Source organism: Rutidosis leptorrhynchoides, chromosome 10, assembly GCF_046630445.1.
Source record: "Rutidosis leptorrhynchoides isolate AG116_Rl617_1_P2 chromosome 10, CSIRO_AGI_Rlap_v1, whole genome shotgun sequence".
In the NCBI taxonomy this organism is placed as follows: Eukaryota; Viridiplantae; Streptophyta; class Magnoliopsida; order Asterales; family Asteraceae; genus Rutidosis; species Rutidosis leptorrhynchoides.
Genome location: NC_092342.1, coordinates 323,643,780 through 323,715,868, shown reverse-complemented (window position 1 = coordinate 323,715,868; position 72,089 = coordinate 323,643,780). Strand labels below are relative to the sequence as shown.

Below are 72,089 nucleotides of genomic sequence, written 5' to 3'. Positions count from 1 at the left end.
CAAGAAAGGCACGAAATTCCTCTTCGCTCATATTCAAGGTGTGTCGAGTAGTCGGTGCCATTTCCTTCAAAATAGTCAAATGAAACGAGTTAATCATATAGAATATCAAGTGTAGTCAATAGTATTTCGTAGCGTAATATGAACTTATTTATAAAATCTCTTTCTTCATATTAGCGTTTTATACTCTTTAATTCGGGTAGTACCTACCCGTTAAGTTCATACTTAGTAGCTAACATACCATTTCAACTACTACAATTCTATATGAAAAACTAATCACAAAAAAATAAATATCATATTCAAACCTTTATACAATAACTTGCAAACTTACAATACCACTTTTTTTTACATATAGCATGAAATATAGCACATAAAACTTTGATACAAAGTAGTTACGAAGATAATTCTAGTTAATAAATAAGGCGTTCAGCAAAGGCAATAAAGACACGTAATTCATACGTCCAGAAACAAGTCATGCATTCTGGTTTTACTAATACCACTTCTCATCCTTGGTTTTGTGGAACATAACCGTTGTGACCGATAGTAAGACAATGTGTTGTAACGTCGTCAAAAGGATGAAGGTTACGTAATGACCAACAGTCTCGTAATAACCTAAAACCCTCATTTCTTACCCCAATTACCGACTCCGTCACTTGTGGGAACGTTTTGTTTAATAGTTGTAGCCTGATGTTCTTGTTCTCACTTTGGTGAGAAGCGAACATTACTAACCCGTAAGCATAACATGCTTCTTTATGTTGCATGTTAGCTGCTTTTTCTAAATCACGAAGTCCTATATTCGGATATATTGAGTCAAAATAATTTCTTAACCCGTTGCGTAAAATAGCATTTGGGTTCCCCGTAATATATGCGTCAAAGTAAACACATCGTAACTTATGGATTTCCCAATGTGATATCCCCCATCTTTCAAACGAAAGCCTTTTATAAACCAAGGCATTCTTGGAACGTTCTTCGAATGTCTTACAAACTGATCTCGCCTTAAATAGTTGTGCCGAGGAATTCTGACCGACTCTAGACAAGATTTCATCAATCATGTCTCCGGGTAGGTCTCTTAAAATATTGGGTTGTCTATCCATTTTGTGTTTTTATACTGTAAAATAGACAAGAGTTAGATTCATAAAAAAAATACTTATTAATACAAGCAATTTTTACATATATCATAAAGCATAAGCACACTATATTACATATATTACACCACACGAATACAACTATCTTATTCCGACTCGCTCGTTTCTTCTTCTTCGGTTTTGGTTCGTTTTGCCAAGTTTCTAGGGATATATGATGTTCCCCTAATACGAGCCGTCGTTTTCCACATTGGTTTAGAAAAACCTGGTGGTTTAGAGGTTCCCGGGTTATTGTCACAACTTAAGAAATACGGGTGTTGACGATACATATAAAGTTCATCGTGTTTGGAATCAAATTTCTCTATTTTTATGCCCTTTCCCTTATTGTTCTCTTTTGCCTTATTAAATTGTGTTGGGGTAATTTTTATAACATCATCGGAATCCTTGTCGGGATCCGATTCATCGGAGAATTGGTAATCCTCCCAATACTTTGCTTCCTTGGCGGAAACACCATTGACCATAATTAACTTTGGTCGGTTGGTTGAGGATTTTCTTCTACTTAACCGTTTTATTATTTCCCCCACTAGTTCTATTTCTTCTTCCGGTTCCGATTCTTCTTCCGGTTCCTCTTCGGGAACTTGTGAATCAGTCCACGAATCATTCCAATTTATATTTAACTCTTCATTATTATTAGGTGAGTCAGTGGGACTTGTTCTAGAGGTAGACATCTATCACATAATATCAAACACGTTAAGAGATTAATATATCACATAATATTCACATGTTAAAAATATATAGTTTCCAACAAAAAAGTTAAGCAATCATTTTTAAAGAAAACACGGTCGAAGTCCAGACTCACTAATGCATCCTAACAAACTTGATAAGACACACTAATGCAAATTTTCTGGTTCTCTAAGACCAACACTCGGATACCAACTGAAATGTCCCGTTCTTATTGACTAAAAACGTTCCATATTATTTTATTTCGTTGCGAGGTTTTTGTAGTGACCCGAACTTTTCCATGTTTATATATATTAATTGAGATTGATATTTACATGATTAAATGTTTCCAACATGTTAAGCAATCAAACTTGTTAAGACTTGATTAATTGAAATAGGTTTCATATAGACAATTGACCACCCAAGTTGACCGGTGATTCACGAACGTTAAAACTTGTAAAAACTATATGATGACATATATATGGTTATATATATAGTTAACATGATATTATGATATGTAAACATATCATTAAGTATATTAACAATGAACTACATATGTAAAAACAAGACTACTAACTTAATGATTTTGAAACGAGACATATATGTAACGATTATCGTTGTAACGACATTTAATGTATATATATCATATTAAGAGATATTCGTACATCATAATATCATGATAATATAATAATTTAAAATCTTTTTTGATATTATAAACATTGGGTTAACAACATTTAACAAGATCGTTAACCTAAAGGTTTCAAAACAACATTTACATGTAACGACTAACGATGACTTAACGACTCAGTTAAAATGTATATACATGTAGTGTTTTAATATGTATTCATACACTTTTGAAAGACTTCAAGACACTTATCAAAATACTTCTACTTAACAAAAATGCTTACAATTACATCCTCGTTCAGTTTCATCAACAATTCTACTCGTATGCACCCGTATTCGTACTCGTACAATACACAGCTTTTAGATGTATGTACTATTGGTATATACACTCCAATGATCAGCTCTTAGCAGCCCATGTGAGTCACCTAACACATGTGGGAACCATCATTTGGCAACTAGCATGAAATATCTCATAAAATTACAAAAATATGAGTAATCATTCATGACTTATTTACATGAAAACAAAATTACATATCCTTTATATCTAATCCATACACCAACGACCAAAAACACCTACAAACACTTTAATTCTTCAATTTTCTTCATCTAATTGATCTCTCTCAAGTTCTATCTTCAAGTTCTAAGTGTTCTTCATAAATTCCAAAAGTTCTAGTTTCATAAAATCAAGAATACTTTCAAGATTGCTAGCTCACTTCCAATCTTGTAAGGTGATCATCCAACCTCAAGAAATCTTTGTTTCTTACAGTAGGTTATCATTCTAATACAAGGTAATAATCATATTCAAACTTTGGTTCAATTTCTATAACTATAACAATCTTATTTCAAGTGATGATCTTACTTGAACTTGTTTTCGTGTCATGATTTTGCTTCAAGAACTTTGAGCCATCCAAGGATCCATTGAAGCTAGATCCATTTTTCTCTTTTCCAGTAGGTTCATCCAAGGAACTTAAGGTAGTAATGATGTTCAGAACATCATTCGATTCATACATATAAAGCTATCTTATTCGAAGGTTTAAACTTGTAATCACTAGAACATAGTTTAGTTAATTCTAAACTTGTTCGCAAACAAAAGTTAATCCTTCTAACTTGACTTTTAAAATCAACTAAACACATGTTCTATATCTATATGATATGCTAACTTAATGATTTAAAACCTGGAAACACGAAAAACACCGTAAAACTGGATTTACGCCGTCGTAGTAACACCGCGGGCTGTTTTGGGTTAGTTAATTAAAAACTATGATAAACTTTGATTTAAAAGTTGTTATTATGAGAAAATGATTTTTATTATGAACATGAAACTATATCCAAAAATTATGGTTAAACTCAAAGTGGAAGTATGTTTTCTAAAATGGTCATCTAGACGTCGTTCTTTCGACTGAAATGACTACCTTTACAAAAACGACTTGTAACTTATTTTTCCGACTATAAACCTATACTTTTTCTGTTTAGATTCATAAAATAGAGTTCAGTATGAAACCATAGCAATTTGATTCACTCAAAACGGATTTAAAATGAAGAAGTTATGGGTAAAACAAGATTGGATAATTTTTCTCATTTTAGCTACGTGAAAATTGGTAACAAATCTATTCCAACCATAACTTAATCAACTTGTATTGTATATTATGTAATCTTGAGATACCATAGACACGTATACAATGTTTCGACCTATCATGTCGACACATCTATATATATTTCGGAACAACCATAGACACTCTATATGTGAATGTTGGAGTTAGCTATACAGGGTTGAGGTTGATTCCAAAATATATATAGTTTAAGTTGTGATCAATACTGAGATACGTATACACTGGGTCGTGGATTGATTCAAGATAATATTTATCGATTTATTTCTGTACATCTAACTGTGGATAACTAGTTGTAGGTTACTAACGAGGACAGCTGACTTAATAAACTTAAAACATCAAAATATATTAAAAGTATTGTAAATATATTTTGAACATACTTTGATATATATGTATATATTGGTATAGGTTCGTGAATCAACCAGTGGCCAAGTCTTACTTCCCGAAGAAGTAAAAATCTGTGAAAGTGAGTTATAGTCCCACTTTTAAAATCTAATATTTTTGGGATGAGAATACATGCAGGTTTTTTAAATGATTTACAAAATAGACACAAGTACGTGAAACTACATTCTATGGTTGAATTATCGAAATCGAATATGCCCTTTTTTATTAAGTCTGGTAATCTAAGAATTAGGGAACAGACACCCTAATTGACGCGAATCCTAAAGATAGATCTATCGGGCCCAACAAGCCCCATCCAAAGTACCGGATGCTTTAGTACTTCGAAATTTATATCATATCCGAAGGGTGTCCCGGAATGATGGGGATATTCTTATATATGCATTTTGTTAATGTCGGTTACCAGGTGTTCACCATATGAATGATTTTTATCTCTATGTATGGGATGTGTATTGAAATATGAAATCTTGTGGTCTATTATTATGATTTGATATATATAGCTTAAACCTATAACTCACCAACATTTTTGTTGACGTTTTAAGCATGTTTATTCTCAGGTGATTATTAAGAGCTTCCGCTGTCGCATACTTAAATAAGGACGAGATTTGGAGTCCATGCTTGTATGATATTATGTAAAAACTGCATTCAAGAAACTTATTTTGTTGTAACATATTTGTATTGTAAACCATTATGTAATGGTCGTGTGTAAACAGGATATTTTAGATTATCATTATTTGATAATCTACGTAAAGCTTTTTAAACCTTTATTGATGAAATAAAGGTTATGGTTTGTTTTAAAATGAATGCGGTCTTTGAAAAACGTCTCATATAGAGGTCAAAACCTCGCAACGAAATCAATTAATATGGAACGTTTTTAATCAATAAGAACGGGACATTTCAGTTGGTATCCGAGCGTTGGTCTTAGAGAACCAGAATTTTGCATTAGTGTGTCTTATCGAGTTTGTTAGGATGCATTAGTGAGTCTGGACTTCGACCGTGTTTAGTTGAAAAATGATTGCTTAACAAATTTTGTTGGAAACTATATATTTTTAACATGTGAATATTATGTGATATATTAATCTCTTAACGCGTTTGATATTATGTGATAGATGTCTACCTCTAGAACAAGTCCCATTGACTCACCTAATAATAATGAAGAGTCAAATGTAAATTGGAATGATTCGTGGACTGATTCACAAGTTCCCGAAGAGGAACCGGAAGAAGAGTCGGAACCGGAAGAAGAATCGGAACCGGATGAAGAAATAGAACCGGTGGGGGAAATAATAAAACGGTTAAGTAAAAGAAAATCCTCAACCAACCGACCAAGGTTAATTATGGTCAATGGTGTTTCCGCCAAGGAAGCAAAATATTGGGAGGATTACCAATTCTCCGATGAATCGGATTCCGACGAGAATTCCGATGATGTTATAGAAATTACCCCAACTGAATTTAAAAAGGCAAAAGAAAATAATAAGGGAAAGGGCATAAAAATAGAGAAATCTAATTCCAACCCCGATGAACTTTATATGTATCGTCAACCCCCGAAGTCCTTAAGTTGTAACAATGACCCGGGAACCTCTAAACCACCAGGTTTTTCTAAACCAATGTGGAAAATTACGGCTCGTATTAGGGGAACATCATATATCCCTAGAAACCTGGCAAAACGAACCAAAACCGAAGAAGAAGAAACGAGCGAGTCGGAATAAGATAATTGTATTCGTGTGGTGTAATATATGTAATATAGTGTGCTTATGCTTTATGATATATGTAAAAATTGCTTGTATTAATAAGTATTTTTTTATGAATCTAACTCTTGTCTATTTTACAGTATAAAAACATAAAATGGATAGACAATCCAATATTTTAAGAGACCTACCCGGAGACATGATTGATGAAATCTTGTCTAGAGTCGGTCAGAATTCCTCGGCACAACTATTTAAGGCGAGATCAGTTTGTAAGACATTCGAAGAACGTTCCAAGAATGTCTTGGTTTATAAGAGACTTTCGTTTGAAAGATGGGGAATATCACATTGGGAAACCCATAAGTTACGATGTGTTTACTTTGACACATATATTGCGGGGAACCCAAATGCTATTTTACGCAACGGGTTAAGAAATTATTTTGACTCAATATATCCGAATATTGGACTTCGTGATTTAGAAAAAGCGGCTAACATGCAACATAAAGAAGCATGTTATGCTTACGGATTAGTAATGTTCGCTTCTCACCAAAGTGAGAACAAGAACATCGGGCTATAACTATTAAACAAAACGTTTCCACAAGTGACGGAGTCGGTAATTGGGGTAAGAAATGAGGTTTTTAGATTGTTACGGGACTGTTGGACATTACGTAACCCTCGTCCCTTTGACGACGTTACAACACGCTGTCTTATCAACGGCCATAACGGTTATGTTCCACAAGACCAAGGATGGGAAGTAATCCTAGTAAAACCAGAATGCATGACTTGTTTCTGGACGTATGAATTACGTGTCTTTATTGCCTTTGCTGAACGACTTGTGTACTAGCTAGAATTATCTTCACAACTATCTTGTATCAAAGTTATTGTGTGCTATATTTCATGCTTTATGTAAAATAAGCGGTATTGTAAGTTTGTAAAATATTGTATAAAAGTTTGAACGCGAAATATTATTATAATCAGTTTTTCATATAGAATTGTAGTAGTTGAATTGTATATTAGCTACTAAGTATGAACTTAACGGGTAGGTACTACCCGAATTTAAACTTATAAAACACTAATATGAAGAAAAAGCTTTTGTAAATGAGTTCATATTATGCTACGAAATACTATTAACTACTCTTAATATTCTGTATGATTAACTTGTTCCATTTGACTATTTTGAAGGAAATGGCACCGACTACTCGACACACCGTGAATATGAATGAAGAGGAATTCCGTACTTTTCTAGCTTCAAACATAGCCGCAGTACAGGCTGCGCTACATACCAACAATAACCTTGGATCTAGCAGTACAGGAAATCGTGTAGGATGCACCTACAAAGAATTCACTGCCTGCAAACCTTTGGAATTTGATGGAACCGAAGGACCGATTGGATTGAAACGATGGACCGAGAAGGTCGAATCGGTGTTTGCCATAAGTAAGTGTACTGAAGAGGACAAAGTGAAGTACGCTACGCATACCTTCACAGGTTCTGCGTTAACATGGTGGAATACCTATCTAGAGCAAGTGGGACAAGACGATGCGTACGCACTACCGTGGTCAGCATTCAAGCACTTGATGAACGAGAAGTACCGTCCCAGAACCGAGGTCAATAAGCTCAAGACAGAACTTAGAGGGTTACGAACCCAAGGATTTGATATTACCACGTACGAAAGACGATTCACAGAATTGTGCCTATTGTGTTCGGGAGCATTCGAAGATGAGGAAGAGAAGATCGACGCGTTTGTGAAAGGATTACCGGAAAGAATCCAAGAAGATATAAGTTCACACGAGCCCGCCTCCATACAACAGGCATGTAGAATGGCTCACAAACTAGTGAACCAGATTGAAGAAAGAATTAAAGAACAGACTGCTGAAGAGGCCAATGTGAAGCAAGTCAAAAGAAAGTGGGAGGAAAACGGTGATAAGAATCACCAATACAACAACAACAGCAATTACAACAATAATCGCAACAATTATCCCAACAATCGCAACATCAATCGCAACTACAACAAACGGCCCAACAACAACAACAACAACAACAACAACAACAACAGCAACTACAACAATCATCCCAACAACAATAATAACCGCAACAACAACAACAATCAGAAGCAGCTATGCCAAAGGTGTGAAAAGAATCACTCGGGGTTCTGCACCAAATTTTGCAACAAGTGTAAAAGAAATGGTCATAGCGCGGCGAAGTGTGAGGTCTACGGACCAGGGGTTAATAGAACAAAAGGAACAAATGGTGTCGAAACGAGTAATGGCGGAGCAAGTAGTGTCGGAGCAAGTTATGCCAATGTAGTTTGTTATAAATGTGGAAAACCGGGCCACATTATTAGAAATTGCCCGAACCAGGAGAACACGAATGGACAAGGCCGCGGAAGAATTTTCAATATTAATGCGGCAGAGGCACAAGAAGACCCAGAGCTTGTTACGGGTACGTTTCTTATTGACAATAAATCTGCTTACGTTTTATTTGATTCGGGTGCGGATAGAAGCTATATGAGTAGAGATTTTTGTGCTAAATTAAGTTGTCCATTGACGCCTTTGGATAGTAAATTTTTACTCGAATTAGCAAATGGTAAATTAATTTCAGCAGATAATATATGTCGGAATCGAGAAATTAAACTGGTTAGCGAAACATTTAAGATTGACTTGATACCAGTAGAGTTAGGGAGTTTTGATGTGATAATCGGTATGGACTGGTTGAAAGAAGTGAAAGCAGAGATCGTTTGTTACAAAAATGCAATTCGCATTATACGAGAAAAAGGAAAACCCTTAATGGTGTACGGAGAAAAGGACAACACGAAGCTACATCTTATTAGTAATTTGAAGGCACAAAAACTAATAAGAAAAGGTTGCTATGCTGTTCTAGCACACGTCGAGAAAGTACAAACTGAAGAAAAGAGCATCAATGATGTTCCCGTCGCAAAAGAATTTCCCGATGTATTTCCGAAAGAATTACCGGGACTACCCCCACATCGATCCGTTGAATTTCAAATAGATCTTGTACCAGGAGCTGCACCAATAGCTCGTGCTCCTTACAGACTCGCACCCAGCGAGATGAAAGAACTGCAAAGCCAATTACAAGAACTTTTAGAGCGTGGTTTCATTCGACCAAGCACATCACCGTGGGGAGCTCCTGTTTTGTTTGTCAAGAAGAAAGATGGTACATTCAGGTTGTGTATCGACTACCGAGAGTTGAACAAACTTACCATCAAGAACCGCTACCCACTACCGAGAATCGACGACTTATTTGATCAACTACAAGGCTCGTCTGTTTATTCAAAGATTGACTTACGTTCCGGGTATCATCAAATGCGGGTGAAAGAAGATGATATTCCAAAGACTGCTTTCAGAACACGTTACGGTCATTATGAGTTTATGGTCATGCCATTTGGTTTAACTAATGCACCAGCTGTGTTCATGGACCTTATGAACCGAGTGTGTGGACCATACCTTGACAAGTTTGTCATTGTTTTCATTGATGACATACTTATTTACTCAAAGAATGACCAAGAACACGGTGAACATTTGAGAAAGGTGTTAGAAGTATTGAGGAAGGAAGAATTGTACGCTAAGTTTTCAAAGTGTGCATTTTGGTTGAAAGAAGTTCAATTCCTCGATTACATAGTGAACAAAGAAGGTATTAAGGTGGATCCGGCAAAGATAGAAACTGTTGAAAAGTGGGAAACCCCGAAAACTCCGAAACACATACGCCAGTTTTTAGGACTAGATGGTTACTACAGAAGGCTCATCCAAGACTTTTCCAGAATAGCAAAACCCTTGACTGCATTAACGCATAAAGGGAAGAAATTTGAATGGAATGATGAACAAGAGAAAGCGTTTCAGTTATTGAAGAAAAAGCTAACTACGGCACCTATATTGTCATTGCCTGAAGGGAATGATGATTTTGTAATTTATTGTGACGCATCAAAGCAAGGTCTCGGTTGTGTATTAATGCAACGAACGAAGGTGATTGCTTATGCGTCTAGACAATTGAAGATTCACGAACAAAATTATACGACGCATGATTTGGAATTAGGCGCGGTTGTTTTTGCATTAAAGACTTGGAGGCACTACTTATATGGGGTCAAAAGTATTATATATACCGACCACAAAAGTCTTCAACACATATTTAATCAGAAACAACTGAATATGAGGCAGCGTAGGTGGATTGAATTATTGAATGATTACGACTTTAAGATTCGTTACCACCCGGGGAAGGCAAATGTGGTAGCCGATGCCTTGAGCAGGAAGGACAGAGAACCCATTCGAGTAAAATCTATGAATATAATGATTCATAATAACCTTACTACTCAAATAAAGGAGGCGCAACAAGGAGTTTTAAAAGAGGGAAATTTAAAGGATGAAATACCCAAAGGATCGGAGAAGCATCTTAATATTCGGGAAGACGGAACCCGGTATAGGGCTGAAAGGATTTGGGTACCAAAATTTGGAGATATGAGAGAAATGGGACTTAGAGAAGCTCATAAAACCAGATACTCAATACATCCTGGAACGGGGAAGATGTACAAGGATCTCAAGAAACATTTTTGGTGGCCGGGTATGAAAGCCGATGTTGCTAAATACGTAGGAGAATGTTTGACGTGTTCTAAGGTCAAAGCTGAGCATCAGAAACCATCAGGTCTACTTCAACAACCCGAAATCCCAGAATGGAAATGGGAAAACATTACCATGGATTTCATCACTAAATTGCCAAGGACTGCAAGTGGTTTTGATACTATTTGGGTAATAGTTGATCGTCTCACCAAATCAGCACACTTCCTGCCAATAAGAGAAGATGACAAGATAGAGAAGTTAGCACGACTGTATTTGAAGGAAGTCGTCTCCAGACATGGAATACCAATCTCTATTATCTCTGATAGGGATGGCAGATTTATTTCAAGATTCTGGCAGACATTACAGCAAGCATTAGGAACTCGTCTAGACATGAGTACTGCCTATCATCCACAAACTGATGGGCAGAGCGAAAGGACGATACAAACGCTTGAAGACATGCTACGAGCATGTATTATTGATTTCGGAAACAGTTGGGATCGACATCTACCGTTAGCAGAATTTTCCTACAACAACAGCTACCATTCAAGCATTGAGATGGCGCCGTTTGAAGCACTTTATGGTAGAAAGTGCAGGTCTCCGATTTGTTGGAGTGAAGTGGGGGATAGACAGATTACGGGTCCGGAGATTATACAAGAAACTACCGAGAAGATCATCCAAATTCAACAACGGTTGAAAACCGCCCAAAGTCGACAAAAGAGCTACGCTGACATTAAAAGAAAAGATATAGAATTTGAAATTGGAGAGATGGTCATGCTTAAAGTTGCACCTTGGAAAGGCGTTGTTCGATTTGGTAAACGAGGGAAATTAAATCCAAGGTATATTGGACCATTCAAGATTATTGATCGTGTCGGACCAGTAGCTTACCGACTTGAGTTACCTCAACAACTCGCGGCTGTACATAACACTTTCCACGTCTCGAATTTGAAGAAATGTTTTGCTAAAGAAGATCTCACTATTCCGTTAGATGAAATCCAAATCAACGAAAAACTCCAATTCATCGAAGAACCCGTCGAAATAATGGATCGTGAGGTTAAAAGACTTAAGCAAAACAAGATACCAATTGTTAAGGTTCGATGGAATGCTCGTAGAGGACCCGAGTTCACCTGGGAGCGTGAAGATCGGATGAAGAAGAAATACCCGCATCTATTTCCAGAAGATTCGTCAACACCTTCAACAGCTTAAAATTTCGGGACGAAATTTATTTAACGGGTAGGTACTGTAGTGACCCGAACTTTTCCATGTTTATATATATTAATTTAGATTGATATTTACATGATTAAATGTTTCCAACATGTTAAGCAATCAAACTTGTTAAGACTTGATTAATTGAAATAGGTTTCATATAGACAATTGACCACCCAAGTTGACCGGTGATTCACGAACGTTAAAACTTGTAAAAACTATATGATGACATATATATGGTTATATATATAGTTAACATGATATTATGATATGTAAACATATCATTAAGTATATTAACAATGAACTACATATGTAAAAACAAGACTACTAACTTAATGATTTTGAAACGAGACATATATGTAACGATTATCGTTGTAACGACATTTAATGTATATATATCATATTAAGAGATATTCGTACATCATAATATCATGATAATATAATAATTTAAAATCTCTTTTGATATTATAAACATTGGGTTAACAACATTTAACAAGATCGTTAACCTAAAGGTTTCAAAACAACATTTACATGTAACGACTAACGATGACTTAACGACTCAGTTAAAATGTATATACATGTAGTGTTTTAATATGTATTCATACACTTTTGAAAGACTACAAGACACTTATCAAAATACTTCTACTTAACAAAAATGCTTACAATTACATCCTCGTTCAGTTTCATCAACAATTCTACTCGTATGCACCCGTATTCGTACTCGTACAATACACAGCTTTTAGATGTATGTACTATTGGTATATACACTCCAATGATCAGCTCTTAGCAGCCCATGTGAGTCACCTAATACATGTGGGAACCATCATTTGGCAACTAGCATGAAATATCTCATAAAATTACAAAAATATGAGTAATCATTCATGACTTATTTACATGAAAACAAAATTACATATCCTTTATATCTAATCCATACACCAACGACCAAAAACACCTACAAACACTTTCATTCTTCAATTTTCTTCATCTAATTGATCTCTCTCAAGTTCTATCTTCAAGTTCTAAGTGTTCTTCATAAATTCCAAAAGTTCTAGTTTCATAAAATCAAGAATACTTTCAAGATTGCTAGCTCACTTCCAATCTTGTAAGGTGATCATCCAACCTCAAGAAATCTTTGTTTCTTACAGTAGGTTATCATTCTAATACAAGGTAATAATCATATTCAAACTTTGGTTCAATTTCTATAACTATAACAATCTTATTTCAAGTGATGATCTTACTTGAACTTGTTTTCGTGTCATGATTTTGCTTCAAGAACTTTGAGCCATCCAAGGATCCATTGAAGCTAGATCCATTTTTCACTTTTCCAGTAGGTTCATCCAAGGAACTTAAGGTAGTAATGATGTTCAGAACATCATTCGATTCATACATATAAAGCTATCTTATTCGAAGGTTTAAACTTGTAATCACTAGAACATAGTTTAGTTAATTCTAAACTTGTTCGCAAACAAAAGTTAATCCTTCTAACTTGACTTTTAAAATCAACTAAACACATGTTCTATATCTATATGATATGCTAACTTAATGATTTAAAACCTGGAAACACGAAAAACAAGGTAAAACCGGATTTACGCCGTCGTAGTAACACCGCGGGCTGTTTTGGGTTAGTTAATTAAAAACTATGATAAACTTTGATTTAAAAGTTATTATTCTGAGAAAATGATTTTTATTATGAACATGAAACTATATCCAAAAATTATGGTTAAACTCAAAGTGGAAGTATGTTTTCTAAAATGGTCATCTAGACGTCGTTCTTTCGACTGAAATGACTACCTTTACAAAAACGACTTGTAACTTATTTTTCTGACTATAAACCTATACATTTTCTGTTTAGATTCATAAAATAGAGTTCAATATGAAACCATAGCAATTTGATTCACTCAAAACGGATTTAAAATGAAGAAGTTATGGGTAAAACAAGATTGGATAATTTTTCTCATTTTAGCTACGTGAAAATTGGTAACAAATCTATTCCAACCATAACTTAATCAACTTGTATTGTATATTATGTAATCTTGAGATACCATAGACACGTATACAATGTTTCGACCTATCATGTCGACACATCTATATATATTTCGGAACAACCATAGACACTCTATATGTGAATGTTGGAGTTAGCTATACAGGGTTGAGGTTGATTCCAAAATATATATAGTTTGAATTGTGATCAATACTGAGATACGTATACACTGGGTCGTGGATTGATTCAAGATAATATTTATCGATTTATTTCTGTACATCTAACTGTGGACAACTAGTTGTAGGTTACTAACGAGGACAGCTGACTTAATAAACTTAAAACATCAAAATATATTAAAAGTATTGTAAATATATTTTGAACATACTTTGATATATATGTATATATTGTTATAGGTTCGTGAATCAACCAGTGGCCAAGTATTACTTCCCGACGAAGTAAAAATCTGTGAAAGTGAGTTATAGTCCCACTTTTAAAATCTAATATTTTTGGGATGAGAATACATGCAGGTTTTATAAATGATTTACAAAATAGACACAAGTACGTGAAACTACATTCTATGGTTGAATTATCGAAATCGAATATGCCCTTTTTTATTAAGTCTGGTAATCTAAGAATTAGGAAACAGACACCCTAATTGACGCGAATCCTAAAGATAGATCTATCGGGCCCAACAAGCCCCATCCAAAGTACCGGATGCTTTAGTACTTCGAAATTTATATCATATCCGAAGGGTGTCCCGGAATGATGGGGATATTCTTATATATGCATTTTGTTAATGTCGGTTACCAGGTGTTCACCATATGAATGATTTTTATCTCTATGTATGGGATGTGTATTGAAATATGAAATCTTGTGGTCTATTATTATGATTTGATATATATAGGTTAAACCTATAACTCACCAACATTTTTGTTGACGTTTTAAGCATGTTTATTCTCAGGTGATTATTAAGAGCTTCCGCTGTCGCATACTTAAATAAGGACGAGATTTGGAGTCCATTCTTGTATGATATTATGTAAAAACTGCATTCAAGAAACTTATTTTGTTGTAACATATTTGTATTGTAAACCATTATGTAATGGTCGTGTGTAAACAGAATATTTTAGATTATCATTATTTGATAATCTACGTAAAGCTTTTTAAACTTTTATTGATGAAATAAAGGTTATGGTTTGTTTTAAAATGAATGCAGTCTTTGAAAAACGTCTCATATAGAGGTCAAAACCTCGCAACGAAATCAATTAATATGGAACGTTTTTAATCAATAAGAACGGGACATTTCAGTTTTGACCTCTATATGAGACGTTTTTCAAAGACTGCATTCATTTTAAAACAAACCATAACCTTTATTTCATCAATAAAGGTTTAAAAAGCTTTACGTAGATTATCAAATAATGATAATCTAAAATATCCTGTTTACATACGACCATTACATAATGGTTTACAATACAAATATGTTACAACGAAAAAAGTTTCTTGAATGCAGTTTTTACACAATATCATACAAGCATGGACTACAAATCTCGTCCTTATTTAAGTATGCGACAGCGGAAGCTCTTAATAATCACCTGAGAATAAACATGCTTAAAACGTCAACAAAAATGTTGGTGAGTTATAGGTTTAACCTATATATTATCAAATCATAATAATAGACCACAAGATTTCATATTTCAATATACATCCCATACATAGAGATAAAATTCATTCATATGGTGAACACCTGGTAACCGACATTAACAAGATGCATATATAAGAATATCCCCATCATTCCGGGACACCCTTCGGATATGATATAAATTTCGAAGTACTAAAGCATCCGGTACTTTGGATAGGGCTTGTTGGGCCCGATAGATCTATCTTTAGGATTCGCGTCAATTTGGAGATCGGTTTCCAAATTCTTAGATTACCAGACTAATAAAAAGGGGCATATTCGATTTCGATAATTCAACCATAGAATGTAGTTTCACGTACTTGTGTCTATTTTGTAAATCATTTATAAAACCTGCATGTATTCTCATCCCAAAAATATTAGATTTTAAAAGTGGGACTATAACTCACTTTCACAGATTTTTACTTCGTCGGGAAGTAAGACTTGGCCACTGGTCGATTCACGAACCTATAACAAATATGTACATATATATCAAAGTATATTCAAAATATATTTACAACACTTTTAATACATTTTGATGTTTTAAGTTTATTAAGTCAGCTGTCCCCGTTAGTAACCTACAACTAGTTGTCCAACGTTAGATGTACAGAAAAAAATTGATATATATTATCTTGATTCAATCCACGACCCAGTTTATACACGTCTCAGGCTAGATCACAACTCAAAGTATATGTATTTTTGGAATCAACCTCAACTCTGTATAGCTAACTCCCACATTACTGCATATAGAGTGTCTATGGTTGTTCCAAATAATATATATCTATGATATGTCAAAACATTTGCATACATGTCTATGGTATCCCAAGATTACATAATATATTAGAATACATGTATAATACAATATAAGTTAGCTAGGATATGATTAATATAGATTTATTACCAATTTTCACGTTGCTACAACAAGAAAAATTATCCAATCTTGTTTTACCCATAACTTCTTCATTTTAAATCCGTTTTGAGTGAATCAAATTGCTATGGTTTCATATTGAACTCTATTTTATGAATATAAACATAAGAAGTATAGGTTTATAGTCGGAAATATAAGTTACAAGTCATTTTTATAAAGGTAGTCATTTCAGTCGAAAGAACGACGTCTAGATGACCATTTTAGAAAACATACTTCCACTTTGAGTTTAACCATGATTTTTGGATATAGTTTCATGTTCATAAGAAAAATTATTTTCCGAGAAGAACAACTTTTAAATCAAAGTTTATCATAGTTTTTAATTAACTAACCCAAAACAGCCCGCGGTGTTACTACGACGGCGTATGTCCGGTTTTACAGTGTTCTTCGTGTTTCCAGGTTTTAAATCATTAAGTTAGTATATCATATAGATATAGAACATGTGTTTAGTTGATTTTAAAAGTCAAGTTAGAAGGATTAACTTTTGTTTGCGAACAAGTTTAGAATTAACTAAACTATGTTCTAGTGATTACAAGTTTAAACCTTTGAATAAGATAGCTTTATATGTATGAATCGAATGATGTTATGAACATCATTACTACCTCAAATTTTCTGGATAAAGCTACTGGAAATGGGAAAAATGGATCTAGCTTCAAAGGATCCTTGGATGGCTTGAAAGTTCTTGAAGCAGAATCATGACACGAAAAACAAGTTCAAGTAAGATTTTCACTCGAAATAAGATTGTTATAGTTATAGAAATTGAATCAAAGTTTGAATATGAGTATTACCTTGTATTAGAAAAATATCTTACTGTAAATAAGAAAGATTTCTTGAGGTTAGATGATCACTCTACAAGATTGGAAGTAAGCTAGCAAACTTGAAAGTATTGTTGATTTTATGAAACTAGAACTTGTAGAATTTATGAAGAACACTTAGAACTTGAAGATAGAACTTGAGAGAGATTAATTAGATGAATAAAATTGAAGAATGAAAGTGTTTGTAGGTGTTTTTGGTTGTTGGTATATGGATTAGATATAAAGGATGTGTAATTTTGTTTACATGTAAATAAGTCATGAATGATTACTCATATTTTTGTAATTTTATGAGATATTTCATGCTAGTTGCCAAATGATGGTTCCCACATGTGTTAGGTAACTCACATGGGATGCTAATAGCTGATCATTGGAGTGTATATACCAATAGTACATACATCTAAAATCTGTGTATTGTACGAGTACGAATACGAGTGCATACGAGTAGAATTGTTGATGAAATTGAACGAGGATGTAATTGTAAGCATTTTTGTTAAGTAGAAGTATTTTGATAAGTGTCTTAAAGTCTTTCAAAAGTGTATGAATACATATTAAAACACTACATGTATATACATTTTAACTGAGTCGTTAAGTCATCGTTAGTCGTTACATGTAAGTGTTGTTTTGAAACCTTTAGGTTAATGATCTTGTTAAATGTTGTTAACCCATTGTTTATTAAATCAAATGAGATGTTAAATTATTACATTATCATGATATCATGATGTATTAATATATCTTAATATGATATATATACATTAAATGTCGTTACAACGATAATCGTTACATATATGTCTCGTTTCAAAATCATTAAGTTAGTAGTCTTGTTTTTACATATGTAGTTCATTGTTAATATACTTAATGATATGTTTACTTATCATAATATCATGTTAACTATATATATATCTATATATATGTCATCATATAATTTTTACAAGTTTTAACGTTCGTGAATCGCCTGTCAACTTGGGTGGTCAATTGTCTATATGAAACCTATTTCAATTAATCAAGTCTTAACAAGTTTGATTGCTTAACATGTTGGAAACATTTAATCATGTAAATATCAATTTCATTTAATATATAAAAATATGGAAAAGTTCGGGTCACTACAGATCGGGCCCGCCAAATACCGACAGATGATGGCCGCCCGTGGAGAGCCACCCGTGCAGCCACCCCCAGCCGATCTAGACGACCCATCATCTGCCAATTCTTCATCCGATGACTCATCCTTTGACGACTCTAGTGACGAGGATTCAGATGAGGACCCTGATGATTCACCTGTACAGCCACCCTCCACCCGGCCGAAGAAGCGGTACCGTTTCGATGGTACCGTCATTCCAGGGATTAATGGAGGTCGACCATTCGTTGACGCTCATGGTCGGCATCGTAAGGTTACCGCCCAAAAGCGGCTTGTGCCGTACCCTGCTGATCCTTTTGTGCGTAAGCCTTACCGATTTGCAGCCTCTACTTCTGGAGCAGGACCGTCTGCACCACCGGCACCACCTGCCCCACCATCTCCCTCTGTCGAGGAATTGACGAGGGAAGTGGAGATCCTCCGTGCTCGGGTAGCTGAGCTCGAGGACCAGATGTCCCACGTAATGGACATCCTACACCCGCCATCACCATAGGACATTGTAGTAGATTTCATTATGTAATCTCATTTGTAGTTTTATGTTTCATTTATGTATTGTACGAACCTATACGGATGTATGCAACTTATTATTAATGAATGGAACCTTGTGTTGTTTAATTTTTGAACAGTGTTCTATTTACGTTACTGTATGATGATTCTGTCGTATTTGTACCTAGATGCGTTACTTAATAAACATGTGATGTGTTGATTCCATGTTAGATACCATGTACTGTATTATTATTTATTGAATACTGGATTTTGACTTGAGTCAAAATTTTTGTTTAGAACACCAATGGCCAACGGACGATCAACACCCACCGCAGCCCAAATCGAGGAGATGATCAATGAACGAGTCACTGCAGCTTTAGCGGAAATGAACCCCCAAGCTCCACCGCCACCGGTTATCCAGCCCATTCGTAATGGGTGCACATACAAAGAGTTTCAAAGCTGCAAGCCCCACAATTTTAGTAGAACAGAGGGGCCAGTTGGTCTCACTAGGTGGTTTGAGAAATTAGAATCTGTGTTTTGAGTTATAACTGCTCAGAGACGAACAAAACCAAGTTTTCTTCATGTACGCTGTTTGACAGCGCACTAACATGGTGGAACACGTTGGCTCAAGCAAAGGGTATTGATGAGGCGTTTGCTACCCCATGGGAGGAATTCAAAGGGGCCCTGATTGAGGAATATTGCCCTAGGATAGAGATCCAGAAAATGAAGATGGAGTTAATGCAGTTGAAGGTTGTGGGGAACAATCTCGATGGTTATAATTGTAGGTATTTGGAACTAGCCCTGATGTGTCCTACCATGGTTACCCCGGAGTTTAAGCGTATGGAAAGGTATTTGTGGGGACTTCCTAAGTCCATTAAGGGAAATGTCACCTCGTCTAAGCCACCCAATGTCCCGGAAGCAATGCGCATGGCGCATACCTTAATGAACCAAATCATCATCGATGAACTGGAAAAGGCAAAATCCGAAGCGGGTAGTAGTGATAAGCGTAAGTGGGATAACAACAAGGGGAGGGCCTATGATCAAACCCCCGCTAAGAGGCACAACAACGGTGGGAATCCCAACCCAAACACAAGCTCAAACCCGAACTACAAGGGTACCCTACCGCAATGCAAGAGCTGCTACAAGCACCATACCGGGTATTGTAATGTGGTTTGTGAAAAGTGCCAACGGACTGGGCATATCGGTAAAGACTGCAAGGTCACCACCCTGAATGTGAAGGCGAACCCTAATGGACTGAAAAAGTGCTATGAATGTGGACAGACGGGCCACTTCAGAAATACGTGTCCCAACAAAAGAAAGGATGGCGGACCACCGCGTGGCAGAGCTTTCAACGTTAATGCAAGGGACGCCCGTGAGAACCCCGACTTGGTGACAGGTATATTCACTATCAACAATCTATTAGCTTCTGTCTTATTTGACACTGGTGCCGATAGGAGTTATGTATGTAGACACTTTTGCGATAAGATAAATTGGTCATTAGTTCCTTTAAAAGAGAGTATGCTTGTCGAGGTAGCCAACGGAAAACTTGAAAAAGTTGACCAAATTGGCCGAGGAGCTATTATCAATATAGCTGGTGCGGATTTCGAAATTGATTTGATACCCATCAAATTGGGAAGTTTTGACGTGATCGTCGGTATGGATTGGTTGACCAAAGTAAGGGCCGATATTATCTGTGAAGATAAAGCCCTTCTTATACCACAAGGAGATGGTGAGCCACTGATTATTTATGGAGAGAGATGTCGCTCGAAACTGAATCTCATTAGTTGCATGAAAGCGCAAAAGATTATGAAGAAAGGACGTCTTGTTGTTCTAGCACATGTGAAAACATTAGAAACCGAGGTGAAGAGTGTGAACGATGTACGAATTGTGAACGAGTTTTCTGATGTCTTTCCGGAGGAATTGCCTGGATTGCCGCCACTAAGAGCAGTAGAGTTTCAGATCGACTTAGTGTCAGGAGCTGCACCTGTAGCTCGCGCACCTTATCGACTCACACCTTCCGAAATGCAGGAGTTGCAGAGTCAATTACAAGAACTGTTAGACCGTGGATTTATCCAACCAATTTTCTCGCCTTGGGGCGCACCTGTTTTGTTTGTGAAGAAGAAGGACAGATCATTCCGCATGTGTATCGACTACCGTGAACTCAACAAATTGACAATCAAGAATCGGTATCCTCTTCCCCGAATTGACGATCTTTTTGATCAACTACAAGGATCGAGCGTTTACTCTAAGATCAATTTGCGATCCGATTATCACCAGTTGAGGGTGAAAGAGAGCGATGTGATGAAGACTGCGTTCAGAACTCGTTATGGTCATTATGAGTTTCTCGTGATACCATTCAGTCTAACCAACGCACCTGCCGTATTCATGGACCTCATGAATCGTGTCTGCAAACCATACTTGGACAAGTTCGTTATCGTCTTCATAGATGATATCCTCATCTACTCTAAGAGCGAAGAAGAACATGAGCAACATCTTCAACTAGTGCTTAAACTCTTGAGACAGGAGCAACTCTATGCCAAATTCTCCAAGTGTGAATTTTGGTTGAAGGAAGTCCAATTTCTGGGTCATGTTGTGAGCGATCAGGGTATCAAAGTTGATCCCACGAAGATTGAAGCTATCAACAAGTGGGAAACCCCCACTACTCCAACTCATATCCGCCAATTTTTAGGTCTCGCCGGTTACTACCGAAGATTTATTGAAGGATTCTATCTGATTGCGCGTCATTTAACCGCACTGACTCACAAAGGGAAGAAGTTCATTTGGGAACTCGCACATGAATCAGCATTTCAAGCCTTGAAGCAGAAATTGACCACCGCACCTATCTTATCTCTTCCTGAAGGCAGTGACGATTTCGTCATTTATTGCGATGCTTCGAAAAGTGGCTTTGGTTGTGTGCTGATGCAACGCACAAAGGTTATCGCTTACGCCTCCCGGCAATTGAAGATTCACGAGCTGAACTACACTACTCATGATCTCGAACTTGGAGCCGTTATCTTTGCGCTCAAATTATGGAGACACTATTTGTATGGAAATAAGAGCACTATTTTCACCGATCATAAAAGTTTCCATCATATATTCGATCAGAAACAACTGAACATGAGACAACGACGATGGATCGAGACGCTGAACGACTATGATTGTGAACTTCGTTATCACCCTGGCAAGGCTAATGTTGTAGCTGACGCTTTGAGCCGAAAGGAGAGGATGACACCTCTTCGTGTTCGGGCACTGAACATCACCATTCATTCAAACCTCAATGGCCAGATCCGATCAGCCCAAGATGAGGCTCTCAAGGAGGAGAATATATCTCATGAACATTTGAACATACTCATCTCTCGATTCGAGGTTAAGGAGACTGGACTTCGATATTTTGCCGGAAGGATTTGGGTACCTCGTTATGGAGATCTACGGAGCCTTATTTTAGATAAAGCCCACAAGTCTAGATATTCGATTCATCCCGGAGCAGGCAAAATGTACCACGATCTTAAGGAACAGTATCAGTGGCCGAATCTTAAGAAGGACGTTGCAACTTATGTTGGTAAGTGTTTGACTTGCTCGAAAGTTAAGGCCAAACATCAAAGACCTTCTGGATTACTTCAACAACTGAAAATCCCACAATGGAAGTGGGAGAGAATAACGATGGACTTCATTACTAAGCTACCAAAGACGGTGGGCGGATACGATACCATCTGGGTTATCGTTGACCGTCTCACTAAATCTGCACACTTTTTAGCCATGAAGGAGACGGATACGATGGAGAGACTTGCTCAACTATACATCAAGGAGGTTGTATCTCGTCATGGTGTACCTTTATCGATCATATCAGATCGCGATCCCCGTTTTGCTTCCAGATTTTGGCATTCTTTACAAGAAGCCATGGGAACCCGTCTCGACATGAGCACTTCATATCACCCACATACCGACGGGCAAAGTGAATGAACGATTCAGACTTTGGAGGACATGTTGCGTGCATGTGTCATTGATTTCGGAAAGGCCTGGGAAAGGCATTTGCCGCTAGCCGAATTCTAGTACAATAACAGTTATCACTCGAGCATTAATGCCGCACCTTTTGAAGCATTGTATGGCCACAAGTGCCGATCTCCTATTTGTTGGGCCGAAGTAGGTGAAAAGCAAATCACTGGACCCGAGGTAGTCCATGAAACAACAGAGAAGATTGCTCAGATTCAAGCGAGACTTAAGACGTCCCGTGATCGTCAAAAGAGTTATGCCGACCTCAAACGTAAAGACTTTGAATTCAACGTCGGTGACCGTGTAATGTTGAAGGTTGCACCTTGGAAAGGTGTAATCCGTTTTGAAAAACGTAGAAAGTTAAACCCACGATACATTGGTCCTTTTGAAATCTTGGAACGTGTTGGACCCGTTGCTTACCGTTTGGATCTCCCAACTCAATTGAGCTCCGTTCATCCTACCTTCCATGTATCAAATTTGAAGAAGTGTCTTGCTGCACCAGAACTTGTCATACCACTGGAAGAACTTACAATTGATGACAAACTCCACTTCGTGGAAGAACCTGTCGAGATTATAGACCGTGAGGTCAAAAATTTGAAATGCAACAAGATTCCGATCGTCCGAGTACGATGGAATGCCAAACGAGGACCTGAGTTTACCTGGGAATGAGAGGATCAAATGATGTAGAAGTATCCTCACCTTTTCCCTACTCCTCCATCTACCTCAGCTTAAAATTTCGGGACGAAATTTTCTTTAACAGGTGGGTAATGTAACAACCCGGAATTTTCCAATGTTTACTATTAATATTTATTATTAATACTTGTGCTTTAATAAATGTATTTTTGTACATTTACTTGTTACCGTATTTAACTTTCCATGGCCCGACTAGTCTTTGTGACACGCGTACTTTTCACAAATAATATTTTTGAATATTATTTACATTCATGATTATTTATTATTAATTATTTTAATTAACTAAGGTTAGTAGTTAATTACTTGGACTTTATTTATTTAAATTGCACACTTACTTGTACTTGGGCTTGGACTTTTATTTCATGGACTAGTAAGCCCACCCTACACTTTTAATGGACTTGTAAGCCCATGGATTATGCTAGTATTACATTAAACATAAGCTTGGATTAATTAGCCTAATGAAGAGACAAAACCTTACAAGCATGCATGCATTCGTTTCCATACTTTTAACCTCATTACTTATTCTAGCTTTTCCCATCCTTCCCATGCAAGAAAGTTACTTGTTGACATCCTCTTTAAGGCCTCAAACCGTCGGCCAAGATGTAGAAAGGAGGAGTTCTTTTTTTTCAAACTTTGTTACATATGTACTAGTATCTCACTTCATTCCTTCACACACACAATTTACTCACAACTCTCTCTCAACTTTTCTCTCTTTTCTTGTAAGTAAAATTCTTCATTTCTTCTTTTCTTTCTTGAACAAAACCGAAAATATCATCCATGTATCATCATCTTTAACTTGAATTGTTACTTGAATATTGTTTGTTGTTTGTTGTTAGAGATCAAACTTGTTAGTTTGCATCTCCATGAATCTTGTTTCTTCACTCTTTGTTTGATGAAGAACCAAGAACAAGAACTCAAACTTGTTAGTTTGTAGTTCTACATTTAAGTGTTTTCAAGACTAAAAGTTCATAAGTTTTATAATCTTCTTTATGTTTTTGTTTTGTAGACTTGAATTCTTAAGATCTAAATTTTAGTTTGAATCTTCTCAAGTATGAAGCAAATATAAACATAATACTTGTAGATCTAGTTTATTTCTTCATTTCATTTATTTAAAGTTGTAATGTTGTTAATTTGGTCAAGCATTACTAGTTAATCTTGATCTCATATTTCTTGAAACTACTTTGTAAGTTCAAGAACATGTAAGTAAACTTTTTGATTATAACTTTGTATATTTATGTTAGATCTAGACTTTTGGGTCTAGGATCTTCAAGATCTAACTAAGAACTATGTTCTACAACTTAAGATCTTGATTATATAAGTTTACTTTCAAGTTTGTAGCTTAATATTACATGTATAACTTTTGTATGTGTTGGATCTAAGATCTTGATGTAACTTTGGTTCATCAAACTTCATACAACTCTTAAGTGAGTTGTGCTACATATCTTAGACTTACACTAGTGTCATGATAGTCAAACTTGGTTAATATTACTTTTAGAGTTCATGTATGTGTCGGATCTAAGATTTCGATGTAACTTTGGTTCATCTAACTACTTGCAACACTTAAATGAGTTGTTCTACATGTCTTAGACTTACACAAGTGTTATGATGGTCAAACCTTGGTTAAGATGATGCAAACACATCAACGAGTTGTACACTTGAAGCTATATGCATCAAGGATGAGAAACGTGATGAGCATCGAGCACCAAGAATCCACCGGAACACTAAAGCTACTATTTTCTGGAACTGATCAGACCACATGGGCTACTGTAAAGTTGATTTTCAGTTATCTCTGTTCAAGTAGATAATTTCTCGTTTAAGACTCGTCTTAACCCGAGTTACGGTTTAGGATCTATGGCCCTCCGAACGTCACTATGTCCTTTTAACGTTGTGCTGAAAATTCTGACCTACTCGCACTTAAACCGTCGCCACGGTCAAAAGAAGACGAGTTTAGTTCTGGAAATTTTACAGAAACTAAAGGACTCATATACGGAGCCATGGCCACTGGTCTCACCTCATTTCAGTAGGTATAGAGGCCGTGGTGACTGATCGAAGTCAGCCTTTGTTTTAAACTCTTTTCTTGAATGAAACTTACTTTACACTTTTTGTTTGATGATGAATGATGATGATGCTTAAGACCTAATTTACATACATTTAAACCTATTGGGACGATTTACTGACTTAGTAACTTTTGACTTAGGTTGAGGACTTTCCGGACCTACATACTTGCTTACTTTTCCCGAATCAACTTTACTATTACTTTACCACTGTGAGTTATAGCATCCCTTTTTTACTTTAACTATTTTGGGAACTGAGAATACATGCGCGTTTTACATTTTACATACTAGGCACGAGTACTTAAACTTTATATATGTGTGGGTTATACAACGGCATAAACATTCCCTTTAGCTCGGTAATGTTTAGTCATTGGTTTTTGAACCGGTGAACGCGAATCTTAGGTATGGATCCATAGGGTTTGACATCCCCACTCGGGCTAGTCGCGCTAGCATTTAACGGGTGTTTAATACTTCGTAAACATACACACTTGCCAAGTGTACTTTCAGGGGGTTATTAACGTTAAGTTAGTTACTAAGTGCCCACGGTTAAACATATACTTTACATACTGTTTTGAAACGCTCTTTGTAGCACTGAAATCTCGTGGCCTACCTTACATTACTGTTATACTTAAACTATAGCTCACCAACATTCGTGTTGATATTTTAAGCATATTTTTCTCAGGTGCTTAAGGTTGCTTGCTTCCGCTGTTGTACTAGTCATGCCTTGTAGACTCCGCTGCACTTACTAGAGTTGTCACCGCATGAAACGTTTATTTGCATTCAAACTTTATTACTTTTGAAACGATGATTTGTAACGACCTAAGGGTCACGTACTATTAACTTTGCTTCTATTCATAGAAGCATACTTTTGGTTGTAAAACATTTGATGTTGGTTATGACGTCAACTTTAATCATGAATGCAAACCTGTTTTGAAAACGCATATAGTGTTTGACCTTGTAATGATCCTGTTGTTGATGGTCCGTACATGTTGATTTAGTACGGGGCATTACAGAGTGCGTCGAACACCAAAGAAATATAATTTACACATATTTGAGGGTGACGACGAAAATATAGATTCTGATGAACCTATTACCTATCAGGAAGCAATGACAGGCCCGAGTCTGTCAAATGGAAGGAGGCTATGGACAACGAGATCCAATCCATGCATGATAATCAAGTCTGGACCTTGATTAATCATATACCAGGTACTAAAACCATTGGGTGTAAGTGGGTCTTCAAGAAGAAGACTGATATGGATGGAAATGTACACACATTCAAAGCCAGACTGGTGGCTAAGGGTTACACGCAACAATATGGTGTAGACTATGATGAAACTTTTTCACCAGTAGCTATGTTAAAATCCATTAGAATACTTCTTGCCATATCTGCATTTTATGACTATGAGATATGGCAAATGGATGTAAAAATAGCTTTCCTTAATGGTAAGCTAACAGAGGATGTGTTTATGACACAACCTGAGGGTTATGTACATCCTAAGTGTAGTGACCCGAACTTTTCCAGGTTTATATATATTAAATTAAATTGTTATTTACATGATTAAGTGTTTCCAATATGTTAAGTAATCAAACTTGTTAAGACTTGATTAATTGAAATAGGTTTCATATAGACAATTGACCACCCAAGTTGACCGGTGATTCACGAACGTTAAAACTTGTAAAAACTATATGATGACATATATATGATTATATATATAGTTAACATGATATTATGATAAGTAAGTATCTCATTAGGTATTTTAACAATGAGTTATATACATAAAATTGTGTTTATTGAATTAAGAAACTCGAAACGATATATATAACGATTATCGTTATAACAACGTCTTACTAATTACATCTGAATCATATTAAGATATTTTCACACTATGTTTAATCATGATAAATGATAAGTAAACATGTCATTATGTATATTAACAATGAACTACATATGTAAAACAAGACAACTAACTTAAGAATTTCGAAACGAGACATATATGTAACGATTATCGTTGTAACAACATTTAACTGTATATATATCATACTAAGATATATTAATATATCATAATATTATGATAATGTAATAATTTAACATCTCTTTAGATATAATGAACAATGGGTTAACAACATTTAACAAGATCGTTAACCTAAAGGTTTCAAAACAACATTTACATGTAACGACTAACGATGACTTAACGACTCAGTTAAAATGTATATACATGTAGTGTTTTAATATGTATTCATACACTTTTGAAAGACTTCAAGACACTTATCAAAATACTTCTACTTAACAAAAATGCTTACAATTACATCCTCGTTCAGTTTCATCAACAATTCTACTCGTATGCACCTGTATTCGTACTCGTACAATACACAGCTTCTAAATGTATGTACTATTGGTATATACACTCCAATGATCAGCTCTTAGCAGCCCATGTGAGTCACCTAACACATGTGGGAACCATCATTTGGCAACTAGCATGAAATATCTCATAAAATTATAAAAATATTAGTAATCATTCATGACTTATTTACATGAAAATAAAGTTACATATCCTTTATATCTAATCCATATACCAATGACCAAAAACACTTACAAACACTTTTATTCTTCAATTTTCTTCATCTAAGTGATCTCTCTCAAGTTCCATCTTCAAGTTCCAAGTGTTCTTCATAAATTCTATAAGTATAGTTTCATAAAAATCAAGAATACTTCCAAGTTTGCAAGTCTACTTCCAAGCTTTCTAATCCATTCCAAGTAATCATCTAAGATCAAGGAACCTTTGTTATTTATAGTAGGTTATCTTTCTAATTCAAGGTAATATTCATATTCAAACTTTGATTCAATTTCTACAACTATAACAATCTTATTTCGAGTGAAAATCTTACTTGAACCGTTTTCGTGTCATGATTATGCTTCAAGAACTTTCAAGCCATCCAAGGATCCTTTGAAGCTAGATCCATTTTTCTCATTTCCAGTAGCTTTATCCAGAAAACTTGAGGTAGTAATGATGTTCATAACATCATTCGATTCATACATATAAAGCTATCTTATTCGAAGGTTTAAACTTGTAATCACTAGAACATAGTTTAGTTAATTCTAAACTTGTTCACAAACAAAAGTTAATCCTTCTAACTTGACTTTTAAAATCAACTAAACACATGTTCTATATCTATATGATATGCTAACTTAATGATTTAAAACCTGAAAACACGAAGAACACCGTAAAACCGAACATACACCGTCGTAGTAACACCGCGAGCTGTTTTGGGTTAGTTAATTAAAAACTATGATAAACTTTGATTTAAAAGTTTTTCTTCTGGGAAAATGATTTTTCTTATGAACATGAAACTAAATCCAAAAATTATGGTTAAACTCAAAGTGAAAGTATGTTTTCCAAAATGGTCATCAAGATGTCGTTTTTTCGACGGAAATGACTACCTCTTTAGTAATTAACATGTAACTTAAATTTACAACTATAAACCTATACTTTTTCTATTTATATTATTAAATTAGAGTTTAGTATGAAACCATAGCAATTTGATTCACTCAAAACGGATTTAAAATGAAGAAGTTATGGATAAAACAAGATTGGATATTTTTTGATTATTTTAGCTACGGGAAATGTTTAACAAATCTATACAAATCATATCCTAGCTAACTTATATTGTATTATACATGTATTCTAATATATTATATAATCTTGGGATACCATAGACACGTATGTAAATGTTTTGACATATCATATCGACCCATGTATATATATTATTTGGAACAACCATAGACACTCTATATGCAGTAATGTTGGAGTTAGCTATACAGGGTTGAGGTTGATTCCAAAAATATATATACTTTGAGTTGTGATCTAGCCTGAGACGTGTATACACTGGGTCGTGGATTGATTCAAGATAATATATATCGATTTATTTTTGTAAATCTAACTGTGGACAACTAGTTGTAGGTTACTAACGAGGACAGCTGACTTAATAACTTTAAAACACTAAAACGTATTAAAAATGTTGTAAATATATTTTGAACATACTTTGATATATATGTACATATTTGTTATAGGTTCGTGAATCGACCAGTGGCCAAGTCTTACTTCCCGACGAAGTAAAAATCTGTGAAAGTGAGTTATAGTCCCACTTATAAAATCTAATATTTTGGGATGAGAATACATGCAGTTTTATAAATGTTTTACGAAATAGACACAAGTAATTGAAACTACATTATATGGGTGAATGATCGAAGCTGAATATGCCCCTTTTGCTTGGTAACCTAAGAATTAGTAAACCGATCTACTAATTGACGCGAATCCTAAAGATAGATCTATTGGTCCTAACGAACCCCATCCAAAGTACCGGATGCTTTAGTACTTCGATGTTGTTTTTATCATGTCCGAAGGATTTCCCGGAATGATAAGGGATATTCTTATATGCAACTTGTTATTGTCGGTTACCAGGTGTTCACCATATAAATGAATTTTATCTCTATGTATGGGATGTATATTGAAATATGAAATCTTGTGGTCTATTATTATGATTTGATAATATATAGGTTAAACCTATAACTCACCAACATTTTTGTTGACGTTTTAAGCATGTTTATTCTCAGGTGATTATTAAGAGCTTCCGCTGTTGCATACTAAAATAAGGACAAGATTTGGAGTCCATGCTTGTATGATATTATGTAAAAACTGCATTCAAGAAACTTATTTTGATGTAATATATTCTTATTGTAAACCATTATGTAATAGTCGTGTGTAAACGGTATATTTTAGATTATCATTATTTGATAATCTACGTAATGCTTTTTAAAACCTTTATAGATAAAATAAAGGTTATGGTTGTTTTAAAAATGAATGCTGTCTTTGAAAAACGTCTCATATAGAGGTCAAAACCTCGCAAAGAAATCAATTAATATGGAACATTTATATTCAATATGAACGGGACATTTCAGTTGGTATTCGAGCGTTGGTCTTAGAGAACTAGAAATTTGCATTAGTGTGTCTTATCGAGTCTGTTAGGATACATTAGTGAGTCTGGACTTCGACCGTGTTTTCTTTAAAAATGATTGCTTAACACTTTTGTTGGAAACTATATATTATTAACATGTAAATATTATGTGATATATTAACCTCTTAATGTATTTGATATTGTGTGATAGATGTCTACCACTAGTACAAATCCCATTGATTCACCTAATAATAATGAAGAGTCGAATATATTTTGGGAAGATTCACAAATTCTCGAAGAGGAACCGAAAGAGGAGGAATCGGAAGAGGAGGAATCGGAAGAAAAGGAACCGGAAGAGGAGGAATCGGAAGAGGAGGAACCAGAAGAAGAAGAAGAGGTTCTGGAGGAAGAAATATTGATAACTATAGTAAATCGAATAAATAAAAGAAAATCCTCAACCAACAGACCAAAGTTAATAATGGTCAATGGTGTTTTCGCCGAGGAAGCAAAATATTGGGAAGATTACCAATTTTCCGATGAATCGGATCCCGATGAGGATTCCGATGATGTTATAGAAATTACCTCGACCCAATTTAATAAAGCGAAAGAAAATAATAAGGGAAAAGGTATAAAAATAGAGAAACCCGATTCCAACCCCGACGAACTTTATATGTATCGGCAACATCCGTATTTCCTAAAATGTAACAATGACCCGGGAACCTCTAAACCACCAGGTTTTTCTAAACCATTGTGGAAAACGACGGTTCGTATTATAGGAACACCATATATTCCTAGAAAATTAGGAAAACGAACCAAGTCCGAAGAAGAAGAAACCAGTGATTCAGATTAGAGGATTGTAATCATGTTGTGTATTATATGTATTGTAGTGTGCTTGTACTTTTATGTTCTATGTAAAAATTTCTTGTATTATTTGTTAATTATCTTTTACGAATCTAATCCTTGTCTATTTTACAGTATAAAAACAAAATGGACGTTAAGGGTAGACAACCGAATATTTTAGAAGACCTACCAGAGGATATGATTGAGGAAATCTTGTCTAGAGTCGGTCAGAATTCATCAGCACATTTAGTTATGGCGAAATTAACTTGTCAAACATTTGAAAGACTTTCCAGAAATGCCTTAGTTTATAAAAGGCTTTCCTTTGATAGGTGAGGTATATCACATTAGGGAGACCGTAAGTTACCCCGTGTTTTCTTTAAAGCATTAAATGCGGGGAACCCAAATGCAATTTTACGCTACGAGTTAAGAACCTATTTTGACTCAACATATCCCAACATGGGATTTCGTGAATTAGAAAGAGCTTCTAACATGCAACATAAAGAAGCATATTATGATTACGGGTTAGTGATGTTCGCTTCTTACCAAAGTGAGAAAAAGAACATCGGATTGCAACTTTTAAATAAAACCTTCCCACAAGTGACGGATTCAGTAGTTAGGGTGAGAAACAAGGTTTTTAGATTATTACAGGGCTGTTGGACATTACGAAACCCTCGTCCTTTTGACAACATTACAACATGCTGCCTAGTCAATGGTCATAACGGTTATTTTCCACAAGACCAAGGATGGGAAGTCGTCTTAATAAAACCAGAATGCATGACTTGTTTCTGGACTTATAAATTACGTGTCTTTATTTCCTTTGCTGAACAACTTGCGTATTAACTAGATTTATCTTCAAAACTGTCCTGTATCATAGTGTACTAGATTTCATGTTATATGTAATATAGCGAAGTTGTAAGTTTGAAGAATATTTGTATGTGATGTATTATTATAATCAGTTTTCCATATGGAATTATAGTAGTTGAATTGTATATTAGCTACTAAGTATGAACTTAACGGGTAGGAAGTACCCGAATTTAAATTTATAAAACGCTAATATGAAGAAAAAGCTTTTATAAAAGAGTTCATATCATGCTACGAAATACTATTGACTACTCTTAATATTCTGTATGATTAACTCGATTCAGTTGGTTATTTTGAAGGAAATGGCACCGACTACTCGACACACCATGAATATGAGCGAAGAGGAATTTCGTACTTTTCTTGCTGCAAACATAGCTGCAGTACAGGCTGCGCTACATACCAACAATAACTCTGAATCTAGCAATGCAGCTAACGGCGCAAGAAATCGTGTAGGATGCACCTACAAAGAATTCATTGCCTGCAAACCTTTGGAATTTGATGAAACCGAAGGACCAATTGGATTGAAACGGTGGACCGAGAAAGTCGAATCGGTGTTTGCCATAAGTAAGTGTACTGAAGAGGACAAAGTTAAGTACGCTACGCATACCTTCACATGTACTGCGTTAACGTGGTGGAACACCTATCTTGAACAGGTAGGACAAAATGCTGCTTACGCACTACCGTGGTCGACATTTAAGCAATTGATGAACGAGCAGTACCGTCCTAGAAACGAAGTCAATAAACTCAAAGCAGAACTTAGAGAGTTATGAACACAAGGGTTCGACGTTACCACATATGAACGATGATTCACAGAGTTGTACCTATTGTGTCCGGGAGCATTCGAAGATGAAGAAGAGAAGATCGACGAGTTTGTAAAAGGGTTACCAGTAAGGATTCAAGAAGATGCGAGTTCACACGAGCCCGCTTCTATACAGAAGGCAAGTCGAATGGCTCATAAACTCATAAATCAGATTGAGGGGAGAATTAAAGAGCAAGCGGCTGAAGAAGCCAACACAAAACAACTCAAGAGGAAGTGGGAGGAAAACGGTGACAAGAGTCACCAGTACAACAACAACAGCAATTACAACCACAATCGCAACAACTATCCCAACAACTGCAACAATAATCGCAACAATAACCACAATCCTAACAATAACTACAACAACAACTACAACAACCGTTTCAACAACAATAACAATCCCAATAATAACCTCAATAACAAAAACGGCAACAAAAACCAAAAACAGCTATGTCATAGGTGTGAAGAAAATCACCAGGGGTTTTGCACGACATTTTGCAATAGGTGTAAAAGAAATGGTCATAGCGCGACAAAGTGTGAGGTCTACGGACCAAAGTTTAACAGAACTAAAGGAACAAGTAATGTCAGAACAAGTAATGCCGAAACGAATAGTGTCGGAGCAAGTAATACCAACGCTGTTTGTTATAAATGTGGAAAATCGGGCCACATTATTAGAAATTGCCCGAATCAGGGGAATACTAATGGGCAGGGCCATGGAAGAGTTTTCAATATTAATGCGGCAGAAGCACAGGAAGACCCGGAGCTTGTTACGGGTACGTTTCTTATTGACGATAAATCTGCTTATGTTTTATTTGATTCGGGTGCGGATAGAAGTTATATGAGTAAAGAATTTTGTGCTAAATTAAGTTGCCCATTGACGCCTTTGGATAGTAAATTTTTACTCGAATTAGCAAACGGTAAATTAATTTCAGCAGATAATATATGTCGGGAGATAGAAATTAAACTGGGGAATGAAACGTTTAAAATTGATTTAATACCAATCGAGTTAGGGAGTTTTGATGTAATAATTGGCATGGACTGGTTGAAAAAGGTGAGAGCGGATGTCGTTTGTTACAAAAATGCGATTCACATTATACGTGAAAAAGGAAAACCTTTAATGGTGTACGGAGAAAAGAACAACGCGAAGTTAAATCTTATTAGTAGTTTGAAGGCGCAAAAACTAATAAGAAAAGGTTGTTACGTCATTCTAGCACACATCGAGGAAGTTAAACCTGAAGAAAAGAACATCAGTGATGTTCCCGTCGCAAAAGAATTTCCCGATGTATTTTCAAAAGAATTACCGGGATTACCCCCACATCGATCAGTTGAATTTCAAATAGACCTTGTACCAGGAGCTGCACCAATAGCTCGTGCTCCATACAGACTCGCACCCAGCGAAATGAAAGAATTACAAAGTCAGTTACAAGAACTTTTAGAGCATGGTTTCATTCGACCAAGTACATCACCATGGGGAGCTCCTGTTTTGTTTGTCAAGAAGAAAGATGGTACATTTAGGTTGTGTATCGACTACCGAGAGTTGAACAAACTTACCATCAAGAACCGCTACCCACTACCGAGAATCGACGACTTATTTGATCAACTACAAGGCTCGTCTGTTTATTCGAAGATCGATTTACGTTCTGGATATCATCAAATGCGGGTGAAGGAGGATGATATTCCAAAGACTGCTTTTAGGACGCGTTACGGTCATTACGAGTTTATGGTTATGCTGTTTGGATTGACTAACGCACCAGCTGTGTTCATGGACCTCATGAACATAGTGTGTGGGCCATATCTTGACAAATTTGTCATTGTTTTCATCGATGACATACTTATTTACTCAAAGAATGATCAAGAGCACGAAGGACATTTGAGAAAAGTGCTAGAGTTGCTGAGAAAAGAAAAATTGTACGCTAAGTTTTCAATGTGTGCATTTTGGTTGGAAGAAGTTCAATTCCTAGGTCACATAGTGAACAAAGAAGGTATTCAGGTGGATCCAGCAAAGATTGAAACCGTTGAAAAGTGGGAAACCCTGAAAACTCCAAAACACATACGCCAGTTTTTAGGACTAGCTGGTTACTACAGAAGGTTCATCCAAGACTTTTCCAGAATAGCAAAACCCTTGAATGCATTAACGCATAAAGGGAAGAAATTTGAATGGAAAGATGAACAAGAGAAAGCGTTTCAATTGTTAAAGAAAAAGTTAACTACAGCACCTATATTGTCATTAACTGAAGGGAATGATGATTTTGTGATATATTGTGACGCCTCAAAGCAAGGTCTCGGTTGTGTATTAATGCAACGAATGAAAGTAATTGCTTATGCGTCTAGACAATTGAAGATTCACGAACAGAATTATACGACGCATGATTTGGAATTAGGTGCAGTTGTTTTTGCATTAAAGACTTGGAGGCACTACTTATATGGGTCAAAAGTATTATATATACCGACCACAAAAGTCTTCAACACATATTGTAGTGACCCGAACTTTTACATGTTTATATATATTAAATGAAATTGATTCTTACATGATTAAGTGTTTCCAACATGTTAAGCAATCAAACTTGTTAAGAATTGATTATTTGAAATGAGTTTCATGTAGACAATTAACCACCCAAGTTGACCGGCGATTCACGAACGTTAAAACTTGTAAAAACGATATATATATATATGGATATACATATAGTTAACATGAGATTATGATAAGTAAGTATCTCCATAAGTATATTAACAATGAGTTATATACATAAAAAAGAGACTACTAAGTTAAGAAACTCGAAACGATATATATAACGATTATCGTTATTACAACGTCTTACTAAATACATATGTATCATATTAAGATAACGTTACACTATATTTAACATGATAAAATGATAATTATATATATCATTAAGTATGTTAACAATGAACTACATATGTAAAAAAAAGACTACTAACTTAAGGATTTCGAAACGAGACATATATGTAACGATTATCGTTGTAACGACATTTAAATGTATATATATCATATTAAGATATATTAATATATCATAATATCATGATAATATAATAATTTAACATCTCATTAGATATAATAAACAATGGGTTAACAACATTAAATAAGATCGTTAACTTAAAGGTTTCAAAACAACACTTACATGTAACGACTAACGATGACTTAACGACTCAGTTAAAATGTATATACATGTAGTGTATTTAGATGTATTAATATACTTTTGGAAGACTTCAATACATATATCAAAACAATAATACTTAACGAAAATGGGTACAATTACATTCCCATTCTTTTTTCATCAAGAATTCGAGTCGTATTCATACCCGTATTATACACAGCTTCTAGACGTACTTACTGTGGGTATATACCAATAGGAACTAGCATGGGATTCCACTTTTGATTATGTCATGTATGACTAATCAATTCTAACTTCTACCATGAACTAGTCAACTAACTAGAACTCCTTTTAACCCCACTCATCACTCACCACTTACCACTCATCATTCACTCCATTTCACTTCCAATTCTCTTTCTAATTCTCTCTCAACACACACACACACACACACTTATGAATGAATTTTTCCAGTAGATAATCATCACCTTCATCAAAAATTACTTCAAGAATCAAGCTATAATCATCTTAGGAAGAACACTTCAAGAACACTTCGAAAATCCTTTCAAGTTTACTAGTTTACATCCAAGCTTTCTAATCCATTCCAAGTAATCATCTAAGATCAAGAAACCTTTGTTATTTATAGTAGGTTATCTTTCTTATTCAAGGTAATAATCATATTCAAACTTTGATTCAATTTCTATAACTATAAACTATCTTAATTCGAGTAAAAATCTTACTTGAACTTGTTTTTGTGTCATGATCCTACTTCAAGAACTTTCAAGCCATCCAAGATCCTTTGAAGCTAGATCATTTTCTTGTCACTTAGAGTAGGTTTACCTACTAAAATTGAGGTAATAATTATGTTCATAACATCATTCGATTCATATATATAAAACTACCTTATTCGAAGGTTTAAACTTGTAATCACTAGAAAATAGTTTAGTTAATTCTAAACTTGTTCGCAAACAAAAGTTAATCCTTCTAACTTGACTTTTAAAATCAACTAAACACATGTTCTATATCTATATGATATGCTAACTTAATGATTTAAAACCTGAAAACACGAAAAATACTGTAAAACCGGATATACGCCGTCGTAGTAACACCGCGGGCTGTTTTGGGTTAGTTAATTAAAAACTATGATAAACTTTGATTTAAAAGTTGTTCTTCTGAGAAAATGATTTTTCTTATGAACATGAAACTATATCCAAAAATCATGGTTAAACTCAAAGTGGAAGTATGTTTTTCAAAATGGTCATCAAGACGTCGTTCTTTCGACTGAAATGACTACCTCTTAAAAAATGACTTGTAACCTATATTTCCGACTATAAACCTATAATTTTCTGTATATATTCATAAAATAGAGTTCAATATAAAACCATAGCAATTTGATTCACTCAAAACGGATTTAAAACGAAGAAGTTATGGGTAAAACAAGATTGGATATTTTTTGATTGTTGTAGCTACGGGAAATATTGTAACAATTCTATACAAATCATAACTTAACAAACTTATATTGTATTATTCATGTATTCTAATATATATTATGTAATCTTGGGATACCATAGACACGTATACAATGTTTTGACATATCATATCGACCCATCTATATAATATATTTTGGAACAACCATAGACACTCTATATGCAGTAATATTGGAGTTAGCTATACAGGGTTGAGGTTGATTCCAAAATAATATATATAGTTTGAGATGTGATCTAGCCTAAGGCTTGTATACACTGGGTCGTGGATTGATCCAATATAATTTATATTTATTTATTTATGTACATCTAACTATGGACAACTAGTTGTAGGTTATTAACGAGGACAGCTGACTTAATAAGCTTAAAATATTAAAACGTATTAAAAAATGTTGTAAATATATTTTGAACATACTTTGATATATATGTACATATTTTTTTAGGTTCGTGAATCGACCAGTGGCCAAGTCTTACTTTCCGACGAAGTAAAAATCTGTGAAAGTGAGTTATAGTCCCACTTTTAAAATCTAATATTTTGGGATGAGAATACATGCAGTTTTATAAATATTTTACGAAATAGACACAAGTAAATGAAACTACATTATATGGGTGAATGATCGAAGCCGAATATGCCCCTTTTGCTTGGTAGTCTAAGAATTAGTAAACCGATCTATTAATTGACGCGAATCCTAAAGATAGATCTATTGGGCCTAACGAACCCCATCCAAAGTAACGGATGCTTTAGTACTTCGAATTCGTTTTTATCATGTCCGAAGGATTTCCCGGAATGATAGGGGATATTCTTATATGCATCTTGTTAATGTCGGTTACCAGGTATTCACCATATGAATGATTTTTATCTCTATGTATGGGATGTATATTGAAATATGAAATCTTGTGGTCTATTATTACGATTTGTAAATATATAGGTTAAACATATAACTCACCAAAATTTTTGTTGACGTTTTAAGCATGTTTATTCTCGGGTGACTATTAAGAGCTTCCGCTGTTGCATACTAAAATAAGGACAAGATTTGGAGTCCATGCTTGTATGATATTGTGTAAAAACTGCATTCAAAAAACTTATTTTTGATGTAATATATTCTTATTGTAAACCATTATGTAATGGTCGTGTGTAAACAGTATATTTTAGATTATCATTATTTGATAATCTACGTAATGCTTTTTAAACCTTTATCGATAAAATAAAGGTTATGCTTGTTTTAAAAATGAATGCAGTCTTTGATAAACGTCTCATATAGAGGTCAAAACCTCGCGACGAAATCAATTAATATGGAACGTTTATAATCAATATGAACGGGACATTTCACATATTTAATCAGAAACAACTGAACATGAGGCAGCGCAGGTAGATTGAATTGTTGAATGATTACGACTTTGAGATTCGTTACCACCCGGGGAAGGCAAATGTGGTAGACGACGCCTTGAGCAGAAAGGACAGAGAACCCATTCGTGTAAAATCTATGAATATAATGATTCACACTAACCTTACTACTCAAATAAAGGAGGCGCAACAAGGAGTTTTAAAAGAGGGAAACTTAAAGAATGAAATACCCAAAGGATCGGTGAAGCATCTTAATATTCGGGAAGACGGAACTCGGTATAGGGCTGAAAGAATTTGGGTACCAAAATTTGGAGATATGAGAGAAATGGTACTTAGAGAAGCTCATAAAACCAGATACTCAATACATCCTGGAACGGGGAAGATGTACAAGGATCTCAAGAAACATTTTTGGTGGCCTGGTATGAAAGCCGATGTTGCTAAATACGTAGGGGAATGTTTGACGTGTTCTAAGGTCAAAGCTAAGCATCAGAAACCATCAGGTCTACTTCAATAACCCGAAATCCCGTAATGGAAATGGGAAAACATTACCATGAATTTCATCACTAAATTGCCAAGGACTGCAAGTGGTTTTGATACTATTTGGGTAATAGTTGATCGTCTCACCAAATCAGCACACTTCCTGCCAATAAGAGAAGATGACAAGATGGAGAAGTTAGCACGACTGTATTTGAAGGAAGTCGTCTCCAGACATGGAATACCAATCTCTATTATCTCTGATAGGGATGGCAGATTTATTTCAAGATTCTGGCAGACATTACAGCAAGCATTAGGAACTCGTCTAGACATGAGTACTGCCTATCATTCACAAACTGATGGGCAGAGCAAAAGGATGATACAAACGCTTGAAGATATGCTACGAGCATGTGTTATTGATTTCGGAAACAGTTGGGATCGACATCTACCGTTAGCAGAATTTTCCTACAACAACAGCTACCATTCAAGCATTGAGATGGCGCCGTTTGAAGTACTTTATGGTAGAAAGTGCAGGTCTTCGATTTATTGGAGTGAAGTGGGGGATAGACAGATTACGGGTCCGGAGATAATACAAGAAACTACCGAGAAGATCATCCAAATTCAACAACGGTTGAAAACCGCCCAAAGTCGACAAAAGAACTATGCTGACATTAAAAGAAAAGATATAGAATTTGAAATTGGAGAAATGGTTATGCTTAAAGTTTCACCTTGGAAAGGCTTTGTTCGATTTGGTAAACGAGGGAAATTAAATCCAAGGTATATTGGACCATTCAAGGTTATTGATCGTGTCGGACCAGTAGCTTACCAAATTGAGTTACCTCAACAACTCGCGGCTGTACATAACACTTTCCACGTCTCGAATTTGAAGAAATGTTTTGCTAAAGAAGATCTCACTATTCCGTTAGACAAAATCCAAATCAACGAAAAACTTCAATTCATCGAAGAACCCGTCGAAATAATGGATCGTGAGGTTAAAAGACTTAAGCAAAACAAGATACCAATTGTTAAAGTTTAATGGAATGATCGTAGAGGACCCGAGTTCACTTGGGAATGAGAAGATCAGATGAAGAAGAAATACCCGCACTTATTTCCAGAAGATACGTCAACACCTCCAACTGCTTAAAATTTCAGGACGAAATTTATTTAACGGGTAGGTACTGTAGTGACCCGAACTTTTCCATGTTTATATATATATTAAATTAAATTGTTATTTACATGATTAAGTATTTCTAACATGTTAATCAATCAAACTTGTTAAGACTTGATTAATTGAAATAGGTTTCATATAGACAATTGACCACCCAAGTTGACCGGTGATTCACGAACGTTAAAACTTGTAAAAACTATATGATGACATATATATGATTATATATATAGTTAACATGATATTATGATAAGTAAGTATCTCATTAGGTATTTTAACAATGAGTTATATACATAAAATTGTGTTTATTGAATTAAGAAACTCGAAACGATATATATAACGATTATCGTTATAACAACGTCTTACTAATTACATATGAATCATATTAAGATATTGTCACACTATGTTTAATCATGATAAATGATAAGTAAACATGTCATTATGTATATTAACAATGAACTACATATGTAAAACAAGACTACTAACTTAAGAATTTCGAAACGAGACATATATGTAACGATTATCGTTGTAACAACATTTAACTGTATATATATCATACTAAGATATATTAATATATCATAATATCATGATAATGTAATAATTTAACATCTATTTAGATATAATAAACAATGGGTTAACAACATTTAACAAGATCGTTAACCTAAAGGTTTCAAAACAACATTTACATTTAACGACTAACGTTGACTTAACGACTCAGTTAAAATGTATATACATGTAGTGTTTTAATATGTATTCATACACTTTTGAAAGACTTCAAGACACTTATTAAAATACTTCTACTTAACAAAAATGTTACAATTACATCCTCGTTCAGTTTCATAAACAATTATACTCGTATGCACCCGTATTCGTACTCGTACAATACATAGCTTCTAAATGTAAGTACTATTGGTATATACACTCCAATGATCAGCTCTTAGCAGCCCATGTGAGTCACCTAACACATGTGGGAACCATCATTTGGCAACTAGCATGAAATATCTCATAAAATTACAAAAATATTAGTAATCATTCATGGCTTATTTACATGAAAACAAAATTACATATCCTTTATATCTAATCCATATACCAATGACCAAAAACACCTACAAACACTTTCATTCTTCAATTTTCTTCATCTAAGTGATCTCTCTCAAGTTCCATCTTCAAGTTCCAAGTGTTCTTCATAAATTCCATAAGTATAGTTTCATAAAAATCAAGAATACTTCCAAGTTTGCAAGTCTACTTCCAAGCTTTCTAATCCATTCCAAGTAATCATCTAAGATCAAGGAACCTTTGTTATTTACAGTAGGTTATCTTTCTAATTCAAGGTAATATTCATATTCAAACTTTGATTCAATTTCTACAACTATAACAATCTTATTTCGAGTGAAAATCTTACTTGAACCGTTTTCGTGTCATGATTCTGCTTCAAGAACTTTCAAGCCATCCAAGGATCCTTTGAAGCTAGATCCATTTTTCTCATTTCCAGTAGCTTTATCCAGAAAACTTGAGGTAGTAATGATGTTCATAACATCATTCGATTCATACATATAAAGCTATCTTATTCGAAGGTTTAAACTTGTAATCACTAGAACATAGTTTAGTTAATTCTAAACTTGTTCGCAAATAAAAGTTAATCCATCTAACTTGACTTTTAAAATCAACTAAACACACATTATATATCTATATGATATGCTAACTTAATTATTTAAAACCTGGAAACACGAAGAACACCGTAAAACCGAACATACGCCGTCGTAGTAACACCGCGGGCTGTTTTGGGTTAGTTAATTAAAAACTATAATAAACTTTGATTTAAAAGTTGTTCTTCTAGGAAAATGATTTTTCTTATGAACATGAAACTATATCCAAAAATTATGGTTAAACTCAAAGTGAAAGTATGTTTTCCAAAATGGTCATCAAGATGTCATTTTTTCGACGAAAATGACTACCTCTTTAGTAATTAACATGTAACTTAAATTTTCGACTATAAACCTATACTTTTTCTATTTAGATTCTTAAATTAGAGTTCAATATGAAACTATAGCAATTTGATTCACTCAAAACGGATTTAAAATGAAGAAGTTATGGGTAAAACAAGATTGGATATTTTTTGATTATTTTAGCTACGGGAAATGTTTAACAAATCTATACAAATCATATCCTAGCTAACTTATATTGTATTATACATTTATTCTAAAATATTATGTAATCTTGTGATACCATAGACACGTATGCAAATGTTTTAATATATCATATCGACCCATGTATATATATTATTTGGAACAACCATAGACACTCTATATGCAGTAATGTTGGAGTTAGCTATACAGGGTTGAGGTTGATTCCAAATACATATATACTTTGAGTTGTGATCTAGCCTGAGACGTGTATACACTGGGTCATGGATTGATTCAAGATAATATATATCAATTTATTTCTGTACATCTAACTATGGACAACTAGTTGTAGGTTATTAACGAGGACAGCTGACTTAATAAGCTTAAAACATTAAAACGTATTAAAAAATGTTGTAAATATATTTTGAACATACTTTGATATATATGTACATATTCGTTTAGGTTCGTGAATCGACCAGTGGCCAAGTCTTACTTCCCGACGAAGTAAAAATCTGTGAAAGTGAGTTATAGTCCCACTTTTAAAATCTAATAGTTTGGGATGAGAATACATGCAGTTTTATAAATGTTTTACGAAATAGACACAAGTAAATGAAACTACATTATATGGGTGAATGATCGAAGCCGAATATGCCCCTTTTGCTTGGTAGCCTAAGAATTAGTAAACCGATCTACTAATTGACGCGAATCCTAAAGATAGATCTATTGGGCCTAACGAGCCCTATCCAAAGTACCGGATGCTTTAGTACTTCGAATTCGTTTTTATCATGTCCGAAGGATTTCCCGGAATGATAGGGGATATTCTTATATGCATCTTGTTAATGTTGGTTACCAGGTGTTCACCATATGAATGATTTTTATCTCTATGTATGGGATGTATATTGAAATATGAAATCTTGTGGTCTATTATTATGATTTGATAAATATATAGGTTAAACCTATAACTCACCAACATTTTTGTTGACGCTTTAAGCATGTTTATTCTCAGGTGACTATTAAGAGCTTCCGCTGTTGCATACTAAAATAAGGACAAGATTTGGAGTCCATGCTTGTATGATATTGTGTAAAAACTGCATTCAAGAAACTTATTTTTGATGTAATATATTCTTATTGTAAACCATTATGTAATGGTCGTGTGTAAACAGTATATTTTAGATTATCATTATTTGATAATCTACGTAATGCTTTTTAAACCTTTATCGATAAAATAAAGGTTATGGTTGTTTTAAAAATGAATGCAGTCTTTGAAAAACGTCTCATATAGAGGTCAAAACCTCGCAAAAAAATCAATTAATATGGAACGTTTATAATCAATATGAACGGGACATTTCACTAAGTATCCTTATAGTGTGTGCAAGCTTCAAAAGTCCATTTATGGACTTAAACAAGCTTCTCGTAGCTGGAATCTTTGCTTTAATGAGAAAATCAAAGAATTTGGTTTTATTAGAGGCGAAGATGAGCCATGTGTCTATGTTAGGTCTAGTGGGAGTGTTGTAGTCTTCCTTGTACTATATGTCGATGACATATTACTCATGGGAAACGATATCCCGACATTGAAAGATGTCAAAGCTTGGCTAGGGAAATGTTTCTCCATGAAAGACATAGGAGATGCATCATATATTTTGGGAATAAAGATCTATCGAGATAGGTCAAGGAGATTAATTGGGCTAAACCAAAGTGCATATATAGATAAGATACTGAAGAAATTCGGTATGCATAACTCCAAGAAAGGATGCGTTCCTATGAACCCTGGAATGATACTGAGCAAGTCTGAATGTCCTAATTCTGACTTGGAGTCAGCTACCATGAGTCGGACTCCATATGCTTTAGTTATAGGATCGATCATGTATGTGATGATATGCACTAGGCCTGATGTGTCGTATGCACTAAGCATGACTAGTCGTTATCAGGCCAATCCTGGTGAAGTTCATTGGATAACAGTCAAGAATATTCTAAAGTATCTTAGGAGGACTAAAGAAATGTTCTTGGTCTATGGTGGGAATGACGAGCTGAGCGTCAAAGGATACTCTGACGCTAGTTTCCAATCAGATAGAGATGATTGCTCTTCACAATCAGGATTTGTATTTATGTTGAACGGTGGAGCCGTCACATGGAGAAGTGGCAAGCAAAGTACTATTGCTGATTCTACAACAGAAGCCGAGTATATAGCGGTAAATGAAGCTGCTAAAGAGGCCATGTGGATAAAGAAATTCATCGGGGATCTGGGCGTGGTTCCTACAATCCATGATCCTGTTGAGATTTTTTGCGACAATGTGAGTGCGGTTGTCTTGGCTCAAGAACCGAGGTCACAAAAGCGCACACGACACATACTCAAAAAGTACCATTACATCCGTCAACTTGTAGCAGAAAATGACATATTATTAAGTAGAGTAGACACGACTAAGAACTTGGCTGATCCTTTCACCAAGCCTTTGCCACAGACTAAGCATGATGCTCATAGCATGTCTATTGGCATTCGTGTCATTGATGATAAAGTTTGATTGTATTTTTATGTTAAGTTTGAAACTTTAAACATTGGGTAATAATATATATATTGCAACTGATCTGATGATTAATATATTGAGATTATATTATACGCACGATGCGATCATTTCATTGTATATTGCCATGTTTCATTTTGCATGTTTTAACTTCCAATGAATATCATTTCATAAACTTCCACATTCGGTCATTCTCTAAGGAAGAGAGAATTGAATTAAGGCTGTTATGAAGTGTAGTAATATAGGCTTATATGAAACTACATTCATGAGGAACTTGATAGTTGATTCAAGGTTCTGGAATGACCACACTTAGATATTACTTCATGGTTTTAAGTCAAAAGGTAAGCTCTAAGATGGCAACATCATTTATCCTAGAGTGGATATGTATGAGAAATCCTGACACAAACTATGTTATACTTTGACCTGTTTCTAACGCTGTGCTTAAATGCCGGTCATAAGGGAGCAGATTGGGTATATCATGGAATGTGGTGGATGTCTATACAGTAGAAGCAATTTGTTCCTTCTTCTTTAAGCGAGTTTAAGCGATATCTCTGGGCCCCTCGTTGATTTGTGCTGAATTAAATGCATGGCCATGCTATGACTGAATTAATGCAATTGCAGTCTATTTGATCACCACAAATCTCCATCGGGAAACATAATCTTGAACGATGATGATTGACACTTAACCATGTCACACGTTCATATAGATATCTTGAATAAAAGGATGATTGATATAAATCAAAATATAGGAGTGTAACGTAGCAGACTAGTTGTTACACATGGTGTGTCTTTTAAGACAGACCAATATTATTAATGTCAGTGCAAGTGGGAGTCTGTTGGAAATATGTTCTCGGGTTGGCTACAGTTCGACCGTGGTTTGACCGTGGTACATATATTCCGAAGATATGCCCATGACATTAAATAATAAAAGTCCATTTATCCTATTCGGTCACACACAAAGGCCAATCGTAAAATTGTTTGATATACCTTCTAATCGGAAATTAATTTATTAATCATTAGTTAATGGTTTAATAAATTAAGTTTTTTTTATGTGTATACATATACTTACAAATCTAAATATGTAGAGATTTGATTAGATTTTGTAAATCATATTTTATATAAGATATAAGATTTGATTTGATTTATAAAATATGATTTGATTTTGTAAATCTTATTTTATATAAAGATTTGATTTTGCAAATCTTTCCAAATCTTTATTTATTACATTTGTACTAGATGTATTAATTGTATCAATTATTATGTAATATATAATACCAAGTCTTGATATTTGAAAAGTAATGAAAAAGATACAAAAACATACATACAAAAATGCTATTTTTCTTTCTTATTTTCAAGTAACCAAAAATACTTGGAATCTATAATTGGGTTCGGTTTTTGGTGGAAATAACGAAGAAGAAAATATCCGTTAAGTAGAAGGTATAGATCGAAGCAAGGTTGGAACTTTGGGTGTCTACCGTTTAGAGGAACTCTTCTTTGGGTTTTCAAATTCGATCTTCAAAAGGCTACAAAGGTTGTATTATAATCTTCTCTTGTTCGGTTTCGTTAATTTGTTTTGTTTGCCAAAGTTTTGTACAATGATCCGTGGAAGAGTATGATTTTGTAAAGTTTTAAAAATGCTTCCGCTCGCTTTGAATTTATATCATACTCCAACACTTTTTAAACTTACTAATTTGTAAAACTTGTAGATTCATGACGATACTGAAACAGTCTATTCAGTTCGGTATTTGGTAAAATCGATTTCAGTATTTTTCGATTTCAGTACTTTTCGGGTTAAGTACTATACTCAAACCATCCCCATGCTAGAGTGATTGTTTATGATAGTAATACTATAACACTCAATGTTAAAATAATGTGTATCGATGAATCTTGTTAATTACTTATTGGTTCTTTTTATCTAATTTAATTTAATTTTGTGTTTATTATCCCTGAAAAAAGGATGAAAATAATAAAACTTTATCGAAGTATTGTATAGATTGGTTCCCACTAAATAAGTATCATAACAATTTTTAAAGTGTTGGTAATGGCAAGAAGTCGAAGAAGAAGGCGAAAGAGAAAGAAACTCGAGTTCATATCGGTTGCTTAATAATGTAGACGATATTGATTACAGAAAAGCGGTTCAATTTTTTTTAAGGAAAGCTCATAAGGTTGGGGTTGCGAATGACGTCGACGAGGGCTTATTTCAAGGTTTAGCGAATCAAGGATTGATACATCCGTGTTCTTCCAGCTCCTTAATCGAAAGCAAATCTTCTAGCGTCATTTCGTCTAATTTCAAATCTCAGTAAGGTAAAGGTGTTCACATCGACAAAGTTGACAATTTCGTCTGGATGAAAGGAACCAGAAAGACCTTACCTAATTATGTTTTTTGTCTCACGGTTTGGTGGGGAGTGTTGATTTGTATGTCTCAACGCTTGTCTTAGGTCTTTGTTTTGTCATTGTTATGTTTTAATGGTTAGTTTATACGACCTAGTTTGTTATATAGAGTTAGAATCGGTTGCAGTTAACGTCTGTGACGTTTATGTGTTTGAGTCTATACGTGTTTGAGTCTATACTGATTGTCTTTTTCTTTAAAGGGAAAAAAAAGAAAAAAGAATACTACCGTCTCTTTCAGAAAATTTTAGGCACAAGTTCTCCAAAAGCCTAAAACCCTAAACCTAAAACTTTTGTCCGCTGCTACTTTCTTCTTGCTCAGCTTGCTGGAAAATGGTGATTTCAAAGAAGAAATCACAACCAACATCAAACAATATCAACAACGATGCTGACCTTCAATCAGAAGTTGCTACCTTCGCATCGTCACTCGGCCTCTCTTCATCTCTCCCATCTTCCGGTTTCAACGACGCCGATTTCCGTAAACCTAACAAAAACCCTAAACCTAACCCTAACCCTAAAACTGACGTCATTAAAAACAAAACTAAATTCAACAACAATAACATGAAATCAACCACACAGTCATCACAGCCACAACCTAAACCTAAATTTCATACACATTTCACCGTCGATAATTCTAAAGCATTCGATAAATATAAAAATTTACCGAAACTTCCGTTGATGAAAGCGAATTCGTTGGGCGTTTGGTACAGCGATGCGGAAGAGCTCGAATCGAAGCTGATTGGAACTGGTTCGAATCGAAAGAAAGTTGAATTTAAAAATGTTGAAGAATGGAAGGAATTAGTTGATAAAAAGAAGGAAGTTGCTGAGAGGTTGTTGGCACAGTATGTTCATGATTATGAACAGAGTAGAGGACACAGTGGTGATATTAAAATGGTGTTAGCTACACAGAGATCAGGAACTGTTACAGATAAGGTCTCTGCGTTTTCGGTTTTGGTCGGTGATAATCCAATTGCGAATATCAAGTCAGTTGATGCACTTATAGGTATAGTTATATACATAAGATTGTATGCATTAGTTTAAGCTTTGTTTTTCATTGTTTAGAGTTTAAAGATATGAGTTTGTTATTGATTGATGAATGTTAATTGTAGGTATGGTGACATCGAAAGTTGGAAAGCGGTATGCTTTTACTGGTTTTGAAGCATTGAAAGAAATGTTTATATCAAGGTTGGGACCTAATAAGCTATTTTATATACTTTTGTGTTGTTGTTTATTGAACTTGTGTGTGATTTGTTGTCACTAGTTTATTACCGGACCGTAAGCTGAGGACACTCTTTCAACAGCCTTTGAATCATCTTCCTGAATCGAAGGATGCCAATTCACTTTTACTGTTTTGGTATTGGGAGGAATGCCTAAAACAGAGGTGTGTGTTCGAAGTTTCAATATGTGACTGGTTGCCAAATCATATGAGTTTTCGGAATCGTTTTAGAAAGTGATTTTACAGGCATTGACACTAAAGTTTGTTCATGTTCAATTGCAGATATGAACGCTATATATATTCACTTGAGGAAGCGTCTAGAGATGTACTAGCTACACTTAAGGATAAAGCGTTGAAGGTCTGTTTACCATTATATATGTTTGCTTTACACCGTTTATTTTTTACTTCCCAAATTTTGTATTTGCATGTTGTAAATTTTAGACGCATTCATACCCTAAAGCTAGGTTTTTTCGTATGATAATTGCAGACTATTTATGCATTGCTGAGGAGCAAGTCAGAACAAGAGCGTCGATTGCTCTCTGCGCTCGTGAATAAGGTTTATATATTGACCCCTTTTGTTTTCATGGAAAATATCGAAATTTGTTTATGGAATGAGTTTCACTAAGTTTGTTGTCTGCAGCTAGGTGATCCGGAAAATAAGGCAGCGTCTAATGCGGATTATTTACTCGCAAAACTTCTGTCAGATCATCCAAATATGAAGGTATGCTATCCTTTAGCAGTCTAAGAACTTCAAAATACAACCTTTTTATTCGTTACATTTATTAATAATATAGGATTCTTCATCTTGCTAACATTCATGTCTGCAACTTTACAGGCGGTTGTGATCGATGAAGTAGATAATTTTCTTTTTCGGCCTCATTTAGTGTTGCGAGCTAAGAACCGTGGCGTACGTTCCGGGAACATCTTTCATTTTTCTATTCGTTTAATCAGCATCTGATTCAATCTCTTTTTACACAGGTTTTGTTTTTAAGTCAGGTTAAGTTAAGCAACCATCCAGATGGGGTCAAACTTGCAAAACGATTATTAGATATATATTTTGCTTTATTTAAGGTAATGTATGTATGGAACACTAATTTTCCAGTCAGCTGATTTTACTTTTGACTATCTTCGTAACACTAAGTTTTAATGTATATCATTTTAGTTGCTGATCACCGAGGCTGGTGGACAAGACAAACAGAAAAAGAACAAAGGAGAATCTAAGAAAGATGTTATTTCTTCCAAAGACAAGGATGTTAAAAGTGATCCAGATTCTCATGTCGAAATGGATTCACGTTTTCTATCAAATCTTTTGCAGGTTATTATATATGCTTCTGATTAGAAGTTGTGAATGATACTTATCATGATTGCTTGAACTGATTCTAATCTACTTTACCTAACAGGGAGTCAATAGGGCTTTTAATTATGTCCCAGATAATGAAGCCTATGACATTGTTGAAGCTCAAACTCCTGTGCTCTTTCAGCTGGTAAGTTTATAATCTTTTATATGTCGCTGTTTTGATGTTTTTTTCTTTTAAAATGAACTTGGTTAGAAATAGAAATTTAGAATAGGCTCACTTTTTTATGTCATGTTGTTTGTACTTGCTGGTGTGCAGGTTCACTCTAAGAACTTTAATGTTAGTGTTCAGGCATTGATGCTTCTTCAAAAGATGTCATTAAAAAATCATATAGTCAGTGATCGTTTTTATCGCGCTTTGTACTCCAAGCTCTTACTTCCTTCTGCAATGAACTCTTCTAAGGCAAGTGAACTTTCTGAAAAATGCTACATATGTCCAAATTCATGTAACTAAATGTGTGCCTAACAATAAGATTGGTACGTATATAAATTTGATTTGTAGATGAATCATGCATAGTTTTAGGTCCAAAATTTTTAGCCACATATAGCAATTTTTGCTAGTATGTTATTCTCAAGGATATCATGAATAGTTTTCACCTTCAAAATCTGTCAAGTCAATTCCAGTCTTGGTATTATCAAAATCTTTATTCTTTATCCTTTCTTGTACAATGCAGGAAGAAATGTTCATTGCTCTTCTTCTAAAAGCTATGAAAGATGATCCCAATTTGAAGAGGGTGTCTGCATTTGCAAAACGTTTGCTACAGGTAGTTACGGAAATCATATACTTTGGTTCTTTTGACAATTTACTTACATATAAATAACTAGAGATGTGATTTTGACCCATATACATCTTATGGGTCACACCAAAATATTATACTTACAAGAAAATGGCTTGAAGCTCACATATAGTGTACTGTTGATAAGAAATATCTCAAGAATAATATTTTTTAAAAGCTAGATTACTCTTGAATTTTTTCAGAATTATTCTACATTGTATTGTACATACCAATAATAAACAAACAAAAAACTTCACATGATAATTTTTACGCCCATCGCTCAACCCAACCTGACCCTTGTAGCCCTGTACGAAAGTTACCTATTTTGACCCGAATCTTTTTGACCCATTACCCAGCCCCTTGTAACCCTGCACACAAGTTAAACCAAAGTCACATTCTAAGAATGGAATGATGTGATAAAAAGCCTTATTTGCAACCAATAGACCCTATAAAATGAAGAAAAAATATCAAATTTGCAATTTCTTCTATGAACGAATGTAAAACAAAAATCCTTAGACGATAAAACAGAAGCTAGTACATGTCATATTTCTTCTGTTTTTAAGTTTCACATCAATTATTTTGAAACATATAAAGAATTTATTAATTCAATGTTAACAAATTATTTAAGTTAGCGTCTTTCTTTCCCAACCAAGTGTCTGCATTTGCAAAACATTTCCTCTGATTCATTTTACAATTTATTTACTTGATACAAAATTACGTAAACAGCTCTTTTAAAGTCCTTAACTTGAACAACAGACAAACTATATTTTGTAATAAGTTAACACCCACAAAATCACTCTGAGAGAAGACACTTTAGCATTTGATGTAAAGTTATATTTTGCATAAATCTTGTTGTGAAACTGGACTCTTGTGATCTCTCCATGTTACTTCTGTATTGCAATTTTGTTTCTACAAAATGTTGACTTTGTTTTCTAAAATATCAGTTTTTACAGGGTTTTTATTTAATTATATCTTGTCTTATACTGTATGTTGTGAATTTATGGTGAAATACAGTGGTATTTTGTTAGAAATTGTATTTGTATCAATGAATTAATTGTTGGTCAAAATTTGTTCAGATTGCCCTGCAGCAGCCGCCTCAATATTCATGTGCATGCATCTTTCTTCTTTCTGAAGTTCTTAAAGCAAGACCACCTCTATGGTAACTCCCTTTAATATCATCATTTCCAACCTTAATATTCATCTTTAACAATGAAGTAATGTTTTAATCTAATTTAATTATGTTGTCCAGGAACATGGTACTTCAGAGTGAGCTTGCAGATGAAGAACTTGAACATTTTGAAGATGTAATCGAAGAACCAGTTATACAGGCAAACAAGGCAGCAGATAAACAACCAGATAGTGATGTTATTGACACTAATGATGACTCTTCAGAAGACGAAGCTGAAGGTGGGTCCCCAGCTCCCAGTTCTGACGATGAGTTTTCTGACAAAGAAGACGATGATGATTTGTTTGGAACTGGTGGTTCGACCGATCTTCAGGAATCCCGAAAGACATCTGGTCAGGCTGATAGCCAATCCCAAGTACAGAAAGCAAAGCCTTCATTGCCTGGAGGATACGACCCCCGTCATAGAGAACCTGTTTATTGGTACGTTTGTCTTTTTACTATTGACTCAAAAAGTCTGATCTGAGTCTGTTTCCAACATGTCTTTTTACTATTGTCTAAAGTGTTTTCATGGTTGGTGTATGACAGCAATGCAGACCGTGTTGGATGGTGGGAACTGGCAGTACTAGCATCACATGTACACCCTTCGGTTTCAACCATGGCCAAAACCCTTCTTTCTGGTGCCAACATTGTCTACAACGGAAACCCATTAAACGATCTTTCACTTGTTTCTTTCTTGGACAAGTTCATGGAGAAGAAACCTAAAGAACGAAATTGGCATGGTGGGTCCCAGATTGAACCTGCCAAACAGGTCAGTTTATTAATTTATTTTCAAGTGTAATTATTCTTGAGTTGTTTAGATGCTAATTGTTCTACTTTTTCTTGTAATCTAACTGGCAGCTTGATATGAGCAAACCGTTAATTGGGGCGGATATACTTCAGTTAGATGAAATGGATGTAGCCCCGGAGGACGTTATCTTCCACAGATTCTACATGAACAAGATGAACTCTGCAAAGAAACCAAAGAAGAAAAAGAAGAAGGGAGTGGATGATGAGGTGGCAGAGGATTTAATAGGAAACGAGGGAGATGACGAAAGTGATAATGAAGAAATTGATGCCATATTAGATTCCACCACCCCCACTTTGGATGCAGACGAATATGACTATGATGACCTGGACCAAATTGTTGACGAGGATGACGATGACCTGGCGGGGAACGCTAGTGACGATGGAATGGAGTTTCCAGCTGACATGTTAGAAGATGATGATGTGGCGGATGATGTCAACATTGGAGATGCGGAAGATGAAAGTGATGACGAAGAGGAGGATATATTCGAGGTTAAACCAAAGAAAAGGAAGGCTAAAGGTAAGGCGGGTGCTTCACCTTTTGCTAGTCTTGAGGATTACGAGCATTTGTTGGATGATAACAATGACGAGAATGAAAATGGGAAGGGTTCAAAGAAGAAACAGAAGAAGTCAAAGAAGACTAGAAAATCTAAACCTAAAAAGAGGAAAGTCTCCAAAGAATAAGATTTAGTCGTATTTTTGTCGAAACAATGAGTGTAGAATGGTATTGTAGCGTTTTTGTTAATGATTCGATTTCCAAGTCCTGAACATCTACATGCTTTGTTCTCAGAAGAAACTTGCCATAACCCTTATTAACAATATGTTGAGGTCATCTTTATTTTATACTTTTATTTATCATTCCAAATCCCGTTTTGAGATTCTGAACTTCTGGGAATACTTCCCTTTTAATGTCATGTTTCAAGACACCTTGTGGTAGTTCATGTTGTGTCATCTACTCAAAGTTACGACGCCATGGGCCTCAGTGCCTCACCGACGCACTTTTTATAATCATCTCAAAATTGTCACGTTGCAATGCCTGTGAAGTTCATGATAATCACGTGGTCTCAGGTTTCGAATCCTGTTCATTTCACGTGGTCTTAGGTTCGAATCATGTTCGTTAGTGGTGGTTAGGAATTGATTTGAAACAACCAGGCTAGAGTATGGGAGGTAGCCCAGCCCGAATAGAAAAACCTTCTACCTTCATACGCAGTATTTCATATGTCCCGGACTCATTCCATTGCGCCAAACAACATTTCCAGAATTGTGTTGTAAACTTTAAAGACTTGGTCTAAAATTCGCTCTGAATTCTTGCACCTTGTGCACCCCACTAACACGTACAAATGTAAAATAATAAGGCTGGCTTTTTATATCGTCCATAAGAGCGTACTAGGGTTGTTCATCGGTTCGGTTTTCGATTTGTTCGGTTCGGTGTATTCGGTTTTGAATTTTTTTTAGGCAAAACCGAAAACCGAATTCAAAGTTAAAACCGAACCAAACCGAAAACCGAATTCAAATTCGGATTCGGTTCGGTTTTCGGTTAAAACCGAATATTATGAAAAAAATGAAAACGTTAGTAGTTTAATTGTGGCGTTACTGATGTCTTAGTTATTTATAGCCTAAAACAATGACGTATTATTAAATTATCAAGAATTCGATGATTTATTAATATTTATAGCTTAATTATAATGTTTACTGCTTTTGTTATTAAGAAGAACATAATAATTTAAGTAACATAATTATAATGTGAGCTACCAAATCTTCATATGGGCGAGAATATATTTTATTGATTGGATCTCAAATTATAATGACACTAAAACATAAATATGCAAATTAAATATACAAAAATTTTGAATTCCGGTTTTGAAATCGGTTTTCGGTTAAACCGAATTCAGAATTTTCAAAATCGAAAACCGAACCGAAAACCGAATTCAAATTCGGTTTCGGTTTGACGCGATCTGAAAACCGTTCATCAAATTCGATTTGGTTTTTCTCCAGTTTGGTTTCAATTTGATTTTCAGGTTCCACAGTTTCAAACCACGGTTTAGTTTTTCTCCGGTTTAGTTTCAATTTGATTTTCAGGTTCCACAGTTTCAAACCAAATACTGACCACACCTAGAGCGTACAATGATTTTACTTTATTTTTTTTTTCTTTTACTTAAATTATTATATTTTCTTATTTGATCCACATCATTTTAACAACATCTTTTTTTTTTTTTTCTTTTACTTAAATTATTCTATTTTCTTATTTGATCCACATCATTTCAACAACACCCCACTTTAATCAATTTCAAGAACTTAAAATGAACACACTTAAAATAAACACCGACAAAATACACACAGACACATCCTACTCTAATAAGTTTTCTTGATCGATTTTTAAGTTGACGGTTATCACTTCGTTACTGCCATTACTCCACAACCATCTTTGGTTCTCCTATAATTATTAACCTCAGTTCTAGCTTGAAAGTTACACATTCCTCATGAGCTCATACAGTCGTATCACATATGTACGACTATAGTCAAACGTACTTCCAACAATCATCTCTTAAACCACACTTGATCGATCATGATTTACGCATATAGCAATTTTTTTAAGATTAATTACTCCCGTAAATATCATACCAATTATCACTGATTATCACTTCACTCTATACTCAAGTTAACTTCACTCTACTCAACTTGATCACAAGGAAAATACCAAAAATACGAGCATTTTGGTAGCATCAAGCCTAAGCTCTATTATGCAACTTAAAACTCAAAGTTATATGAACATATTCTTCTAAGGTACATTTAATCTTCCATATTGGAATCTTATTAACACTATCAAATTATTAAATATGTAGAGAAAGTAAAAAAAAAAAAAAAAAAAAAAAAAACAACAAAATCAACTACAAAATTAACCATTTTATACTTAAATCAGTTATCATACAACTGCACGCCCAAATTCATACCATAGTCTTAACTAACATGAACTAACGCTACAACAACTAATAACTACATTAACCACCTACGCAACGCAAACTCAACAACATTAAACAATACTACCAGATCTGTTCTTCAGCTTTCAATTAATTGTAACTTGAACAGTCTTCGATTTAGGCGGTGGAGGTAATTTCTTCACCACCACACTCAAAACTCCGTTTTCGCATTTCGCACTTATGGCCGCCACGTCACAACTTTCCGGTAACCGGAATTTCCTCATTAGATTCTGCGGCGGCCTTCTCTCTAATCTCAGGTACTTGCATCCTTCATCTTCTTCCTCATTACGTTTCCGTTTCCCGTTGCTTTTCACCACCAATAAGTTCTCTTCCTCCACAGTCACCTAAAACAACAATCACACAAATATATTAACTGATTTATAATTAATTAACGGAGTTAAGTTAATTTATTAGATAATTAGGTACCTGAATGTCAGATTTGGATAAACCAGGGACGTCCATGTATATAATAAATTCGTTAGGTGTATCAACGATATCCGCCGGAATATTCGCTTTTGATTCGCTGTTACGCGATTCATGGTGAGAACGAGAAGGAGGAAAAATCATTTTTTCGATTAAATCACTGAAATCGAGATGATCACCTGAAGATGAAATCGCAACTCTGCTCATTTTTATGGATAATGTTTTAGTTTGTGTGATAATAGGTTGATATATTAATTTTCAAACTGGTTGATTGATGATGGTGGAGGAGAAAATGGTGGAGTGAGATTTTAATGGAGATGAAGAACATTCTGGTTGATATGGTGAAAAGTCTAGAAGCATCCTGAACGTTGGATACGTGTAGATTGAATTATTATAGCTTTACATCAATAAACACAAAATAAAATTTAGGAAATTATCCGTTTTATCATTTTTTTTATCGTTTTTTTTATCGTTTTTTTTAAAAACTGGGTTAACATACTTTTTATTTTTTATTTTTTTTAATAACTAAGTAATTACTATTACTATTACTATATTAACTACTAACTCCGTCTCATTTCAATAGGTCAGTATTCTATTTTGGGTTGTCCCATTCTGATAGTCCACTTCCATAAATAGAAAGGAAAAAAGATATTTCATTGGTGGATCTGGAGAGAGAAGATATTTCATTGGTGGAGAAATGAAGTTAGTGAAATTTCCTAAAACTGCGTATTTTTTGTCTGTGGACTATTGGAATGAGACGGAGAGAGTATTAGACAAAAATGGTGAACAATAATTAGAGGCATTTTCGTCCTTTCACCTTTTTTTTTTTTACGTTTTCCTTCATTTTTCCAAATAAAGCCCCCCCGACTTTTTTTTTAAAAAAAAAACCTATCCCCAAACAGGGGGTAAAGTGTCAAATAACTATTTTTGTAAAAAATCTTAACTAAGCTCCACACAAATATTCAACGGGGTATATCTTCTCGTTCGCACGAGTTAAATTTTTCCGACAACATCGTTAAACTCGAAATAATTTTAGGAACACGATGTCGCTAACTATAGGCAAATCGGATGCTTTTTAAAAAACGATAAATATTTGAGGTATTTTTCATACACGTTGATTTTGCGTTTAGTTTTTAAAAGTCGACAATTCCATGGCGAAACGCGGAGATGTAAAATAACATTTAAATCTTTGACGGGTTATAGCTTTTAGTTCGACTCGAGTTGCGCTTCAACGACATGATCGTTAGCCACGAAATAATTTTACAAACTAAACGCAATAAAATACATTGAAAATCGAACCTCCGGCGCGAAGCGAGGGTTCGATAACTAGTTAATACTAATATCTAATAGACAAAAGCCATGAATAATAACCAGGAGAAATTTCGTCCTTTCCCTTGTTTTTTTTTTTTTTTTAATAATTAAAATCGACCCCCAACCCGGGGGGGTAAAGTGTCATATAACCATTTTTATAAAAAAATCTTAAATAAACTCCACTCAAATAATCAACTGGTCATATCTTCTCGCTCGCAACGAGTTAAATTTTCCGACACCATCGTTAAACTCGAAATAATTTTAGGAACACAATGTCACTAACTATACGCAAAACGGACGCTTTTTAAAAAACGCTAAATATTTGAGGTACTTTTCATACACGTTGATTTTGCGTTAAATTTTTAAAAGTCGACAATTCCATAGCGAAACGCGGAGATGCACATATATTGTTAATTTAAAATAACATTTAAATCTTTCACGGGTTATACCTTTTAGTTCTATTCGAGTTGCGCTTCAACGACATCATCGTTAGCCACGAAATAATTTTACAAACTAAACGCAATAAAATACATTGAAAACCGAACCCCCGGGGCGAAGCGAGGGTTCAAAAACTAGTTTTATTCCAATGGCTAGAAGGCAAATTTTATCACAATGCTTTCGGCTTTGATCTCCAAACTCTAAAATATTTCGCGATCTTGCCTTCTATTCAAAATTCACAAGCGCGTTAGAACTTTCACTGTGACGACCCGGGAAATTCCGACCAAATTTAAACTTAATTCTTAATATAGTTTCGACACGATAAGCAAAGTCTGTAATATTGAGTCACAAAAATTTTGAACTATTTCATATATTCGTTTGACTTTCGACCATTCCCGACGATTCACGAAAAACTATTTGTAAATAGATACATACATATTTAAATATGTATATATATTTATATATATTTTTATTTGAAATATAATTTGAAATGAAATACGATTTAAAATGCTAGAAATAAATAGGTAAAATAAAATAATATACGATGTAATGAGAAATATTATTATATATATATATATATATATATATATATATATATATATATATATATATATATATATATATATATATATATATATGTACATGAATATAAATATGTAAGATTAAATAATAAGTATATTTATTTGAAAATATATATATATATATATATATATATATATATATATATATATATATATATATATATATATATATATATATATATTTAGTTATATAATAAAACTTGATATTAACATGTATTCTGATATACATATAGTATATTGAAAATAATTGATTAGAGCTTAATTAGAAAACGTCAGTGACCCTCGGCTGACGTTTCGTTAGTTTTAATATAGATATAATACATGTACATGAAAGATTAAGATAAAAGTTGGACTGTAAATAGATTACAAAGATTTTAGATTTGTTAAAAATATTTTTACATTTTTAAGTTTAAATATTAGTACTCCGTACATATAAATTGGAACATAAAATAAATAATTATCGAACCTTTTTGATCAGGTTTTAAACAGTTAATGAGTGAAATAATTAAATATATTTAATATAAAAGTTTGAGATTTTTAGGAACCCTTTTATACATCAACTGTTTAGCAATGAGCACGATATAGCACTGTGTGGGAAAAGCGTCGGCACATAAAATTAAAAACTGTGGCTGCTATATTCATTATATGCACGTTAGGATTTATTTTATTATTATACTAATTAACTTTATTAAACTTTAAAATATAGCAGGTAGATTTATATATATATGTCTTAGTCTTATATACATAAGCTCATCTCTTTCTCTTGACTTCATCATCCACTCGATATCACCTCCAACCACCGTAGCAACCACCATGACCACCGCCATCTCCGGTCATCTCCTCCATCAACCACAACAACACCCACTGATGAACCACCGTCACCTTATGTCTCCCTCTTCTATCCCTTGTACGTCCGGAAAAAAAAACCATTTAAGGGTCACCACCTTTTCCGGCCACCATAACTTTTATCTTCCTACGGTTTCTTTGACCACCACTCGCCACCACTACACCACTACCCTAGTTCCCCGTCGGCCACCCTCACCATAGAAGCAACCATCATCCTCCCTCATGATATATATAGACATGCGTACGGTAGCCATCAACATGAAACACCAATCACCACCACGACTCCATCAACAAACAACCACCACCGGAACACCCTTTTCCTCCCACCATGAACCCACATCAACCGCCACCCTCTAACACCGACAATCATCGACCTACAACCACAACTAAAACCATCTCCAACTATGAAAACAATCACCACTGCTAATATGCTAACCTACTTCTGCTGGTGCGTTGATTATGTTTTCTGTTTCCACAATCAACATTAACAAACAACATTAAAACTCCTACTGTTGCTGCATCGTGTTCTATGGTGAAGATGATAAACAGTACCGTCGGGTTATACTATTTTCGTTTATAAACAGCGACGGTGATACACGATGGTGTTGATGATGAAGAATGAGGAATAACGGTGTAATGATGATTACAATGATGGCGACTATAATGATAATGATGATGATGTTCTGTGATAATTAAACGCGAGTAAGATGATGATTATAATATCCGATGAAGAAGAATAGTTGTAACAGATGATTACGGCTGCAACTTGTGTTCTGTTTCCAGATTCGTTTAACATCAAAGAAAAGAAAACCCCACGAAGGTTAAATGGACCGTATAATTCTTTATGTTGTTGGGCTCAAGTTTTGTCTGTTGGGCCATGATTAGATGTTGGGTCGTTTGCTGTTGGGCCGAGACTCGGGTTAGGGATTAACTTGGGCCGGAAGAATTCCTCATGGACTAGGCAACTTGGGCCGAAACCCAATTGTATATATTAAGGAAGCAGTTACGGGGGTTATATACGTTTAATTCGTGAATTAAAATAAAAGGTGATTGCAGAGGAATGTTAAGAGTGTTGTGGGTCAAAGGAGAGGTCGCGGGTTCGAGTCCCGTCGCGAGCAGTTTATTTTTTTAAGCCTATTTGAGGTAGTTACTTATCATTTTATTATTATTATTATTATTATTATTATTATTATTATTATTATTATTATTATTATTATTATTATTATTATTATTATTATTATTATTATTATTATTATTATTATTAGTAAAAGTATTGTTTTCATTATCGTTATTATTGATATTATTATTATTAAGTTTATTAATATTATTATTATCATTCCTATTAAAATTATCGTTTTCAAAAGTATCATTTTTATTATCACTATTATTGTTATTATTACAAATAAATATTATTTTACAAAAGTACATTATAGATATATTAATATTACATATTATTAGATTTTTATTATTAAAATGACATTAAGTAATCTATATATTTAAAATATATTAATATATATATATAAACCTTGAAATAAATTTCTATTTTTATAAATGATAAATATTATATTATTAAACTACTCTAATAAGTATTTACTATATTAATATTAATAAATGTGTTATAGAAATAAATATTAACTACTTAAAGTATATAGGATAAATATAACTTATTTAATAATACGGCATATAAATATTTAAGATATAGACTTACTAGTTGTTATTATATATTAATATATATACTTTATATAGGTTCGTGAATCCGAGGCCAATCCTGCTTTGTTCAGTTGTTCATTATAGTCGTATGTATTTTTACTACAAAATACATTAGGTGAGTTTCATTTGCCTTTTTACCCTTTATATTTTTGGGCTGAGAATACATGCGCAATTTTTATAAATGTTTTACGAAATAGATACAAGTAATCGAAACTACATTATATGGTTGAATTATCAAAATCGAATATGCCCCTTTTTATTAAGTCTGGTAATCTAAGAATTAGGGAACAGACACCCTAATTGACGCGAACTCTAAAGATAGATCTATCGGGCCCAACAAGCCCCATCCAAAGTACCGGATGCTTTAGTACTTCGAAATTTATATCATGTCCGAAGGAGGATCCCGGAATGATGGGGATATTCTTATATGCATATTGTGAATGTCGGTTACCAGGTGTTCAATTCATATGAATGATATTTTTGTCTCTATGTATGGGACGTATATTTATGAGAACTGGAAATCTTGTGGTCTATTAAAATGATGGAAATGATTATTTATGTTAAACTAATAAACTCACCAACCTTTTGATTGACACTTTAAAGCATGTTTATTCTCAGGTATGAAAGAAATCTTCCGCTGTGCAATGGCTCATTTTAAAGATATTACTTGGAGTCATTCATGACACTTAAAAAAAGAATTAAGTAGTGACGATCGGGTGGGTCTAAACTTTAAACCCATTGATATATTTTATACCACCCGAAATGTAAATAACTGGCTCACTATTTTAATTCGTGAAACTTATTCTATCGACTTCACATGTCGTCAGCTAAGTATGGGGAAGTCTAACCCCACTTAACGTTAAATTCGGGGTTCGGGTTAGTGCATAACTCGTTAATAAACATGCATAATAAGTTAGGGTAAAAGATGCATTTTCAAAGATTAGCAAACAGTTCAGGAAAGCAACCGTTTTTGAAGAAAAACATGTGTGATAAAACAAGAAGGAATTAACGATGAGGCGCGCCATCTATCATTCGACGAGCTTTGTAATTACAAACTGGGTATTTTTAATCACTTTTCTACACTTATTACCCTCGTGAATTTATAATTATAGTCTGATTTCATGCAAATGAGGGCATTGCATGATCTCAAGTGTGGGGAAGGGTTATAAATTCTCTCGGGTTTGCACTTAGTTTATTTGCCAAATTTTGTGAAAATTTTAAAAATTTTCAAATAAATGAATTCAAAATCATGTTTATACATATTTATGAACGATGAAAACTAGGTGTTAATACCGAAATTATCGTTACCTCGGAAAGGACATAAATTGAGAAACACCCTAAAACACTTGAATTCATTTAAAATGGAATAAAGGAGAATAAAAAGGCAAAGAAAGAAACTAAGTGGGGGGAGAATGTACCAAGTTATTCAATTAAAAAAACTATCTATCACATGTTTCTGTAAAGTTATTGCAGGTGCTTTTGTTTTGGACTAAATTGACTGTTTTACCCGCAATATTATAATAAAGATAAAAAAAAAGATGGATCTACACGATGAATCAATTCCATCATTAAAAGGAAGTAAAGTCTTCCGAAAAAGACACGCGCTTCTTGATTTAGGTCAAGAAGTTGTCGTCCAGACCAGCTGTAGGTTGACGAAAAATCTAGAAAAGTCATCTCTAAAATCAGCATGAAATCCACGGACCTCAGCATCAAACAGGGTCGCCAAGTGGTCAGACTTATCCTAACCATGAGATGATCTGTCTCGTAAAATGGGGAGGGCGCCGTGCAAATTAGCTTGATAAGACTAATGAATCAGACCCCCAGAAAGGATAATCTCCTTAAAGATTAAAAATCAGCTTTTAAGACTGATATTACTCAATCCTTGAGATTGACTTTAAAGATTGAGAATTACAAACTCATAGAATTCGATGATATCTAAACTCGAGCTTGAACGAGAAAATATTTTGATCAAATTAAAACCGATTTGTTTTCTGAAAACCCATTTTCAATGCGTTCATTACCATTGAACGTAAAATCCTAGGAATTCACCTGGAATTCATTAGGTCACCTGAACCAATTCGGGTGTCAACCGTAACAACGGTGGTTGCATAGCATGGTCGAAGATAGGACCTTGTGCTAGACCGAAAAAAATTATAGGGTGATCTTTACTATTTCTCCTACAAAGGATAGTAATTGCATCTGACACGTTGTAGACCATGAACATCTGCATGTCATTAGACATCGCCCTAACAGTTGCTTGTTCAACGCTTTCCTTTACAACCGGACGGTAGTTTACCGAAAGGTAATATATGGAGAAAGTATACTGGACGTTTTGCTTTCCTAATACAAGGTTAGCAAGTGGGTGACACAAAACCATAAGTTTTGAGCTAAAATTTTCAAATCTGAAACCCACCAAACCCACAAAAACATTTTGCATACACCGGTGAAGGGTTATTCCGGAAAACTTATCTAGGGTAAAAGCTAGAATGAATTTTCAAAAGATCAAATGTTTTCATAAAGATCCAATTTCCTTAAGGATCTAAATTTTTATAGTCATGTGGGACTGTAAACCACATCGTTACTATCATTATTTATACCGCCGTATCAAAATCACTAATGTATAAAGTGTGAAGAATAAAGAAGTGATTCGTGTGATTTAATTTCAAGTTCGGTATTGCTTGAGGACAAGCAACGCTCAAGTGTAGGGATAATTGATATTGCTCCAAAAGAACATATATTTAGTCGCAATATCATTCCAAAATGTAATGTTTTTAATTGTAATTTCCTTATTTTTAGTTGTAATTGTTTAAAATAAATAAGTGTGAAGACGAAAGACGAAGATCGCTAAAAAACGAAGATTTAAAGTCGAAAACGAAGATTTAAAAGGCGAAAACGTCCAAAATGCTCAAACGTACAAGTTACACTCCAAGTGGTTTAATTTATCGAAGAAAAACGTCTAAAGATTAACAAGAACGCAAGTCGCGGAACGCAAATTGCACGATATTAAATTGTACGAAAAGACGTTCGAGAAACCGGAACCGAGACATAAACCGGGCGTAAATGTACGAAACATCGGAGCCAAAATTACGAGTCAACTATGCACAAGAATATAATAATATATATATATATAATTATATAAAATTATATATATGTTATATATATTTATTAAATATGTCGACAAGCTAGTGTATAAAAAATATGTGAGCTGGATCTGGCGGCCATGCGATCGCATGGGAAATAGGCATAAAACCCATGCAATCGCATGGGTTACTGTAGCAGGCCAAAATGCTATAAATACCAGGCCTGTGCTCGAGCTTCAAACACACTCTTTTATATTTTCAAATTCAGTTTTTAATTTTTATTTTATGTAATTTAGTTTTAGGAGTAGGAGTAGGTTAATTTAGTGGTTACATTTCTACAAGTTTGGGTAGCGTAACGTTTATTTTACGGGTTTTCAAGTCGAAGTTCTGTCTGTGTAAAGCTACGCGATAAATACTCAATGTAAGTTATGTTCTCCTTTTTAAATTAATGTCCTGTAACTAAGTTATTATTATGCTTATTTAAATCGAAGTAATCATGATGTTGGGCTAAATATTAAAGATGGGGTAATTGGGCTTTGTACCATAATTGGGGTTTGAACAAAAGAACGACACTTGTGGAAATTAGACTATGGGTTATTAATGGGCTTTATATTTGTTTAATTGAATGATAGTTCGTTAATTTAATATAAAGATTTACAATTGGACGTACCTATAAATAACCATATACACTCGATCGGACACGATGGGCGGGATATTTTTAAGTACTAATAATCGTTCATTTAACCGGACACGGGAATGGATTAATAGTCAATAGACTTATTAAAATAGGGGTGAATTATATACAAGAAAAATTGGTGTAATTATAGTTTAAGTCCCCAATTAGTTGGAATATTTGACTTCGGATATAAGGATAATTTGACGAGGACACTCGCACTTTATATTTATGACTGATGGACTGTTATGGACAAAAACCAGATGGACATATTGAATAATCCAGGACAAAGGACAATTAACCATGGTAATAAACTAAAATCAACACGTCAAACATCATGATTACAGAAGTTTAAATAAGCATAATTATTATATTGTTATTTATTTTACGCACTTTAATTATTGTCATTTATATTTACGCTTAAGTTTTAAAATCGACAAACCGGTCATTAGACGGTAAACCCCCTTTTATAATAATAAATATTATTATATATAATTATATATATTTGTACAAATATAGTTATATAAAAATATAGTGTGACCGTCTCCCTGTGGAACGAACCGGACTTACTAAAAACTGTACTACTCTACGATTAGGTACACTGCCTATAGTGTTGTAGCAAGGTATAGGTATATCCCATCTGTAAATAATTAATTAAAACTTGTGTAAATTAATAGTATTTTCTTGTAAAAATTAATAGTATTTTATACCCCTTCGCTTTAACATCAAGTTTTTGGCGCCGCTGCCGGGGATTCGGCTAAACGCAATATTTTTAATTTATTTTTGTATAAATATATTTATATATATTTTTAGAAAAACAATATAAAGTTATTAAAAAAAAACTGGACTTACAGGCCCATGCGATCGCATGAGCCAGAAGCCTCAATACCATGCGATCGCATGACCTGCCCTGACAGGTCTGACTCGAGCATTAAATACGTTTAGGGTTTATAAATAATTATTATTATTAATTAGGGTTATTTATTTTAATATTTAGTTTTAGTTTTATTTAAAATTAGTAATATTAAGTTTTAATTAGTTTTATTAATATATAAAATTAACACTTTTATAAATAATTATATAAAAATAATATTTGTATAAAAATAGGTAATTTTATTATTTTTTGTCTCTTTTTATAATTTGTATATTTTAATCATTTGTATTTTTCGCTCGTAATTAGTTTTAAGATATAGTTTTTGCCATAGTTATTTTAATTTCTAGATTTTTAAGACTTTGCCATAAAATCCCTTAAGTGCCTTTTCTTTAGATTAAGATTTAGGTGCTTTAGAATTTTGCGACACTGTTTATAAATTTTAGTACCTTTTAAGATACGACGCGCTACTTTCTTATTTTTATTTTTCGACCTTTTTCGACGCGTAATCTTTTTCTTTCTTATTTCTCGACACGCTAGTTTTTAGGACATAGATTTTCTATTTCTTCTCTAAAATTTCAAACGAAAAAAAATAAATTATTTTAAGCGGTTAAATTGATAGACATCCAAATTTTCTGCTTCGTAGTAATAGTTGAATTTGTTAGTGGCTGAGTTGTGAGCTTCCGATTTAAAGGGTTCTGGCTCCCTGCTGCATCTATTGGCTATTCGAAACGTGGGCAAAAGCAGAAAAGTCTATTAATTTGATAACTTATATAATTTTTATTTTTATAACTAATAGGATAATTAAGTAAATGCACCACATTGTAGCTAAAATTTGGTAATAAGCGCATTATGAAAAATTTCGAGAATATTTTGGAAACTCTTTATGACATCCGAAATCAATTTAATCAATACTCTCAAACGGGTGTTGAAGACAATTTGTTCGGTCAATCTTGGATCACGAATGACGAAACAATAACTGGTTGTGAAATCTGTGGAGATTATCACTCAACATGGGAATGTTATTATTACGTTCCTATGGAAAATTATGCACCCATGGAACCTAAATGGAATGATTATGAGGAATACAATTCTAATTGGGATTATTCCCAAGAATATATCCAAACTCAACAACCAGAAGACGAGGAAAATTATGTGTCTGAAAATTCTTTAGATTATATGAAAATCAAACTCGAAGAACTCGATGCTCAAAATGAACAAATGAGAGAGTTTGTAAATAGGCAAGCTGAAACTCTATCAGATTACACACCTGTAGATCTGAGGAGTCGTGTGCAAGAAAATCTCATATCATCGAATTTTGATGAATTCGAGAGCTCCGAAATCACCAACTATCCCGATGATACTTTTCATTCAGTCTTACCAATTTCACAATATATCGACACATTAGCCTCTACCGACGAAATCATCGATCAATCAATGAATGAAGAAGAAGTAAGGGTGATAAATTGGTACTCTTGGGAAAATGATAACGTTGAAAATTTTACCCCCGAGACAAAAATGGTGGGACCGATAAGTACCATTAATGAAGAAGAATTTGCTTCGATCCCGAAATTCACCATTCCACAACCTTCTAACCCAATATTCTCAATAGACGAGTCATCTACCAAAGATGAACTACAAGCTGTAATCGATATTGACACCTCGAATTTCACCCAATTGGGTAATAGAGGTGAAAACTTTGATCCCGAGAATGAACGAAAAGAAATGTTAGGAATTGTCCACCCTATAGAAATATGTATGTCGGTGTATATCGATCCATTTGACCAAGATTCAGAAAAGAGACATATCCATTTACTAAAAGCTACACTTAAAAAAAGAATTAAGTAGTGACGATCGGGTGGGTCTAAACTTTAAACCCATTGATATATTTTATACCACCCGAGATGTAAATAACTGGCTCACTATTTTAATTAGTGGAACTTATTCTACTGACTTCACATGTCGTCAGCTAAGTATGGGAAAGTCTAACCCCACTTAACGTTAAATTCGGAATTCGGGTTAGTGCATAACTCGTTAATAAACATGCATAATAAGTTAGGGTAAAAGACGCATTTTCAAAGATTAGCAAACAGTTCAGAAAAGCAACCGTTTTTGAAGAAAAACATGTGTGATAAAACAAGAAGGAATTAACGATGAGGCGCGCCATCTATCATTCGACGAGCTTTGTAATTACAAACTGGGTATTTTTAATCACTTTTCTACACTTATTACCCTCGTGAATTTATAATTATAGTCTGATTTCATGCAAATGAGGGCATTGCATGATCTCAAGTGTGGGGAAGGGTTATAAATTCTCTCGGGTTTGCACTTAGTTTATTTGCCAAATTTTGTGAAAATTTTAAAAATTTTCAAATAAATGAATTCAAAATCATGTTTATACATATTTATGAACGATGAAAACTAGGTGTTAATACCGAAATTATCGTTACCTCGGAAAGGACATAAATTGAGAAACACCCTAAAACACTTGAATTCATTTAAAATGGAATAAAGGAGAATAAAAAGGCAAAGAAAGAAACTAAGTGGGGGAAGAATGTACCAAGTTATTCAATTAAAAAAACTATCTATCACATGTTTCTGTAAAGTTATTGCAGGTGCTTTTGTTTTGGACTAAATTGACTGTTTTACCCGCAATATTATAATAAAGATAAAAGAAAAGATGGATCTACACGATGAATCAATTTCATCATTAAAAGGAAGTAAAGTCTTCTGAAAAAGATACGCGCTTCTTGATTTAGGTCAAGAAGTTGTCGTCCAGACCAGCTGTAGGTTGACGAAAAATCTAGAAAAGTCATCTCTAAAATCAGCAGGAAATTCACGGACCTCAGCATCAAACAGGGTCGTCAAGTGGTCAGACTTATCCTAACCATGAGAGGATCTGTCTCGTAAAATGGGGAGGGCGCCGTGCAAATTAGCTTGATAAGACTAATGAATCAGACTCTCAGAAAGGATAATCTCCTTAAAGATTAAAAATCAGCTTTTAAGACTGATATTACTCAATCCTTGAGATTGACTTTAAAGATTGAGAATTACAAACTCATAGAATTCGATGATATCTAAACTCGAGCTTGAACGAGAAAATATTTTGATCAAATTAAAACCGATTTATTTTCTGAAAACCCATTTTCAATGCGTTCATTACCATTGAACGTAAAATCCTAGAAATTCACCTGGAATTCATTAGGTCGCCTGAACCAATTCGGGTGTCAACCGTAAGAACGGTGGTTGCATAGCATGGTCGAAGACAGGACCTTATGCCAGACCGAAAAAAATTATAGGGTGATCTTTACTATTTATCCTACAAAGGATAGTAATTGCATCCGACACGTTGTAGACCATGAACATCTGCATGTCATTAGACATCGCCCTAACAGTTGCTTGTTCAACGCTTTCCTTTACAACCGGACGGTAGTTTACCAAAAGGTAATATACGGAGAAAGTATACTGGACGTTTTGCTTTTCTAATACAAGGTTAGCAAGTGGGTGACACAAAACCATAAGTTTTGAGCTAAAATTTTCAAATCTGAAACCCACCAAACCCACAAAAACATTTTGCATACACCGGTGAAGGGTTATTTCGGAAAACTTATCTAGGGTAAAAGCTAGAATGAATTTTCAAAAGATCAAATGTTTTCATAAAGATCCAATTTCCTTAAGGATCTAAATTTTTATAGTCATGTGGGACTGTAAACCACATCGTTACTATCATTGTTTATACCGCCGTATCAAAATCACTAATGTATAAAGTGTGAAGAATAAAGAAGTGATTCGTGTGATTTAATTTCAAGTTCGGTATTGCTTGAGGACAAGCAACGCTCAAGTGTAGGGATAATTAATATTGCTCCAAAAGAACATATATTTAGTCACAATATCATTCCAAAATGTAATGTTTTTAATTGTAATTTCCTTATTTTTAGTTGTAATTGTTTAAAATAAATAAGTGTGAAGACGAAAGACGAAGATCGCTCAAAAACGAAGATTTAAAGTCGAAAACGAAGATTTAAAAGGCGAAAACGTCCAAAATGCTCAAACGTACAAGTTACACTCCAAGTGGTTTAATTTATCGAAGAAAAACGTCTAAAGATTAACAAGAACGCAAGTCGCGGAACGTAAATTGCACGATATTAAATTGTACGAAAAGACGTTCGAGAAACCGGAACCGAGACATAAACCGGGCGTAAATGTACGAAACATTGGAGCCAAAATTACGAGTCAACTATGCACAAGAATATAATAATATATATATATAATTATATAAAATTATATATATATTATATATTTATTAAATATGTCGACAAGCTAGTGTACAAAAAATATGTGAGCTGGATCTGGCGGCCATGCGATCACATGGGAAATAGGCATAAAACCCATGCAATCGCATGGGTTACTGTAGCAGGCCAAAATGCTATAAATACCAGGCCTGTGCTCGAGCTTCAAACACACTCTTTTATATTTTCAAATTCAGTTTTTAATTTTTATTTTATGTAATTTAGTTTTAGGAGTAGGAGTAGGTTAATTTAGTGGTTACATTTCTACAAGTTTGGGTAGCGTAACGTTTATTTTACGGGTTTTCAAGTCGAAGTTCTGTCTGTGTAAAGCTACGCGATAAATACTCAATGTAAGTTATGTTCTCCTTTTTAAATTAATGTCTTGTAACTAAGTTATTATTATGCTTATTTAAATCGAAGTAATCATGATGTTGGGCTAAATATTAAAGATGGGGTAATTGGGCTTTGTACCATAATTGAGGTTTGAACAAAAGAACGACACTTGTGGAAATTAGACTATGGGTTATTAATGGGCTTTATATTTGTTTAATTGAGTGATAGTTCGTTAATTTAATATAAATATTTACAATTGGACGTACCTATAAATAACCATATACACTCGATCGGACACGATGGGCGGGATATTTATAAGTACTAATAATCGTTCATTTAACCAGACACGGGAATGGATTAATAGTCAATAGACTTATTAAAACAGGGGTGAATTATATACAAGGAAAATTGGTGTAATTATAGTTTAAGTCCCCAATTAGTTGGAATATTTGACTTCGGATATAAGGATAATTTGACGAGGACACTCGCACTTTATATTTATGACTGATGGACTGTTATGGACAAAAACCAGATGGACATATTGAATAATCCAGGACAAAGGACAATTAACCATGGTAATAAACTAAAATCAACACGTCAAACATCATGATTACAGAAGTTTAAATAAGCATAATTATTATATTGTTATTTATTTTACGCACTTTAATTATTGTCATTTATATTTACGCTTAAGTTTTAAAATCGACAAACCGGTCATTAGACGGTAAACCCCCTTTTATAATAATAAATATTATTATATATAATTATATATATTTGTACAAATATAGTTATATAAAAATATAGTGTGACCGTCTCCCTGTGGAACGAACCGGACTTACTAAAAACTGTACTACTCTACGATTAGGTACACTGCCTATAGTGTTGTAGCAAGGTATAGGTATATCCCATCTGTAAATAATTAATTAAAACTTGTGTAAATTAATAGTATTTTCTTGTAAAAATTAATAGTATTTTATACCCCTTCGCTTTAACATCAAGTTTTTGGCGCCGCTGCCGGGGATTCGGCTAAATGCAATATTTTTAATTTATTTTTGTATAAATATATTTATATATATTTTTAGAAAAACAATATAAAGTTATTAAAAAAAAATGGGACTTACAGGCCCATGCGATCGCATGAGCCAGAAGCCTCAACACCATGCGATCGCATGGCCTGCCCTGACAGGTCTGACTCGAGCATTAAATACGTTTAGGGTTTATAAATAATTATTATTATTAATTAGGGTTATTTATTTTAATATTTAGTTTTAGTTTTATATAAAATTAGTAATATTAAGTTTTAATTAGTTTTATTAATATATAAAATTAATACTTTTATAAATAATTATATAAAAATAATATTTGTATAAAAATAGGTAATTTTATTATTTTTTGTCTCTTTTTATAATTTGTATATTTTAATCATTTGTATTTTTCGCTCGTAATTAGTTTTAAGATATAGTTTTTGCCATAGTTATTTTAATTTCTAGATTTTTAAGACTTTGCCATAAAATCCCTTAAGTGCCTTTTCTTTAGATTAAGATTTAGGTGCTTTAGA

At 34.2% G+C, this 72,089-nt stretch overlaps 2 protein-coding genes across 2 annotated transcripts; one reads left to right on the top strand and one right to left on the bottom strand.

Annotated features, from left to right (window-relative positions):
- Window positions 1-47,993: 47,993 nt before the first annotated feature.
- Window positions 47,994-53,682, top strand: LOC139872886 (protein SLOW WALKER 2). Its single transcript, XM_071860819.1, has 16 exons — window positions 47,994-48,686; window positions 48,793-48,868; window positions 48,945-49,064; window positions 49,182-49,257; window positions 49,387-49,455; window positions 49,540-49,620; window positions 49,735-49,806; window positions 49,878-49,970; window positions 50,062-50,214; window positions 50,300-50,383; window positions 50,513-50,656; window positions 50,928-51,017; window positions 52,106-52,188; window positions 52,279-52,635; window positions 52,741-52,963; window positions 53,053-53,682. Exons 1-16 carry the CDS (start codon window positions 48,017-48,019, stop codon window positions 53,680-53,682), a joined length of 3,021 nt encoding a protein of 1,006 aa, XP_071716920.1. The 5' UTR covers window positions 47,994-48,016.
- A 2,349-nt stretch (window positions 53,683-56,031) lies between these two features.
- Window positions 56,032-56,719, bottom strand: LOC139873376 (17.4 kDa class III heat shock protein). The gene is made up of 2 exons (XM_071861310.1): window positions 56,403-56,719; window positions 56,032-56,320 (listed from the first exon to the last, which is right to left on the bottom strand). Exons 1-2 carry the CDS (start codon window positions 56,604-56,606, stop codon window positions 56,063-56,065), a joined length of 462 nt encoding a protein of 153 aa, XP_071717411.1. The 5' UTR covers window positions 56,607-56,719; the 3' UTR covers window positions 56,032-56,062.
- Between the last annotated feature and the right edge of the window lie 15,370 nt (window positions 56,720-72,089).

Excerpts from the sequence above, each read along its gene's own strand:
- LOC139872886 (XM_071860819.1), top strand. The coding sequence starts at position 48,017 with ATGGTGATTTCAAAGAAGAAATCACAACCAACATCAAACAATATCAAC. Across the intron at positions 50,384-50,512 it reads CTCCTGTGCTCTTTCAGCTG|GTTCACTCTAAGAACTTTAA; the intron begins GTAAGTTTATAA and ends GCTGGTGTGCAG. Across the intron at positions 50,657-50,927 it reads CTGCAATGAACTCTTCTAAG|GAAGAAATGTTCATTGCTCT; the intron begins GCAAGTGAACTT and ends TGTACAATGCAG.
- LOC139873376 (XM_071861310.1), bottom strand. The coding sequence starts at position 56,606 with ATGAGCAGAGTTGCGATTTCATCTTCAGGTGATCATCTCGATTTCAGT. Across the intron at positions 56,321-56,402 it reads TATCCAAATCTGACATTCAG|GTGACTGTGGAGGAAGAGAA; the intron begins GTACCTAATTAT and ends TTGTTGTTTTAG.